Source organism: Lepisosteus platostomus, chromosome 2 (assembly GCF_059453375.1).
Source record: "Lepisosteus platostomus isolate fLepPlt1 chromosome 2, fLepPlt1.hap1, whole genome shotgun sequence".
Classification (NCBI taxonomy): Eukaryota; Metazoa; Chordata; class Actinopteri; order Semionotiformes; family Lepisosteidae; genus Lepisosteus; species Lepisosteus platostomus.
Window position 1 is genome coordinate 45,887,306 of NC_142612.1, and position 72,089 is coordinate 45,959,394.

The following is a 72,089-nucleotide window of genomic DNA, read 5'->3' on the forward strand; positions in this document are numbered from 1 at the left end:
AAACACAAGCTGTCTTTCTGTATGAACCTCTAAGCTGGTTCATACAGAAAATGTAGAAATGCATTAGCCTGATCATGATTAAAAAACACATAATTAAACACGCGTTTGCGATTTAAATCAGAACACGATTTAAATCAATATAAATGTTTATATTGTAACGCATACTGTCCAGCCTCCATTTCTCTATAAAAATTTACTGTTGCACACACACACACAATAGAAGCAGTGACCGCTGTCAGAAGGGAAGATATATTCAAAATATCGCAAATATCGATCATGTTGCGATATTTTGAAATATAAAAGTCAATTGATTGTCCATAATATCGCTATTCTATTTTTTCGAAGAAATGTTTGTTAAAAGGAAAGTCCAGCACCAGCTGGGTTCGAACACACAACCTGTGCGTTGTTAGTCATGCACCTAGACCAGTAGGCTACAAGACAACTCGCATGAACAGGGAGGCGAAACAGCCCTACACAGCCCTGTCGCAGTACACGAATATAATCATACCGTTATTAAATTCTTTAGATACGCGATTCCATATTATATTGGCAGAAAAGCTTAAAACTACCACTTTTTCACACGCTATTTCACATGCTAGTTAAATACTTCAATGCTTAAAATCGTTAGGGAGAAATGCACTGGCTGACACCCTTCTGAAGTGGTTCCATAAAATCTGGTATACGGAAAAGAAAGCGTTGATAAATACAAGTGTCTTTTAATACACTCTTTGCTGTGCTCTTGAGGATCCTTGTGATATTTTGAGCTCTAGTTGAATGATAAGTGTCGCATTTTAAATCATTTTCGTAGTTAGAAATTATGAAACGCCCTGTTAAAAGCAAGGACGCTTTTATTCTCGTTGAAGTAAAACAAAATGCCTGACAAAGTATGGCTTGGACAGATTGTACAAATGTGCTAAAGAAATTATACTTTGAGTATACAGCTTGTCCAAAGCCATCCATTATTAATACTATTAGTAATATCTTCAGTAAAGGCTTTGATGCATAAATATTTCTGATAAAGGTAGGTTGTGTACTTTTGTCCAACTGAGCAATCTTGCTTTCATAAAATATACCAACATTTTAATGACTGATGATTAACATGCTGTAATACACAGTTCAAAATTAAAGGCTCAAATGCTGTACATGAGAGGTTAAGCTCCCCCTGGCAGTTTTACAAGGTGACGCCGGATAGTTTCCGGCAGAGCGTCAAATGACGCGCGATTAACCGCGTGATACCGCGACACTCCCACCGGGGTATGCCGCGAAATACTTCACCCATTTTGAATGGCTGCATCTGTAAATATAGAAATACCTACATTACAAACTATTAGCATTTCATTTTGGCTATTGGTACTATATCGACAGCAATGTAGTTAAAAGGAACATGTCAAAATGGTTGATCGAGTTAACAGTCTGGGTGTGGTGAGTTTCGACTATTTCCTGCCAGTCTTGGGTGAAAGGAACCTGTCTTTCATTGAAAAAGACATATTCTACTCATACATGAGAATATACTGTGGGGGGAAGTATTTTACACAGTATTTTTTTCACTGGCAGACGAAGTTGTATTGTCAGTATGCTTAAAAGCCAATTGTATCACGGCTGTCGGAAAGGACAAACTGTGGAGAGGCAGGAGAGCGGAAAAAGACCCATATGCGTAGGGGTTTAGCCCGGGCTCAGCAGTTCAGGAGTCAAATAGAAACCAATGCCCTCAGGCAGCGGACGTGGGGCAACCTGGATGCTAGGCGGGATTCAGGACATTCGAACGTCTATGCTAAGCGAAGCAGAATAAGTGACACAGAAATATATAGCCTTAGGGAGAGAGAGACACCAGAAGGAGAGAAAAGCACAGGAAACTAGGGACAGGACAGAGTTGGAGTGCCCTCTGGCTGCAGGGGGCGTGACAGATTGTAAGAGCAAGGTGACTTTCTGCTATCTAAACTATTTGTTGCAGCTTTTAAAGTCATGCAATGTTCGAGTGAGGCAGGAACGTAATTGTATCTTATTTTTTATTTCATTTTTTAAAATAAATATAAGGTAAACAACATCAAATGTCCTGTTTTTTCTTAACACTAATTTTTCCATACTGTAAATTGAGTCTTTGTGTAAGCTGTAAATTCTTTTTACTTCTTAATTAAACATTTGAAACACTTTAATTTTATAAACGCAACACACATTCTGTACAGAAATAAAATAATGTTTTCTAAAGGTGTTAAGCAGATTAGCAGGTATAACTTTACAACCTGTATAACTTTAAACGAACAGGAAAAACGCTTCTTCCTTCTTTGTTTAACTTAAAGAATTTCACGAAGAAAGTTTGTAATGTATGAATGAGTCAAGATCACGGTTTCAAAATAAAAAATCATCAAACAATAGAGTGGATGAGAACATCATGATTGTTTTACAAGGATGTGAACTTTGACCGTTTTGTGATATTTAGAAATACCAACAAATTCAATATAGTGTCAATAATATTTATGATCATTAATAATGACAGTAGTGGCAGTTTGAAATTATTCATTGTTATTAATAAGTCACTTAGCTTCGAACATGTTGTAATATTTAGGAATATAAAAATGTCAATATAGTGTCCATATTGGAAATGTTTATTTGTTAAAAGAAAACTCATGGTGACAGCTGGGTTCAAACCCCAGTCTTGTGGCATGCAAGGCACACGCTTAAGACATTACGCCACACACATAATCACATGGGAATGAGTTAAACTGATCCAGACATTTCTCAAGAAAGTGTACTACTGTGATAATTTGAGCTACAGTATATGCATATAATTATGTCATTATTAATTTCTTTAGATACGCAATTCCATATTATATTCCCTATTAATCAAATTCTAAAAAGTATGCATTTTATTACTGTGATAACGAACATTAGTATTCACAGAAATAGTTAAAACATTATAACGTTTTACGAAGTATATAAACTTAATATAGTCAGAAGGACTAAACTTCTAAACTGATGCAGACGGTTACAAAGAAAGTGGACCATGGTAATACTTTGAGCTTACAGCCTGTCCAAGGTCATTCATTTTTAATACTATTAGTAATATCTTCCATAAAGACTTTGATGCATAAAATATATCTGCATTATTAAAATATTTATAAGTAATAATTTGGAAGGTTGTGTACTTTTGTCCAACTGAGCAATCTTGCTTTTATAAAATATACCGACTTTTTAATGTTTAATGATAAACATGCTTTAAAAAAAACTGTTAAAAATTATTAACAGTCTAAAGAATATACAACTCAAATTCTTAATTGGAAAAAGAGTGTCCCTCAGCAGTGAGCGAGATTCGAAACCAAAGGTTTTCTGGAGACACCTCAAATGCTGTATATGAGACGTTAAGCTTTATTAGCTCCACCTGGCGGATTTACAAGTTGACTCCGGATACTGTTATCATAACTGTGGTATGATGAGATATGATCGTTATGACGCGTTGTGACGCACCACACCTGCTGCGTTTTAACACAGCATACTCTGTCCATTTTGAAAACTACTTTTTTTTTCCAATAACAGCAAGTGGTGTTCTTACTACTGTACACATTCTTAGAAAAGGATAAAACAATATACAGTAACTTTTTATGAAGTACAGTATATAAACTTTAAAATGTCAGATTAAGGACGTTAAAACCATAACCCATTGTAAGTCACCATGTTAAAGACTTTGATGCATATAATATTTATAAAGAAGGTAGAATACTGTTGTGTATGTTTTCTTATTTAGCTATCACTACCATCTACTGTAAGTACATTCGATTACTGTATATATTTACTGTATGTTTTCGTTGTCTGCTACCAAACAGTACCTTTGGATTTTGATTATGTGAATGTTAACCTGTAAAGGGCACATCATGTTCACAAGCTACAGTATAACAACAGTTTAAAATTCACAAAAGTCTAAAGAGTGTAGACCTTAAATTCTATAATTAGAAAATGATTGTCCGTCAGCATTCAATGGGATTCGGAACTGCACTTTTTCTTGTGACAGCCCAAAAGCACCATACGCCCCTTAAGCTTTTATAGCTCCACATGGTGATTTTACACAGAACTGTAGTCATATTACTGAAAATGTCTAAAATGCTGCGGAATCGGGCAGTCTACCACAATCTCTCAAAGCCGCTCAACCACAAAATTCTGCAGTATCCCTTGCACATTCTAAATGGCTGGATCTGTATATTGTTTGAAACTTTAGTTACTAAACATTCCCTCATTGACTCTTGAATTATTTCCAAGGACTGCATCTTCGTCAAATAGACATGATTCAGGATGACATAGCCGCTAGCAGGAGCTCCTTGTCAAAAATGGCCAAGAAGGTACGGGGTATCTGTGTAAAAGCTATCTGGAGGTACCGCGGAGACACATGACAACTCCTGGGAGGCAGAAGGGAGTTTGTAGTAATTAATGAGAGCAATTTTAGACACAAAAGAAAGTTACATTCTGTATGTGATATTTATGGCATTCCATAATTGTTTCATTTTCTTTTAGCTTTTTCTTTGTATTCTGATGATAGGAAAATATACAGTATATGCAGACAATTGGAACACTATTAAGACAAAAATATAAACAGTTCTTAAATGTCTAACAATAATACAACATATTTCTTGAGAGCAGATTTTGCAATAATACAAAAACACACCTTACAGATTGAACCATTTCACACAAAAGAATCACTAGAATGATTCTTTAACAAAATGAAGGTTGAAATGTAGAGCAAATCTCTACTTTTGTTATGTGTTCTTGTTATATCATAGGTACTATATTTGATAATGTTTAAAGTAACCAGTTTCCTTTTTCCCTTTTTTGTCAGTATGTAAGGAGGAGGTTTTCTCCAACATGGCAAATGAAAAATTAGGTTTTGGAATGCTGGGGGTGAAGACTGAAAAAAAGAAGCCAGTCCTGAGTCTAGTGGAGAAAAGGTCACGAAGACATTGTAATGGCAATGCTTATTAATAAGTCAGAATTAAGTGTTGCTGTGCTTTCCAAAATGAGGCCCCATCTGTCTTTCTCTGTGCAGCCACAGAGTAGCTATTTATGCAGTTCTGATTTAAGGTGTTTTCTCTCAGATAAGAAGAAGCTCCCAAATGGGGATGCGCCCAGCCATGCTTGGCTATCATTATCAATGGCCATTCCTGGCGCCTATCTGTCTTTGAGATTCTTGGGAACATCTGGATTGTGGTCCTACATATCAAAGGTCATTGTTTCTCATCTTTCACCTTGACCAACCAATCAGGAACCTGTAGGACATGGTAAACCCACGTGGGTCTGAAATGCCCTCTAAACTTTCGACCAATCATGACCTGTCTTGGTTCTGGTTTATAAGACATTACACAGCTCAGAAACTTTGCTTCTCCAGCCATTTTCTCACCCTTACACAATCAAGAGACAGTCTGCAGACAGTGTTGTCTGTATAGGGACTGGAACCTTGTTACAGCAAAGCATTGGCCTGGGGAATGCCCATGCGTAAATCGCTAACCAACACCAACATGGACGCTTCACTTGGTCACCGGAGTATACTTTTGGACTCTTGTCGACAACCTGAATAAGTTTTTATTCAGCAGCAGCATTACACCGAAAGCAAACCAAGTTTCTTCCCACTAAAGAGTGACTTGCTTGGACCTGCGGTCAACCTCTATGCATAGAGTCTTTCTACTAGTCAGCCAGACTACAAGTAGGTCCCTGAGAGAGACACTGTCGGGCACGTCAGCACAGCAGAAATCTCTCCTCCTAATTCGTCTGACTCAGAGCTGCACCCTGACTGGTTGGCCAGAAGCCAGAGGATGCTGGGACGATGCCTATTGAACAGTGCAGCAACTGGACGCAGCCACTGGGTGGTCTTTAGTGTCAATGCCGGGAAATACGAATCCATATCTGGATAAGTAAACCCAATGTTCTACATTGCATCTCGAGAATTACCTCAATACAAGTTGATATTAATTCAGTTCATATGAGTAATGTATTTACTTTTGAGTAGCTAATTTAGACTTATTAACAATAGTATAACCGAACGGTATACTGAAGCATTTCTTTGTTTGTATGTCTTTGTGTTTTGCATCTCTTCACAATTATATACCTTGCACTTTGATAACCCTCATAGTAAGATCAGCCATCTGTATCCAGGCAGACTGTTTTATGTTTTATATGCACAATTTATGTATTAATAAATGTATCTTGTGTATTGAATCTGTGTGTGTGTGCGTTGCTGATCGATTAATTTTCTAATAGTGATAATTAATCACCTCTTGATGACTTCTACAATTAATTTATTGTCGCAGTAAATTTTTAAAAAAACCTACAACATATGATACCCCTCATTGTTCATTACGTTCGACCACAAACTAGCATAATCACAGATGACTGGCAAACATACAGGGGAGTACTAGACAATCTTGGTTACAACCATTCTACTGTCAATCACAGAAAAACCTTTGTGAATCCTTGCACAGGTGCTCAAACACAACATATTGAGAAAGTATGGCATACATACATGTATGTGCATACATATATATAATACAGTGGTTACAATTATTGTCATTAAAATAGTCTTGTTTTCAATATGTGGTCTGTATTATTGGCACATCTAATATGTGGTTTACAAAGGCTTTATTAATGTCTCTTAATGGTTGACTGCAACATTATTTTGCATTAATAAGCATGAATAGGTTCATATTTTACATGCGGTGCTGCAAAGAATGTATAAAAAACGTATAAAACCTTTACAAATGCCTGTCAATAATATATATCAACCCAATGTGGGGTTAGTAAATAGGAAGGTTGTTATAAGGCTTAGTCTGCATGTGGTTGATGGTTATAAGTGGCAGAATACTCTAATTGTAACGAACAGGTCTTTCCAGACACTATGCGGACGACACAATCCTGGATGGAGTGAGGAAACACTAGGAAAAAGTCACGCAGGAATACGGGGATGAAAACAGGAGGGTGTGTCCAAATCAACTATGAATCCTTGTTAGTTCATTATTATTATTATCTGAACTACAAAAGTCTAAATAAATGGTGAGATAGAAATTAATTTATATTAAATCTAATTCAATTAATAAAAGTTGATACCTAACACCAAGACATACTATATAGAGACACTGGCAAGCATGACTAAAAAAGCAAAATGCCTTTGGTTTCATGATTGCAAAAGACAAGATCCACTACATCACATCCTTCCTCTTACAATGATCCATATGTTGTTAACCTTCGGTTTACAGCATACTACATCAGAAGCACTCACTGGTGAAAATGCTGCCTACAAAAATACCTGCTAATTAAAATAGCAGGATTAAACAAAGAAGTTCTGAGTTAAAAAATGTATAAGTGTATGATTCCTAATCTGATTCCGATTCAAATATTTTCTTGCCAGCTTTGAGTTAATCAAGAGATATTTACCTTATCAATATATATAAACATGTCAAGCATTAGTATAAATACTAAAAAAATATTGAATGTTGTAGAGTTGCAGCTTTCTGTATTGTTTCTTACTTAGTTATTAAATCTAAAAGCTTAACTGCAGTCTTTTTGGGCTTAAAACCTAATGAGCCAAATCATTGTAATTAACCTATTAATTTTAACTGAGGGAAAGGTCATGCAAATAACAGACTATTATTGAAATGTCCTTAGCAGCATTTCAGCTACTTATTAATTCAAATAGTAAACATGATTGTAACTTATATACCAACAGACCTGAAAAATTCCAATTCTTCTGTTTTTTTCACATCACCCACAATATCACTTCACCATCCTGTAAATACAGTATACCTATACTGTATAGACTTCCAATAATAAAAGAAAAGCATATTTAGTGCTGGTTAGGAAACTGTTACATTTAAATTATTTAAATCAAGTAAAGAATTGTGTTTTTTATATTCTATTTCAATTGTTCATACAGTATATCATTTGTATTCCTGTCAATTGTTAACAGCCCACAGGCACCCTGTTATTCTCTGCTCTGTGGAATTCATCCCTATACCTCATATGTGTACAGAAATACATTCAAAAGTTTCCACTGGATCTGACAATTTATAAATAAGCACTGATATTATGGTATGTATATCTCTTCTCCTTTAATGCACATTTATGTTGCATTGCATTACACACATTCCACTTGTTTGTATTTTGATAGTTTATGATAAAAATGCAAACTGCTTCTGTCATGTTTTTTCCCCTCTTCTTTAGACATTGATCATTTAGTATAGCAATTTTAGCACTGTACCCAGTTGCTATGGGAACTATTTTTTAAATTTGTATCACTTTCTTGAACTCAGCTGTATTTTCTTACACAGTAGACAATTTGATTTTATTTCTTTTGCTTTGAGATAAAAATAATATCAGTAATTTCAAGGTTGCCTTTTGAGGTTTCTGTTAAAATGGATGATGTGAATTTAATTAATTTCATGTTATGAAAGCCATGTGTATTATAAATATTGATAATGCATACAAATGTACATAGTCTAATTCCTTTAGATTTGTAAAGGTTTTCCTTAATGCAAGGAATGCATATGGAATATTAGTTTTAAGATTATTTATAGTTATAAATTACATAACTTATTTTAAAAGTGAAAAAATTGCCAAACAATGATGGAATGTCTTAAGACCATAGCACAACTTAAATATTTCATTGCATAATCTTATGGTAAGGATGAGGACAAGTAAACCAAATTTCAGAAATCTAATATAATCTAAAATCTGTAAATGCACCCTTTAGTCATTTACTCTAATGCACTTTTATCATTCCTACAGATGCAGCCATTTAAAATTGCCCAAGAAAAACTCGTGTCCACACTAGCTGGCTGTGTCATACTATGTTATTATTCAGTGTGCCGAATTTAACTTTTCAGCTAAATTTAAGGGCTTAGATGGCTTCTGTGAGCCTACTTGTTAATGTGCATTATAGATGTCTGATTTCACTATAGCAACATAAATGTGCTTTTACTTAAATAATCTTTAACCAAGATTGTTACCTCTGTATGAGAGCATACTGGTGCCACAGGGTAAATAAAAGAAAACTCATACTTTGGACTTTTTTCTGCCAGCTAGGACTTTTTAGTTCCTAATTAGGAACTTCATAAACTCCTACAGTATGTAGGACTTTTTTCTCCTTGTAGGACTTTTAATATTTAACATAAAAATATTTATTATTTAACATACTATATTGTGTGGGAATGAACATGTTAAAAAAGTCAACAGAATGTCCTAATCTGTGGTACAGCACACATGCACTCTTACCGAGGAATTTGTTTTATTGAAAATTAATTTCATTTTTGCTTTATACCTCAAAGAGGCATTGAAAAGACAATAAACAATACAGATTCAAGTAATGTTAGTAATATTATGAAATCTTCTGAGAGCAAGATGGCTGACACCCTCTGCTGTTTGAAAAATGATCAAGAGTTAGTTGCACGGGTGGAGGTGCGATAGGTGAGGGGTGTACATGTCTTAATACTTCCAGGAACAATTACATTCACAGAATTGTTTATATACTGTATTTTTTTTTAGCTTAACCTATGCTTAATTAAAAGTATTTGAGACAGAGTGAGCCAGAGAGTGAGAGAGAGGGAGAGAATGCAAGAGAGGACTTTCTTTTTGCATTTGAGTTTTGCATTTGGTTGAGTCCAAAGAAGCCAAGATATTGTCCCTTTATGTGTAAATAAAATTCCAGTAATGTATAAATTATTTCACAACCAGAAAGAGCAAACTATCTTTTTATATTTATTTTGGTTTCTTTCTATCATTTTAATTGTATAATTAGCATTAAGAAAGAATTACATTATTTGAATGTGTAATATTTAAACCTGAAAAAACACATTGTGTTCAAAACAGACTGTACAATACACAATACACAATTTTGTATATATCTGGTTGAGCAGTCTTGTTTTGTGATACAGCCCCAGGGTGCCATGTTTCCTGCAGTTATTCTATTATGCTCTACATGCTATTGCTACTTTTCTGATTAGTATCAATTAAATTGATATTTATATATAGATACAAACAACCCCGATAATAAGCTGTATTTTATGCAAAACTACAACAGCCTTTGGCGTTTGAGAACTACAGACTTTAATTATAATACAATTATTTTTAAAAAATGTTAATTTTATAACAAAATAATAAACATTTAATTTTTATTATTAATATAAGATTTGTCAGACAACAAAACAGTAGGCCACTGCAGTATTTTATGAATTCATTACTCCTCGTGGTAGTTTTAAAGAGCAGTATAGTTCTGTATGAGATTGTTAATAAACTTTTCTTTCTTCTTTCTGTGGGATGTAAATAATCATTCGGGAGTTGACTGCTGTAACAATGAAGCTCTTTAATTTTACGTGCATAGGAGCTACAGTTTACTCCAAAAGAGCACACCCTGCAACTCAACTTTTTCTTTCCCTGGTCTAATTTTATTCTCTTGACATCATAATGACATGAAGAAGGATGTTCATAACTTCACTAATTGCGGTGTTTGCATAGGAGAAAACATTGATGTCCGTCTCTCCTCCCACATTAGAAATCCTTACACAACTAATGCTGGTGATATGACTCTAGTCCTTTTAAGTGTATCCCATATATTTCAGGCCGTATGTTCAGCCCCAAACATTAAAGTAAAGATGAAGCCATTTGAAATGCGGAAGGTCGCATGTTGTCTCATGTTGTGGCATGATGAACAGTACCGCACATTGCCATTTTTTGTTTTTTCAACTAATCTTGTTGGGGTGAAAAATTTTGAAGACTTATGTTGTACATATTTGTTGTGAGCCATGAACTTGTACTTATTATCTGTAGGTTATTAAAAGCCCTATAACCTACAGATAATAAGCCCTAACCCTAACCCTAACTTTTGTAAAAGCAAGCTTAGGTAGTAAGCGGTCACCATGGCAACTGGTAACCACAAGCAAGTTAAGAGGAAGTCAGCTAATATTTGTTAGAAGATGAAATTGCATAAACGGAATGAAACTAAATGATTAGAAACAAGGTGCATAGAGTTACTTGAAAGCAAAATGTTAACTACTAATATGCATTCATACAGATGCAGCCATTCAAAATGGGTGAGGTATTTCGCAGCATACCCCGGTGGGCATGTCACAGTATCACGCAGTATCACGCGGTATCACGTGTGTCACGTGACTAACTATCCGGCGTCGCCTTGTAAAACCGCCAGGGGGAGCTTAACCTCTCATGTACAGCATTTGAGCCTTTAATTTTGAACTGTGTATTACAGCATGTTAATCATCAGTCATTAAAATGTTGGTATATATTATGAAAGCAAGATTGCTCAGTTGGACAGAAGTACACAACCTACCTTTATCAGAAATATTTATGCATCAAAGCCTTTACTGAAGATATTACTAATAGTATTAATAATGGATGACTTTGGACAAGCTGTATACTCAAAGTATAATTTCTTTAGCACATTTGTACAAGCACTTGGAATCTGTCCAAGCCATACTTTGTCAGGCATTTTGTTTTACTTCAACGGGGCATAAAAACTTCCTTGCTTTTAACAGGGCGTTTCATAATTTCTAGCTACGAAAATGATTTAAAATGCGACACCTATCATTCAACTAGAGCTTAAAATATCACAAGGAAAAATACACACCGGTATTCCATTTCTCCCTAAACATTGTAAGCTTCGAAGTCTTTAACTAATGTGATACCGGAGTCAACAAGCATACTTTTAGAATTTGATTAAAAGGGAATATAATATGGAATCGCGTATCTAAAGAATTTAATAAAGGTATGATTATATCCGTGTACTGCGGAAGGACTGTGTAAGGCTGTTTCGCCTACCTGATCATGCGAGCTGTCTTGTAGCCTACTGGTCTAGGTGCGTGCCTACCAACTGGCAGGTTGTGTGTTCAAATCCAGCTGGTGCTGGACTTTTATTTTAACAAACATTTCTTCGAAAAAATAGGTAAGCGATATTATGGACAATCAATTGACTTTTATATTTCAAAATATCGCAACATGATCGATATTTGCGATATTTTGAATATATCTTCCCTTCTGACAGCGGTCACTGCTTCTATTGTGTGTGTGTGTGCAACAGTAAATTTTTATAGAGAAATGGAGGCTGGACAGTATGCGTTACAATATAAACATTTATATTGATTTAAATCGTGTTCTGATTTAAATCGCAAACGCGTGTTTAATTATGTGTTTTTTAATCATGATCAGGCTAATGCATTTCTACATTTTCTGTATGAACCAGCTTAGAGGTTCATACAGAAAGACAGCTTGTGTTTAAATTGAGTGTAAGGTAATTTATGCTTCTAAAGTCATGGTCAGTATTGTTGTACTGTGCTGTACTGTGTCACATTATTTTATAGCGTTTTTATTGCGTTATTAAATCCGGTGGCGCTGTGTTAGTTTCCTGACTCACATTATTTAAACTGCGACACTGATCATTCATCTCTAAATAAACTTTATTTTATATAGCGTTTTAAGCGAATAGGTAATTAGATTGATCATAAACCTAATCACTTTTTCTACATAAACACAGCGTGATTGCTCTCTGAAAATGCTTTTCCTTTATTTTTAAAGTAGGCTCAGATTTCAACTATAGATCGTATTATTATAAACTTTCTTGGAAAAATGTATTTTATGTAAACCATGTTTGCTATTAATTCATTTAGGGCTAAAATACGTTCATTGTCTTCTAATCGAGTCAAGTTGACATTGGAAGCCTGCCACACCCGGACCGTTAAACCAACGCATTAGCACGTCAAAGCCCATTGAGCCAGTATTGGCTTTAGTATCCCCCCCTTCTCCCCTCAATTCAAGGTGTTTTATTTGCATGACAGATGGGTACAAGCAGTGTTGGGTACTGTATGTATATTGTAACGCTTACGGCAGACAGGCACTGTGTAGGAGCCGACGCACCAGAGCAGCGCCTGCAATTTTTATATTTATAACTTAGTTTTTAAAATTAGTCAAGCAATACGAAGCATCTCCTTTTACTTAGTGCCTGAGCATACTGCAACGCGTGTGAAGCCCATAAACGATATTAATTTTGGAACTTAAACATACAGTATATGGCTGGTCTCGGTACTTTAAAGAAAACATACACACCAGTATTCCATTTCTCCCTAAACATTTTAAGCATCGAAGTCTTTAACTAACGCGATACCGGAGTCAACAAGCATACTTTTAGAATTTGATTAAAAGGGAATATAATATGGAATCGCGTATCTCCAGAATTTAAAGACCAGACAATCGCAAACTCGTTTTCAATAAAAGTATTTTATTCATTCAGCAGTTTGTGAGAGGGACATCCAGCAGGGAGAGACACACACACCGGTTTTCATTGACAACATTGTTTTTTTTTCAATTCCTCTTGTCTAACAGGAATGTTTTGTTTGTGGACAGACTGTTAGACAAGAGGAAAAGACCGCCTCCTCCTACGAAGCATTTCGTTGATCCGATCACAAATTCTTTTCCAGTCGTACGCAGCAAGGGTTGAGAATCTCCGATTCACCATCGTACTAATGGTTTCCCGGAGATTGGGTTAAAAAAAAAAAAAACATACTAACAACTGTGCCATCCTACTCCTTAGTTAATACATTTTATTATTCATAAACAGTTAACATTGTTAGCAAAATATTTTGAATTATATTTAACCCTATTTTTTCTTTAGTTTTGTATTTAACTTTTTATATGATAGTCAGACTTAATGTATATTTGAACAATGAAAATATATTTTTACAAGATTTTACATTAAGCACTTAAAATTAATATGGTTAATATAAGTAAACTGTAACATGCTGTAACAAGATCGGTTAAACTGCGGAGAAAATGCTTTCAGAGAAAATGTTTCAACCAAACCCGTTCCCACACACCCCGCCCCCACTACCATTAGAATATACACAAACATTTTAGCGTTTCATTCTGAGCAGAAGACCCTCACACCTGAAGAGTGCTGGCTGTGACGAGTTAAACCGGTTTTACAGGTTTCAATCACAGACCATGTGACATGGGACTCAGTAAACTACAGTAACACCGTATTTGATAACGCTTTAAAAACGCTATAAAATAATGTGACTTGGCACAGAACACGTTAACAGCACAGTACAAAGATAAATGCTGACCATGACTTTATAAGCATAAATTGCCTTAGACTCAATTTAAACACAAGCTGTCTTTAGCCCTCTAAGCTGGTTCATACAGAAATGTAGAGATCTAGGCTCAGAACACACAGCTTCATTAGCGAATACATATGCAGGACAACTAGAGAAGACGTTTTACAGAGGATGGATTTTTAGAAACATCCCATCAGACATCCCATCATATTCACAACGTGAAATCTAGAAAATAATATCACGTAACCAAAATCCGCAATATGGAAACAGAACCTGTGTAATTGTTGATAGATGATGTACTCGTAACATTTTTTCAAGACGAACTACAACATTTAAAAAATGACTTGTATGTACTTGATATCTCTAATCAATCCACGGGTCCCAGCACAAAACGAAAGTAAAACGCATACCGTTTCGCGCTTCTTATTGCTCAAAAGTAATTTGACCGTATGAAATGCATAATATAAACCTAGAAACATATACGTAAGCAGTACTTAAGCACTGTAGTATCGGTGTTAAGACATACCTCTCAAATACTGTAAATCAAGTTAAAAATATCTCAAGACCGATTCTGGTCGTAATGAAACCATGCAAGGGAGTTTTTATGTCCGTTGCAGTTCTTTTGCAACATGAATATAATTATATCGTTATTAATTTCTTGAGATACGCGATTCCATATTATATTCCCTTTTAATCAAATTCTAAAAGTATGCTTGTTGACTCCGGTATCACGTTAGTTAAAGACTTCGAAGCTTACAATGTTTAGGGAGAAATGGAATACCGGTGTGTATGTTTTCTTTAAAGTACCGAGACCAGCCATATACTGTATGTTTATGTTAAGATTTCCCTTCAGTGGTAAAATTAGATATGAATATTCAATACTTAAACGGGCACAGTTAAGACATTAAATATACATATACATATTGTATACAGTACAGTTTGCATACGGTAATATGTTTATGTTACGCGATTAAAAAATAAATAAATAAAACTGGAAGGTCCAGCACCACCATTATGTTTATATGGTTGTTTTTGTTGGTTGGTTGTTATTATGGTTATTAATAATACGATCTATAGTTGAAATCTGAGCCTAAATAAAAAGAAAAAGCAAGTGATTAGGTTTATGAGCAATCTAATTACTTAATCGTTTAAAACGCTATATAAAATAAAGTTTATTATTAATTTGCTGGACAGAGCGGTGAACATTATTATGCATAAGACAAAGATAACCATCCTGATCAGTTTAGAAATCTGTGTACGCTGTAAGGTTTTTAATTCTTAAACTTTTAAAATACACGTTTTGAATAGAAAGAAATCCTCTTCCTGGTAGTGTGTATAGCACGCCAGCACGTCTTTTTTCTCCAATCAGAGGGGTGTCAGATGGTGTCAGCCAATCACCATTCTGCGTTGGGTAGCAACGGGTGACTGTTCTCAGGCGGAAGATGTAAACAGCTTAATGTTCGTGTTAAATAATTTTTTTTTAATTCAATTAAACGGGCACAGTTAAGACATCAAATATACATATACATACTGTATACAGTACAGTTTGCATACGGTAATATGTTTATGTTACGCGATTAAAAAATAAATAAATAAAAATGAAAAGTCCAACACCAGCTGGATTCGAACACACAACCAGCCAGTTGGTAGTCACGCACCTAGACCAGTAGGCTACAAGAGAGCTCGCATGATCAGGTAGGCGAAACAGCCTTACACAGTCCTACCGCAGTACACGGATATAATCATACCGTTATTAAATTCTTTAGATACGCGATTCCATATTATATTCCCTTTTAATCAAATTCTAAAAGTATGCTTGTTGACTCCGGTATCACGTTAGTTAAAGACTTCGAAGCTTACAATGTTTAGGGAGAAATGGAATACTGGTGTGTATTTTTTTCTGTAAAGTACCAAGACCAGCTATATACTGTATGTTTACGTTCTAAAATTAATATCGTTTATGGCCTTCACACGCGTTACAGTATGCTCCTATTCTTTTTATGCTCAGCTACTAAGATTTCCCTTCAGTGGTAAAATTCAATATCTACAACGGGCACAGTAAAGACGTTTACAGTAAGTCTTTCTACGACAGACCAACGGACCACGAGTGCCCCTGTCGGTCAACCAATCACGCACTGCGGTATCACGTGTCATCTTACCTGCGGTATCTGTACTGCGGTGTCTGTACCGCGCACTTTGAATGGCTGCATCTGTATATACATCTGTATGCATGAGAAATGTATCATGATCTTTTTCACTGTTTAATGAATGTAATCATGAGATTGACAATACTAGATAAGGGTGAGGGTCAATGGGGTCATAAGACAACAGGAGGAATTAATAGCTTTGAGTAGATGTAGAACAACTACTTTTTTGGAGGATGCTAGCCATCGCAAAACTAACCTTAACTGGTTTTGAAGTAATAAAATGGATGAATTGAAGACAAAGTAATATTCTGGTCCACACCTACAGATGCAGCCATTCAAAGTGCGCTGTACAAACAAGTACTGTGGGCATTTCCCTACATCATAACGTGTCATAACGCATCATAATACATCATACCGCGGTTCGTGATTGGCTGGCCAAAATTACCGACAGAGGCACTCATGGTGCGTTGGTCGGTCGTGGAAAGATTTAATCATTTAATGTCTTTACTGTGCACGTTTTAATCCGCTTAGTATTGAAGATTTAAATGGAATTTTAGTAACTGAGTATAAAAAGAATAGGAGCATAACACATCTGAAGGTTATAAACGATATGAATTTAGGAACATAAACATATTATGAAGACAGTGTAGTGGTGAGGCTTATTAAGAAGGCAGAATTAAGTATTGCGATGCTTTCCCAAATGAGGCCTCATCTCTCCCTTCATCTCTGTGGTGCAGCCACAGAGAAACTATTCATGCAGGCTGATTTAAAGATGTTTTCTTTTGATAAGGGACAGCTCCCAAATGGGGATGCACTTAGCTAAGCCTGGCTATCATGATCAATGGTCATCCATTGGCGCCTATCTGTCTAGGGAGTGCCAGATGGACATCTGGACTGCATTCCTAAGTGTCAGGAGTAAGTGACTCATATCTCACCTTGATCAACCAATCAGTGACTGGTAGGGCCGAGTAACCCACGTGGGACTCTGATGCCCATGGAACGTTCAGCCAATCAACGAGCTGAAGTTCCTCCAGGTAAAAAGAGGCAACACAGAGAATTGTGGAGAATTCTGTGGACTTTTCTAAAGGGAATTCAAAGGAGAATTCCAGGGCAGGACAGCCCAGGAGCAGAATGCTCCCAAGGGCAGGACATTCTCGCAGCGCGCCTCCTGACCATGCTGAGACTCAGCCCGGACAACCACGGAACGGCCAGTGTGTCCGAGTGCCAGAACTTTCCTTTGTTCTAAGAGTCTAGAGCGGAGGTTGCCAGAGAGTAACCAGAGGATCCACCCGAGGTTAGCACCAGCAGCAAGCCTCGTGAACAGGTCAGAACTGTGGACAGCTGAATCACTATTCAGAACTAGTGCTTCATCAGGAATGAACCGGTCCTCTTCCTGACCTGCTGGGACCCACAGTCATCTTTTCTCCTGTGCATAAACTGTGCTAGTTAAAGCCATCACTAACTAGCCGGTCAGTGAGCGTCAGCAGCGCACCGTCGCAAGCCGCACAGCACAGCCTGGCACGGAGCCAGAGAGCCCGCAGGAGGTCTGAATCCCCAGAGATTGGATGAGTATTCAACTTCAATGCATTACAGCTCGAGAATTCAATTGTTATCCCAACCAGTTGATATCAATTTAATTCCTAAGAGTTATGTACTTGTTTTGAGTATCTAATGTAGAAGTTGTAACCAAGTTCAATTACGAAACGGTCTAAATGAATGATATACTGAACGTATTTCCTCTTGATATATGTAACTCTTTGAAACTGATTGAATATATATCTTTTGTATTCTGATAACCCTCTCGATAAGATCTGTTAGGTTTATATGCATATTCTATGTATTAATAAATGTATCCTCGTGTATTAGTACCTGTGTGTGTGCCTTGTTTGGGTTATGTCGCATGGTTGGATTCTAAGGCCATCAAAAGAATCAATTTTGTGATTTACTGCTACAATTAATAATTGTCCCAGTAAATGCCCAAACCCTACAGAACTGGTGCCTTCAGAGAGCACACTACATTTTTATTGGTGTCCCTGGGTGGGCATGGTAAGACTGAAATGAATCAACCAAGCGGAATAATTCAATATAAAACGCAACGCGCGGGTTTCATACACGACAATACAGTGTGCTGAAAGCTGAAAGGAAAAAAGTTCCCCTTGCTCTTTAAGCAGTGCTTGATTGTTTTGTGATCTTTTGCGATCTACCGGGTTGATTGCATATTTGATCTTGTGGTTTTCTGTGGTAAAACTGTGATTTCGTACTTAAAAGTAATACTCTTTAAGTTTAACGATGGTTGCTAAAAGGTCTGAATTCGAGTCGCAGGTCTGACCATGATCTCCGCCATATCTCCGTCAGCGGAGAAGCTAGAATAAACCTCCATTCTCTGAGAGAGCTAGCGAAGGACATAGAGAGATTTGACCCCGCAGTGTCAGAGAATAATATCGAGAGGTATATTCAAGACCTCAGGTATACCCTGCAGTACCTGCCAAATGCCACAGAACAGGAGAAAGTGTTTCTGGTCAGCAAAACTACCAGCAGAGCTGTACATGAGTGGATGGCTAGGCAGATGAAGAAAGTCTGTAATGACTTTGAAGAGCTGTGTCAAGCACTTATCGAGGAATTAGTGCGTTTGTTGACCCGACTGCCGCGATAGCCGCCGCCCTTAACATTAAGCACGAGACAGCAGAGTCCCCTCGCGAATATTACGAGAGACTTAGACGAACTTATTTTGCAGGGCGAAATGATGAGGGTTGCAAAGAGATCATACATTTCAAGGGTTTATTCATTGCGAATCTCCACCCGTCAGTCAGAAAGATGATCTTAATGCATACAGATGCACAGAGCATGAAAATGACTGATATTAAGAGATTCGTGCAGAAAGCCTGGGAGTATGATGTCCAAAGTCGCTCTGAGCAAAAAGCTGTTAAAGCAACTGTGTTCGCCGTCAGAGCCAGCAGGGTTAACTCCCTCCTGCTCGAAGGAGCACAGGCTCCTGAGCTGGCTAAGACGCTTTCCAAAGCACGCACACAGAACCGCACCCAGTGTCCTAAGTGCCATGAGAACACCGGGGGAGGGAAAGGGCTAGATAAAGCTGAACAAAAGGATTCAGTAGCCGCCCGCCTGGCCAGGCTTGAACAAGCTTTATTAGGACAGGGACAACTGCTCCCCAAGGCTGCCGGAAGCGTGAATGAGCTGATACTCTCCACTGGAGGAGGCAGAGACCCGCCCCCTCTCTCTCCCTCAGTCTATCTGATTGAGCGGAAGGGTTCCTGCCTGGATGAGGTCAGTCACTCCCAAGCGAGTGCTGACTCCACCCCTGAAGTCACAGAGCAGGCAGTAAAACACAGAGGAAAAGCAGGAAGCTTTTACCTCGAAGCTGTCACTGGAGATGTCTTACCCAGTGAGACACTGATTGACACTGAGGTTGAAAGGTGTTTGATGTCACACGGCAAGCTCAAACGGGTAGAAAAAGAAAAGGGCATGCCACTCAGAGTGGAACCTTTGGTGGATCACCAGAAAGGCAAAGTGTGGAAACAGGTCAAGGCTCCTTATCCTTCTGTACAGAAGGAAAGGGGGGTCAAGAGGTAGACTGTGCTTACCCAGTACCCACCGAACACAGAAGCCCATGCAGAGATTCCTTCTGTTCCCTCTGGACAAGAAATAAAAATATTTTCTTGTTCCCCGAATATACAGGGAAGTCGTGTCCCGGCCGAGGTCTCAACAGCCTCCCTGCCACAGGAGCGGTGCTCCAAGCAGCTGCCTGATCCATCAGTTAAAGCACACCCCTTTTACATCCCTAAAGAGGATCAGATCTCCCCACCTGGTGATGAAAAGGAGCTTTCCCTGTGCACCCTGGCACCAAAGAGGGGTCGGGAACACCACCCTGCAGTGGTGGAAGAGATCCAGATGGCAGGAGAGCAGGTTGGTGATGTAGCCCTCACCCTTAGCCCTGAGAGGTCCTCTATTAGTGAGGATCTGCTTGAGCAGCTGTCACGGGGCCACCGCCAGGTGCCCCTGGTGCAACATTCACAGGTTAGACAGGAGGTCCAGCTGGACGCTGAGACTACTGCGCTGTGGACACACCTGATCCCAGATGCCGATTCCCTCTGCTGTGACTCAGGGAACCTGCAGTCAGGTAACATTATTTCTCACAACTACCAGGTAGTGAGTGAGACTGACCTGATTGTTCCTGCCTCAACGGCAGGGTTGTCAACACACCCAGTCCCCCAGAAGGGACAGGGAATGAAAGCCGAGCCGGTTTTCTTACAGCCACCAGCTCAGTCTGTCAGTCTGAGTCTAAACAACAGTGGTTCAGCCAGACTGGAGCTGGATGGTCAAGTCACCCGCCTGCCAGTGCAGGACATTGCAAAGAGGGGTGTCAGAATCCCCGCCTGCACTGACATGGGCCTGGTGGGTGATAGTAAGTTCAAAGACAGTGAACTAGCTATCCCACTGCTGGGGCAGCTCCCTGAACCCCTAGCGAGGGAAGGGGGGAGCGAGCAGGTGTCCTACACCCACGCCCAGCGAACGATTGTAAACATGCCGATAGAGGGATTCCTCAATCAGGAAGTGTGCAGGGTGGACCGGAACAGTGAGAATGGGGTTACAATCCCAGATCACTCAGGTGCTCCAGATGACCACTCAGCCGAGGGTCAGGCATGCTCCACCGCTGCACTGCCCCCTGCAGGGTTCCTAGAGCACAGGCATGAACAAATTGAAAAAGCAGATGCCCTGGAAAAGGAGGAACAGCATCAGCAGCTGCGTCAGATCTCCCCAGATTTCCAGGATGTTGGTACCCAAGATGCCACAGGGCATACTGAGAAAGACACCGTGTACACGCTGCGCCAGCTTAGAAAGGCAACAGTCACTCAGAAGGAGATGACTGGGATCAGCCACCCGAAAAGACTTTTGGGAGGACTGATTGCTGCCGCCACTGTTGCACGTTTGCTTTTTCTGGTAGGTTGGTGTGCTATTGGCACTCTCACCCTGACTGCCCCAAGAAGGCAGGTGTCAGAGATGCCAGAGGGTAGTGACAGACTGTATCAACAGCAGCAAAGGCTGGAAAGCTTAGGGAAAACCCTACAGGCAACTTTCTATGCAACAGGGTTAAACCTTATCCCCCAACCAGTGGACATGATTGCCAGTGTTATACAGTGGGTTTATGCTTGTGTGCAACAGGCCAGAATGTTGACACAAGACCTGTTAAGGGAGCTTAGTGCCACTGTAGCCAGTCTAACCATGGCACAAATCCCAACCCACTTGATTCCACCCTTCTCAGTAGAGGAGTATGTGACATTAACCCCATCGCTCATAGCTCACCCAGAAGGCAATCCAAGATTGAATTTGGTTCCAAATCTTGAGATGGGTATGGCTACCAAAGCTATCCATTGGCTGTGTCTAAACGATTCACCAATGAAGGGTGTAAAGCTACTAATGAGCAGAGGGAGGTTAATGAACCCCATGAAGAGCAGGTGGGACGTAAATGGCTGGTCAGCACACCACATTTAACTGACACTATGACTTGTGACAGGCATGATACAGCTACCACAATGCAGCTACCTAACCAAATAGTTTTCCTGCAAGTTCCCGAGGAGGCCATAGTACAGCATGGTAACTTAACACTGTACGGTCTGGAACCAGACGATATAAGACCAAACTTGAGGTCTTGGATGCCTTCAGGGGCCACACTATTGAATTGGATGGGAATCCAAGAAACAGTAAGCCCTGACGGGGAACAGGTAGTTAGTTTGCTTTAATGGAACAAATCTCCAAACCACCCTAGCAGGTGCCCAAAACAGGTGTTGTGGTTTATCAGGGGGCTGGGAACAGGAACTGTTGTTATTGTAACACTACTGCCGGGTACAAGACTGGATGTACTCTGAATGCTGTACTCTCACATCAAGATGTACTCTGGGTAGCATGAATGAGTCAAAGGTAGCATGTCAAAAGAAAGGAAGTTATTTCTCCCCCAATATCTGCCTACAGAGGTATCAGATACTGACAGTGAACTTCCTGATGTGTAATTCCTAGACTGAGATGATGTCTCCTACCGTGTTTATACATACTCCAGATGTTATTCATCATCTTTGTTCCCAATGCTGGTTCCGGTATGAATTCTCGAGGAGTAATGTGGACATTTAAGATTAATGTTCTAATAGCAAGGGACATCACTTAACTCTGTTTTGTTTTGAAGGCAACAACGCGACCACCAGACTTAAAAAATAAGTAGCTGAAGATGGTCCTTTATACAGATGCAGCCATTCAAAGTGCGCGGTACAGACACGTAACGGAGGTAATTGGCAGGCGGCATCGCGCATTGTGAATCATGATGACGCGCGGTACGTGATTGGTTGACCGACAGGGGCACTCGTGGTCCGTTGGTCTGTCGTATAAAGATTTACAGTAAACGTCTTTACTGTGCCCGTTGTAGCATTGAATATTTATATGGAATTTTACCACTGAAGGAAAATCTTAGTAGCTGACCATAAAAAGAATAGGAGCATACTGTAACGCATGTGAAGGCCATAAACGATATTAATTTTGGAACATAAACATACAGTATATGGCTGGTCTTGGTACTTTAAAGAAAAAATACACACCAGTATTCCATTTCTCCCTAAACATTTTAAGCATCGAAGTCTTTGACTAATGAGATACCGGAGTCAACAAGCATACTTTTCGAATTTGATTAAAAGGGAATATAATATGGAATCGTGTTTGTAAAGAAATTAATAACGATATAATTATATTCATGTACCGCAACACAAGAATAGTACACGCTGTACATTGTCTGTTGATAATGTTTCTGTAGTGCTTTTTCAGTACTTTGCATGTGACCTTGCCGGTGGTGCTGTGGGTTAGGTTCCTGACTCCCACGTCACACGGTCTGTGATCGAATCCCACTGGGACCATGACTTCTTCTTTAACAAACATTTCTTTGAAAAAATGAAACGTTTCTCTTGGTCAGAGATTAAATAAAACCTCACTCGCACCAAACAAATTGATATTACTAAATATCACAACATGATCGAATTTAAGTCAATTTAATAACAATGAATAGTCACCTATGCGTTACAAAATAAACATTTATATTGATTTGAATCGCGTTTTGATTTAAATCGTAAACGCGTTTAAATATATGTGTTTTTTTTTATTCACAATCAGACAAATGCAACATAAATTGATATCTTTGTCTTCTAAGTTTCTTAATAAACTTTCAGCATAGCTTTCTCCCCGTTTAGATTTATTTTTCTTGGGATCTTGGGATCAAACACGGAAAGATTAGATTGTAATCGTTTTTATTTTTTAAATACATTTTATAAAAGTGTAATCTATGCTAAAAAGTTGTACACCACCTGCTGTAAAGATACATATTGTAATACTTTCGGGTTCGGATAGGACAGACATGAGAACTCAGACTTGCGTAGTTAAGGCAAGGTAAAGCCTTGATTTTATATATTACCTTTAAAAGTGGAATCTCAAAGCAAAGTAAATACCCAACACTGATTGTATCCATCTGTCATGCTAATAAACCACCTTGAAATGAATTGAATTGAGGGAGAGAGGGGGAGGGCGAGCGAGAGAGCCAGGACAGACAGGTAAATAAGATACACTCCACAGACATTCACAACAGCGACAAATCATAAAACGTTTGCACATATAGTTAAGTTATTACTTGGTTTTCAAAGTGCAATGAAATACAATATTGTTGTTGTTGCTTTTATTGTTGTTTTTATCCTGTAAAGCGTTTTGAGAAGCCACCTTTAAAGGCGATATATAAAAGCGCTGATTCTTATGGAATGTGTTCAACCGGGGATTAAAAATTTTTTTTTTTTAAATCGCGTATCTAAGGAAATAGCAGTATAACTTTGTTCATGCACAAACAGTGGCATGTTACATTATTAATTTGGGTGTCTCCTCTTGCCAGAAAGCTCTAAATTGCATTTTGAGTGTGGTTTTTGACATTTTCTAAATTGCAACCCATAAATAAAGCTGATACAGTTTTGACTTATTTTAAACTGTATTACAGCAGCACAATGGACAATGCAATGTAAATTGCAAAAATGCACTTGGAATCTGTCCAAGCCCTACTTTGTCAGGCATTTTCTTTTACTGGAACGGACATAAAAACTCCTTTGCTTTTAACAGAGCGTTTCATAATTTCTAACTACGAAAATGATTTAAACTGCGACACTTATCATTCATTCCATTCCATTCCATTATCAGTCTTCCATTTCTCCCTAAACATTTTAAGCATGAAAGTTTTATGAAACGGTACCCAATAATGCGATTGCTGTATAGAATGAATTTTAATTTTAAAAAATTATTTAACACGAAAATTAAGCTGGAAAACTTGCCCCCTTCTACTTTGAAAAAACCTGTGAAACCGGTTTAATTTGTCACAGCCAGCACTCCCGCAGAGAGGGGGGTTGTACTCGTTAATGTCTTAGCCGGAACACATCATTATATCTCATTTTGTATTTCTATAAAAAAATCATTTGCCCAGCCACTATTGTTGTTATTGTTTTTATCCTGTAAAGCGCTTTGAGGAGCACAGCTTTCTCACCACTTAGATTACTTTTTGATACCATCCTTACACAAAGCAGAAACTTCTTGTATTTTCCGATGACATACAAGTGGAAAGATTACAGATTTTAATCGTCTTTTTTCTGAACCAGGGAAAATCTGATCCTGTTTCTCTATAACAATAACAAAAAACTTTATTTTACAATACACCTTTAAAAGTGGCATCTCAAAGCAATACGGTAGATGTAAACCACAGATTACAAAATAAATACCCAGACAAACGCAAACACGTTTTTAATAAAATGCTTTTATTCATTCAGCAGAGAGAGAGCGTAAAACCTGGGCGTAACAGCTGTTCCTTTTTCTGATCACTTGCTCTCTGGATAAACGTCTCACCTGTCCTGTTCTTTGTTTTCCTAATTTGCTGATTATGCCTTCTGCGATCCAATCCTGCCCTCACACCTAAAGAGGACTATTTTACATTTCTTTGCGCGGTCCATTGTGCAATTAACCCTTGTATGTGCTGTCCTTAAGGTGATATCACATAAAGGTGATATGTAAAATAATGTTTTTTTATTATTGTTATAGAGAAACATGATCAGATTTTCCCCGGTTCAGAAAAAAAGATCTAAAGTATACTAGTTAACAAAAATAAATCTAAACGGGGAGAAAGCTATGCTGAAAGTTTATTAAGATACTTAGAAGACAAAGATATCAATTTATGTTGCATTTGTCTGATTGTGATTTAAAAAACACATATATTTAAACCCGCGTTTGCGATTTAAATCAAAACGCGATTCAAATCAATATCAATGTTTATATTGTAACGCCTAGGTGACTATTCATTGTTATTAAAATGACTTAAATTCGATCATGTTGTGATATTTAGAAATATACATTTGTTTGGTGCGAGTGAAGTTTTATTTGATCTCTGAGCCATACTGATTCTTATGGAAGCCAGTTTCCGCCAGGGAGTAAAAAAAAAACACTATGGTATTCTCGCCGATGTAGTGCAGTCAAAAACATATCTCTGATGCTGTTCCTAAATGAATATCGTTTATGACCATCAGACGCTTTATGCTCCTTTTCTTTTTTCCAGTGGATTGAACAGGGAGACGCATTTCATGATGTACTTTTCACTGATGAAACAACAGTGGCTCTGGAACAATTTTCAACCATGTCGTTTTATAAAAAGGGGAGATATGTACGCGTTACTGAAGCTAAAAGTTTAGCCTTTGTCACTAATGTAACCACTAAATACAGACATATAGAAATCCCTACGTTACAGACTGTATATGGCTGGTATTGGTAGTTCAAAGAAAAAAAACACACCAGTATTCCACTTTCTCCCTAAACATTTTAAGCATCAGAGTCTTACATGTGGTTATTTCGGAAACGTTTGTACGTGCTCCTTCTGACCATGTTACTGTTTACCGTTACTGACCATATTAAGTTTAAGTGCCTGTGGGCACTTTCCTGTCCGTGAGGGGTGGACCGTCTTTCATTAGAAGGTTAGTCTGTTCTACTCTGAGAATGTAGAGGGGGTGGAAAGTAATTCCGTGTCGCATTAACCAACCTCTTCAGTTTATTCCGCCAGACAGTACTGGGTTTAAATATATGTGTTTTTTGATTCACAATCAGACAAATGCAACGTATTATTAGTTTTTAATAAAATGCTTTTATTCATTCAGCAGAGAGTGAGAGGGACATCCAGCAGAGAGAGACACACATACCGGTTTTCATTGACAAAAAGTAATTGTTTTTTAAATTCCTCTTGTCTAACAGGAATGTTTTGTTTGTGGACAGACTGTTAGACTAGAGGAAAAGAGCACCTCCTTCTACGAAGCATTTGGTTGATCCGATTACAAATCCTTTTCCAGTCGCACAAAGTAAGGGTTGAGAATCTCCGATTCACCATGCTACTAATGGTTTCCTGGAGATTGCAAGGCAAGGCACTTTTGCCTCTGGACCCATCGAAACATAAATTGATATCTTTGTCTTCTAAGTATCTTAATAAACTTTCAGCATAGCTTTCTCCCCGTTTAGATTTATTTTTCTTGGGACCTTGGGATCAAAAGATTAGATTGTAATCGTTTGTATTTTTTAAATACATTTTAGAAAAGTGTAATCTATGCTAAAAAGCTGTACACCACCTGCTATAAAGATACATATTGTGATACTTTCGGGTTCGGATAGGACAGACACAAGAACTCAGACTTGCGGAGTTAAAGCAAGTTAAAGCCTTGATTTTATATATCACCTTTAAAAGTGGCATCTCAGAGCAATGTAAATACCCAACACTGATTTTACCCATCTGTCATGCCAATAAAGCACCTTGAATGGAATTGAGAGAGAGAGATTTAAACTGCGACACTTATCATTCAACCAGAGCTCGAAATATCACAAGGATCTTAAGAGCACAGCAAGACTGTATTAAAAGTATACTACTGACAAACTAGTAGTTTGAAAATTATGACCCTTGACCACAGCAGATGAACGAAGAATATCTTGGAAAATAAATCTAAATGGCGAGAAAGCTATGCTAAAGTTAATTAAGGGACTTAGAAGACAAAGATAATAATTTACGTTGCATTGTCAGATTGTGAATCAATAAAGGGATTTAATTAAACAGGACTTTGCAATTTAAATCAAAATGGGGGTAATGGGGACTCTCTATTATTTCTCTATTATTAGCAAAACTCTTTCAGTTGTGTTTTTTTGGAAACATTTTGATATGTTTCTTTTAACTACACTGCTGTCAATATTGTAGCAGTAGACAAAATGAAACGCTTGGAGTTTGTAATGGAGGGATTTCTATATTTATGTCTGTATCTAGTGGTTTCACTAGTGACAAAGACTAAACTTTCAGCTTCAGTAACGCGTACGCTGTACGGCCAACATTACAGGTATGACGCGATATGATGCGTTATGACATGTTTTGATGTGTTTTGATGCGACACCCACAGCATTTTACCGCAACGTAACTTGCTTGTTTTAAATGGCTGCATCTGTACTAATTTGGGAATACACATATATTATACATAAAGTATATGACTAGAAGTGGTACCCAACAGTATACACAACAGTATTCCACCTAATTCATAAACACTTTCCCCATCAAACTCTTTAACTTGGGCTCTTATTTGGTTATTTTTAAAAGATTTTGATGTGCTTATTCCAACTATGTTAAGTTTATATACTTCATAAAAAAATTTTAGGTTTTATGTTTCAACCTTTTCTATGAATACTTACAGTCATTTTTTGCCAATTGTTTTTGAATTACCGCTTCTGCTCATTTCTTTACCATTCGATGTTCAGTGGAGAAAAAAAATCAATACACAGTGACTGAAAATAGAAATTATTTGGCATTTTCAAGCAAAACCTGAATTCATTTTGATATAATTATTTAGTTGGTAGTAATATGTAACTTTGTTTTCATATTAAAACATTCATTTTATTTTTCTTTTTACATGTTTTTGGTTCCTATGCACATTTTTTCATTATTCAGTTTTTGTTTTCTTTCATATATACAGATCCAGCCATCCAGAATGTGCGGGGGATAATGGAGTACTTTGCGGTTCAGGCGCTGTTGTACTGCACTACTTTGTAAAACCACCAGTTAGAGCAGTGAAAGCTTCCTGTGCAGCTTAGTGTGCAGAAGCATTTGGGCTTTCACCAGAAAACGCTTATCTTCGAATACCAATCTAAGTTAGGCAGATTTCTTATTTTTGATTAAAAAAAAGAATCATCAATCGTGCACAGTATTTTTCACATTTTTTTACGTTTTCAAGAGACTTCAGAACACTTCGACTGATGCAACATAATGCGTGCTATCATGAAAAAGTGATTATTCTGCTTTTTATGATCAGGTATATTTTTTAATTTTACGTACCACTACCAGCCATATTTAGTATGAATAATATATTTATATTCCTAAATTGAAATTGCTTATGACGTTCAGAGACATAATGCTCCTGTTATTTTTAAGTTCAGCTACCAAAAGTTGCATTTAGTTGTAAAGGTTTTAAAATTTGCATAGTAGAGAGATTAAATGAACCAATCGTTTCACTAACAACTAATACACCACAAGTGCCACCTGTCAATTATCTTTGGCGAGCAAATCACAAGCTGTGGGCACAGGCCATAACAAAAAACTTAGTATTCTACTTATTAAGGTGACTTAATGTTTCATTATACTGTTTGTGCAACAAATGTTAATTAGATCATGTTGGTGAAATGTGAATTGATTTGAACCTACTTGGTGTATCTTTCCTTTTTTAGCTGCCATTTTCAATATTCCTGGCACAACGAGAAAATCATGGATGGCATAACACTGTTACTAGGATCGCTTCAAGTCTCACCAATCACATACTGTATGTGACGCAATTAAAAAGCACACTATTGTTAATATTTAGCCTTCTGTGGTCTGTATTGCTTGAGATTGGTTTAGTATTTCATTCATATACAAATATGTTAATAAACCACTTGGGTGGCATGTTCTCTTCAAAACAAGTTTCACAATATACTGTAAATTGTGTTTGTAGTGCTTTACATTTTACACTGTAGTCTAGATATGTACTGTATCACCAACTCATGATCAAACAAATCTTCACTATAATTAGTACTTAGCCAAACTGTCAGTCAAACAATATATTTATATGATGAAAACACTAAAACAAAGACACCATGCATCACTGTTAGATCTCCCACAGCACTGTGTCTCCTTGCCAGCACACTGTGAGAAATTTTCTTGAACACAATCAAAGTTTAAATCTTCTGTTTTAGTAAGAATTAATGCTTATCTACTACAACTTTCTAGATTCAAGAAAATATGACTGTATATCAAGAATTGTATTGCATATTTAAACAATTTAATGTCATTTCAAAAGAAAAAAATCAGCTGTATAATATTATTTTAGTTTTCCCAAATATCCCAATATATAAGATATCCCAAATATACACTATTTAGAAACAAATGCTGCAAACACAGCCACAGATTACAATATACACATAACAAGTTCACACTGACTGCAAAGGTCTTTTAGAACTGAACATTCTGAATCTTGAACAGATAGGACTATAAGACCTGATACAAGTATTAAAAGTCCTTAAAGTCATTGACAAAATTCTTCAGAATGAACAGTGAAAAACAAACCAGATCGCCAGCACAGAAACTACAGTATGTGAAAGTGCATTTAAAATCAAAAACAGGAGGCAGTAGGAAACAAGCTACCCAGCCATGTTGTTGAAGTCGATAGCCTAACTTTTTTCAAGAAACATCTAAGTAAAATCCTTGGCTTAATTAACTAGTATGTACTAAATGTGCTAGATAGGTAGAATGGGATTATTATATTTGTAACAGTTCTTATGTTCTAGTTTAATTAATCTTGGGTTTGGGTTAAAAAATCTTTTAATCCTTTCAAATACTTTGTATTGCACAGACTGATGGCAATTCTATATTTTAAATTTATATTTATGCTTTTAAAACACTTTTATACTTTTATATCCCTTAAAGCACTACCATATTTAGTATACTGTATATGTATTAAAATATATAATGTGGTAAACTTTTTTTTTACTTTGGCTATTAGGAATCAATCTAGAGAACAACAAGGAGTCACCCCAAGGATTTACAACACATGGAATACATTTTTGACACATAGAAACAATGTGTGCATTAAATATTCCAAATATTAGGCTAATACTGAAAATATACATAAAAACAGGGATATGATGTTAGTATACCACCTTTACTTAACTTCCTCATCAGTCTCATTAAAATAATCAACATTCAAGCACTCTTCAGTAACTGTGGGTACTGAAATTAATTAAATTGATATCAATGTATTAATATAACAATTATATTCTTGAGAGTGTTAAAATCAAGTTATACTCATCCACGACCGTGGATTCGTAACTCCCACACAGAAGGATTGGGAACAGCTGACTAGGTCCACTGCAACACTGTCCAATCCATGCTCTGCTTGTTTGGTGCCACTCCGGTCCTCAGGCAGCTTGAGGTATGATGGAGAAAGAGAGAAGAATCCTGTTTGGATTATCTGGGTTAGCATTGAGCTGAACTGGGACAAAAGTCTCGGGGAGAATCAAACAAAAAGGAGAGAGACTCTGTTTGCTCCCAACATAGTGGCTACTGCTGCATAATACTTTATTCAGGTGTGTCAACATATTTCTCCAGTGATCAAGTGGATGCACGTGGTAGCTAGCTGGTCTCAGGTCCTGCTGCAGACTAGACCTCAGGAAGAATTCTGTCTTTATGTACAGACTCACCATCTAACTTGGTGCTTCAGGAAAAAGTTTAAGTCCCAGACAATAAGTGTGACAGGCACGTGGTTCTGTTGTCAACCAAGTTGGTTCAGTGGAGAGTGGCCGAGTTAGAGGTGATCCACTGCATTTTAATTGGGGAAAATACAGTTGGTGACTGGTCAAGAAACTACCAGGTGAAGGGGTTAACCACACCCTGCAAGTCTGTGATTGATTGTTCATCTTGTTGAATGATTGACCGTGCCCTAAAACTTTTAGGATTACTATATCCAGATGTGCCTATGTCCCTCATCCAGACATGCAGCAGTGGACATTCATCTTTAAGGAGTACTGATACTGGGTCTGGACTGTCCTGAGAAAGAACCTGCACAAAAAAACATCTCAATCATTTGTTTAAATGCATGGTCCATTAGTTAATCCTGTGGCCAGAAGAGATGTACAAAGATCATTAGAAACTTTTAATGACTAATAATTATAAGTGTAAATAAGGGGTTTTATCTCTGTCTGCAAGTGAGAATATTGAAAAATAATGCCTAGGTGAATTTCAGTCTACTTTACAGTATCAGAAATGCACAAATCTGAAAGCTAAATTCAGTCACTATAATAATCTGATATATATATAAACACACTACAAGTAAAACCTCTACTCATCAAAATGAACCTACATAATCATTGTTCTGTTTTATTTCAATACTGAAATGATCAAAAACCATTAGTGCCATGTACTTTATCAACCAACAGATATCTAAATGCAAGAATAAATGATAAATAATATATTTTGTTTCTGAACTAACATCATAAGCAAAGAAAAGGCCAAGCTTCTGTAGTGGCAATGCTTGTTAATAAGACAGAATTAAGTGTTGCTGTGCTTTCCCAAATGAGGCCCCATCTCTCTCTTCATCTCTGTGGTGCAGCCACAGAGAAACTATTCATGCAGGCTGATTTAAAGATGTTTTCTTTTGATAAGGGACAGCTTCCAAATGGGGATACACTTAGCTAAGCCTGGCTATCATGATCAATGGTCATCCATTGGTGCCTATCTCTCTAGGGAGTGCTAAATGGACATCTGGCCTGCATTGCTAAGTGTCAGGAGTAAGTGACTCATATCTCACCTTGATCAACCAATCAGTGACTGGTAGGGCTGAATAACCCACGTGGGTCTCTGATGCCCATTAATCTTTCAGCCAATGAACGAGCTGAAGTTCCTCCACGTAAAAACAGGCAACACAGAGAGCCTGTGGGACTATTCGAAGGAGAATCTCAAAGGAGAATTCCAGGGGTGCGAGACTATTCTAAAGAATTCCAGGGCAGGACAGCCCAGGAGCAGAAAGGCTCCCAAGGGCAGGACATTCTCGCAGCGTGCCTCCTTACCATCATGAGACTCAGCCCAGACAGCCACAGAATGGCCAGTGTGTCCAAATGCCAGAACTTTCCTGTGTTCTAAGAGTCTAGAGTGGAGGTTGCCACGATTAACCAGAGGATCCACCCAAGGTTAGCATCAGCAGCAAGCCTCGTGAACAGGTCGGAACGGTGACAGCTGGATCACTATTCAGAACTAGCGCTTCATCAGGAACGAACCGGTCCTCTTCCTGACCTGCTGGGACCCACAGTCATTTTTTCTCCTGTGCACAAACTCTTGCTAGTTTCAGCCAAAACTAACTAGCCGGTCTTCAGAGAGCATCAGCAGCGCACCGTCACAAGCCGCACAGCACAGCCTGGCACGGAGCCAGGGAGCGCGGATTGGACAGCAACAAGCCTGCAACTGTTTCTTTGTGCCCACAGGAGATCTGAATCCCCAGAGATTGGATGAGTATTGAACTTCACTGCATTACAGCTCGAGAATTCAATTGTTATCCCAACCAGTTGATATCAATTTAATCCCTAAGACTTATGTACTTGTTTTGAGTATCTAATGTAGTTATATAATGTAGTTATAACCAAGTTCATTTACGAAACGGTCTAAATGAATGATATACCGAACGTATGTCCTCTTGATATGTGTAACTCTTCGTAACTGACTGAATACATACCTCTTGTATTCTGATAACCCTCACGATAAGATCTATTAGGTTAACATGCATATTCTATGTATTAATAAATGTATCCTTGTGTATTAGTACCTGTGTGTGTGCGTTGTTTGAGTTATATTGCAAGGTTGGATTCTAAAGCCATTAAAAGAATCGTTTTGTGATTTACTGCTACAATTAATAATTGTCCCAGTAAATGCCCAAACCCTACAGAACTGGTGCCTCTTGAGAGCACACTACACTTCTTTGAATTCTTTTCCAAGTGCACTCCATTCTGCTAGTGCATAGCAACAATATGATATGAGCTGCTGGACTTTAACGAAGGGAAAGACCTTTGAGCAGCACATGTGTCTTGACTGCCTTTACCAACAGCAATGGCTTTGATGAAAGAGACAAAAAGTTCAAGAGTGAAATCTGGTAATTAGCTGTAGCACTAGCTGTAGCAGTAGAGTGTAACTCGCCAGAAGATGAAGTGTGTTTGAAAACTGGTAGCCCAGTGCACGATGCATTGCAGTCTCAAACAGTTTTTTGGGAAGAATAACTGTCATGTCAGGGAATTAGACTGTCCTGGGTTTGGATTTTTGCTGAGCCAGAAACCAACATTGTAAGATTTTGTAAGTGAAAAGAACATTAATCAGTGACTGGGCATATCTAAGGCACAAGACTCAGTTTAAAATCAATTTCAACACCTTGACACCTAGCAGTGGGATTTATTGGAGGCTAGAAGCTAGGGAGGCATGCTGGAATCATTCTAGTTGGTAATGAGGTGAGAGCCTGTTTATATGCCCTCACCACTTATTCATTTACATTTTTACAAGAGATCAAGAGGTCTCAGTGTTTCTGTGCTCAATAACAAATTATATGCACATGGGTGCATTTAAGTGTAAATGTAGTATGGAGTATTTTTAGGCAAACCTTTGGAAAACAGTTATGATTTAGTGAGAAGGTTAAAATACTTGTAAATATTAAGCCCACATTACAACTTGGGGTGACTGAAAAAAACAAAACAAAAAAGAGCATGAAGCACTATAATTATCAAAACCATCAGAATTTCAGTTTAGTATCCCCTAATGACATGTTCTTTATCTACTTAAACACTATAAAATGTACCTCATATCCTAGAGGAATTCATGTGACTCCAGTTTTTGTCATGCAACAATATCCTTTTGTAACGGGACAAAAGATTAAGGCAATATTTGAAAGAGATTAGATCAAAGCAATATATATTTTTATGTTGATTTACAATAATATCCTTCTATGCTATTTATAACATCATGCCGCTCCATATTTCAGGGAGCACTTTGGATCAAGGCACCATTTCTTTCAGGACAACTATCCGAAACACACAGCAGCAAAGGATAGAATATCCTCCCCTCCAAAATTCATTTTTTTTGTTTTGCTTACAGTGAGGTCAATCTAAACATCACACCTCTGTAATAAAAAGTTCTATACAAATGCAGAGAATCATCATTACATACTGTATCACTCTATATGTGTTTGTTATCTTAGTTTGTAATACAAAGTTGATAAGTTCTCAAATGACTGATCTTGTATTATCTGATCAGTAATTATTATTGTATTGATTTCTATATTGTTTTTTATTCATTGAGTATGTTAATTATGTTGTTCACTTGCATTTTATAGAATACAATTGTGAATAAGCAAAATAATATTTGAGTGGTAGAACTGTCAGTGTGCATTGGGTGCAAAGAAACTAGGAAAGGTTAATTGCACTATGAACTGCATAAAGAAATGTAAAATAGTGTTCTTTAGGTGTGAGGGTAGGAGTGGATGGTAGCAGGAATAAACAGCAAATCACAGGAGAACAAAGGGCAGGGCAGGCGAGAAATAGTATCCGAACAGTGGGAGATCAGTGGGAAAAGGTGTGAAGATGAAATCGGTAAACGAACGCAGTGATTTAAAAAATAGATCAGTCTGTTATTGAGAGCAGGGGGAAAGTGTACTCTGCCTGATACAACTATTAAGAATAGTCTAAGAATTTAATCTTAAAGAAGAAGTCTAAAGAGCACTGGACACCAGATTGTTGCAAACTTCCAACAAGACAGACCGTAGCTTTTCCACTTTTTTGTTTCCCTTTAGTTTCCCTGCACTACACCGACCATAGTGTTGAGACAAAGACCTTTTATGGGAAGAGACGTTGTGAGACGCAAAGAGCGAAGGGTAAGCAAATACAGCAGGCTTCATCTGAAATATGTGATTATAGTGCATATTATAAGGTATTATTGCTGTATTGAATTACACATTCTATTATAATTATTTCTTCGTAGCCTGTTCTTCAGGAAAACACACGAAATGATCTTCGAAGACTACCAGGACAGTAAAAAAGAAAGCAGTAAGACGGATGAAAAGAAAAGTTTATTTTGACGTCTGTTCCTCAACTGATGAATACTACTGTGTGACTTTATTTCTTACATAGATTCTGTTATTTTCCTACAGGCTGTGGGTCTCTGCTCACGGCCACTGGCCAGGGTGCCAACCTGTAGAAGCAGCACTTGTGTGGAGACTTTTCGGCAGCAGCAGGACCATTATTGGGGAGGATTAGGAGGTTAGAGACACTCCTGAAGATGCAGAAGCCGGAGACAGTATGTTCCGGTAGTCAAACGCTAGGGCATCTGTCTCCAAACAGACCTTCATCTCCTGATAAGTGCCTCCCCCCGCTGCGCAGGTTGCAGTGCCTGGCAGAAGGTGTATCTCCACACAGCTCTCTGCCCCCCCCAGGAAATTCCATCCCGGCCTCTATGCTCACCACCGCTCAGGACTTGGCTGATGCTGTCCCCGCTGTCTATCTCCCCTTAGGAAGCACCATTTACACAGCGGAATTCACAGATGCCAGTGCAACGAACAGTTCTCCCAGATATCCAACTGTTGCCCATCAGTCAAGAGAAGGAGGGGGGGGTGTACTTGCTGTGCATTGGCATAGATGGGAGAGCCAGAGCCGACCACCCTCATGTTTAGAAATCTTGTGACTTTTGAAATTTACTGGGGGTGGACCACATAAGTAAATGTTGATGAGTCCAGAGGCAAAATTGGCTTGCCTTGCAATCTCGGGGAAACCATTAGAAGCATGGTGAATCAAAGATTCTCAACACTTGCTTTGTGCGATTGGAAAAGAGTACGTGATCGGATCAACGAAATGCTTCGAAGAAGGAGGCGCTCTTTTCCTCTAGTTTAACAGTCTGTCCAGAAACAAAACATTCCTGTTAAAAAAGAGTGTGGCGTTACTTTTTGTCAATGAAAAAGTGTGTGTGTGTGTCTCTCTCTCTTTGCTGGCGCGGGGGGGTGCTGTAAAAGCTGTACAGAAAAATAAAGTGCCCTTTTTCATTCAACGAGTGTCTGAATCACTGATCCGTCCTATATAATAATGCCACAATATTATAAACGCCCCTTTGGCTGGACAATCAAATTTTTTAATTAAAAAAAATGAGATGTAATGATTTGTTCCTGCTTAACATAGAAATTGCACAACTTTAAAAGCGATCAAAACAGGTTTCGATAGTTAATAACCACTTTTTGTGTACAAAAAACAATTCAGGCACAGAAGGGTTAAAAAGAAAGTCAGACAGGCAGTGGGGAGGGTGAGCTGTGAAACTGTTACCTCTTCTGGATGAAGCGATTAGAAAATAGGTGGATTTACACCTCTGAAAAGGGTTCCAATTTTAATGCAATGCGGGAGACATTATTCATAAAAAATGATATTGTACGGTCTGAAAAACGGAAAATGTATGAAGGAAACACGTTGCGTATTGCTTCTTTTTACACTTGGAAGAACATTCCAATGTTAATGCGACACTGAAGATATTATTAATAACCTTTTAATCTGAAGGGAGATCTAAAGGGATCCACAAGGTACAGGTTCCTGCTAGATATTAGCGCAGGTGAGCAGGCACACCCTCTAATGCCAGGTGTATGCGTTAAATATATTTAGATCTTTGAATTAATATCGTTATTGATTTCTTTAGCCTCACAGCATTGTCCAATAATACTCTTCTTGTGTCTAATTTTAAGTTAAGCAGGATTTGAGCTACAGACCATAAAAAAAACAGTATTCACTTTTTTCACATATTGATGATAATGATATCCAGTAGCAGTTTGAAACTATTTGTTGTTATTAATAAATGACTTAGATTTGAACATGTTGTGATATTTAGAAATATAAAAAAAGTCAATAGAGTGTCCATAATATTGCTATTTTAGTTTTTCAAAGAAATGTTTGTAAAAGAAAACTCATGGCTAAAGCTGGAACTGCCAACCTTTCACTTACAAGTCAGTCACTTAAGCCATCATGCCACAGACACAGTAACATGTTGAGCACTGAAACAGCCATACACATATCAATAGAAAGTCTCATACTACTGTTTGTGCTACAATACATTAATAAAATTATATCGTTATTAATTGCTTTAGATACGCAATTCCAAATTAATTCCCTATTAATCAAATTCTAAAAGTATGCTTTTGTTTACTCCGGTATCGAGCGTATTCGCAGAAAAGATTAAAACTATCACCTTTCTCACAAAATACTGTACAGTATATAAACATACAGTAACATGGTCAGAAGCAGCACGTAAAAATGTTTCAGTAATAACCACATGTGAGACTTTGATGCTTAAAATGTTTAGGGAGAAATGGAAGACTGGTGTGTATTTTTTCTTTAAACTACCAAGACCAGCCATATACAGTACAGTTTACATACAGTAATATGTTTATGTTCCTAATTAATATCTTTTATGAGCATGTGAAAGGCATGGTGAATCAGAGATTCTCAAGAATTACTTTCTATTGTAACACTACAGGGTTCAGGTGGGCACCTCTTGCTACTGCCACATCAGGTCAGCCCCCAACCATCAGGGACTCAAACCCAGGCCTCCAGGGTCACTCAACAGGGACCCAGCCTGTTAAGCCAAAGAGAGATCTCCCATCAGCCCAGTGGCTGTAGCCCCTGCTATCACAGGGAAGGGCAGTGACATCATCGCTCTGGTAAGCAGTCTCTTACACACTCACTGGTGGTCGTTTGCGATACAGTATGATTGGAAACAAATGTGTGATCGGATCAACGAAATGCTGTGGTGTTACTTTTTGTCAATGAAAAAATAAAGTCTTTTCGTTTACAAAGACGGTTACAAAGAATGTGGACCAGGGTAATACTTTGAGTTTACAGCTTTTCCAAGGTCATTAATTATTAATACTATTAGTAATATCTTTGTTAAAGACTTTGATGCATAAGATATTTCTGCATAATTAAAATATTTATGATAAAGGTGGTAGGTTGTGTACTTTTGTCCAACTGAGCAATCTTGCTTTCAGAAAATATACCAAGTTTTTAATGTATAATGATTAACATGCTGTAATACACAGTTTAAATTTAAAAGTCTAAAGAGTATACAGTATAAACTTAAATTCTTAATTAAATAAAGATTGTCCCTCAGCAGTGATCGGGATTCAAAACCAGGTGTTTTCTGGCGACAGCTCAAATGCTGTACAGGAGAGGTTAAGCTTTATTAGCTCCACCTGGCGGTAATTCCGGATAATATTATCTTACTGCGGTACTATACGGTAAACCGTGATATGATGTAATATGACGTGTTATGGTGCGACACGCCCACCGCGTTTTTCCACGGCATACCCCGCTCATTTTGAATGGCTGCACCTGTAGGTTAATTGGCTCCTGGGAAAACTGACACTGACGTGTGTGTATGCCCTGCGATAGACTGGCACCCCATTCAGGATGTATCCCACCTTGTGGCTCTTTCTTACCAGGATAAGTTCTGACTACACCATGACCCCTTGTATTATATAAAGTAATTAAAAAATTGATATATGATTATCAAAAGACTTGTAACCTCATTTTGTTGCATTATAAGCTTTGACCTCGATGAGAAACGTTCATATGCAACAGAGAACATTCACATTTGCACTACAATTATATTTTAATTATTTCCTGTATCATCACAATGAAATGAATAAAAAGGACTTGTTAATATTTAACAAACAAAGACATCCAAAGATAAGATTTTTAAAGTAGGTCAGGTGGGTAGCTGTGTCAGCATGCGTAGTCTGCAAAGGAACAAGTAATAGGTTTATTCCATGCTGAAAAGAGAAGAGAGAAAACACAACATTTCGGCGATGAAGCCTTCTTCAGGTGTAAGCTCACTCTCAAGAATAACATTACTTGAACAATCAGAAGATCAGACAAGACAAGATCAGCTCATAATCAATTGCGCTACTGAGCTATTCGTGTCTAAATTGCAATGTTGTATTTTTGTTGTACATTATATTGTTGTATACAATATATTGTTGCCAATTATAGATGTGAAAAAACAGATTTTATTTAACCACAAAAAATCAGGTTCTGACATCAGCTATGCAAGCAAATAATAAAGATTAAAGTCAGGTGTTACAACCCCAAGTGTCTAGGGGTAAAGGGATGTAATTTAGGTTAATTTTTGGATGCAGGTGGGTTCTGGTGAGGGACTAGGAAACGTGACAACAAGTGTTGGAGCAAAAGTGAATATTTTATGGTGAATAAGTGACTGGTACATTATAGGACACAATAACACGCAGTGAAAAGGAACTGGAGCGGTGCCAAAGAAAAGTAAACAAACAAAATGGAGCTGGCTAAGAAAGTGAGGGAAAGCTGACCTAACTACAGAAGAAAACTCAGTCTTGGGCAAGGTAATGGCTAAATAAAGAATAACACAAACAAACAAAAGTATGAGGAGACAAACATAAACCAACAAAGCAACAAAGCTGAAGCTATACAAAAACACACACACACGAAGCAAAACTAAGCAGAAGCAAAACCAAAAGTGAAATGAAACCGAAGCTGAGCCGAACGGGACAGAAGTCAAACGAAAGGCCTCTTCATTCTGATAATAATAATAAGAAGAAATAAATAATACAATATAAATGAACAACACTTCACAACATACACCATCTACATTATACACAGATATTTACAATTCAGTGAGCTTCAGAGACCTACAGTACTTTCTGTTGACACAGAAGGTCTAGTATTTTATACTTATATATTAAATATATAAAACACCACAACAGACCACAAAAAGAGATGCTTGCAAATTAATGTAAATTTAATTCATTATTCTACACAAAGGCATCACTAAAATAGAATATAGCAACAGTGATTCACTTGTTAGCATTGCTACAACACTGGGACTTGCATTCGATTTCTGTGGTATTATTTACATGGGGTTTGCATGTTCTCCCTGTGTTTTTCTTTGTGTTTTCTTTCTTCTAAAGTGCTCTGTTGTGTGTGGACAGCATTTGTGTCTGCATGTGCCTTGCAATGGATGGGTGTCCCATCCAAAGTATATCCTCTCAATGGATATACATAACTCTCAATGCTTCCAGAATAGGCTATGAGCCACTGTGACCCTGAATTTGATAAGCGGTTACTGAAAGGGATATGATTATGATCATTTTTAACCTCTGTATTCCAGAATAATGAAATCAGAACTTCTAAAGAAGTAAGGTAGCAGGTTCTCTTTTATAATATAAATATAATGTAAAATAATTATAATATAAAGGTTCTGATTACCTGCACAAAATCTGTTTTCAAATCAAAATTCAAGGAAGCACCCTTTCATGGCACAATATTTGGAGGAAGAGGACAATGACAACAGGACTATGGCCATTTTTTGTTTTTAAAGAGACAGCAGCAGACATAAATCCAGGTAAAAAACACATACACTTCCTTACTAATAAATATAATACCATCTAATATTGAACGCTAATTGCTACAGATCCATCCATTCAGAATGCTTGAAGCATAATGCCCCATACTGAAAAGCACATTTATACTGCGATAGTAACGCATTATTTTGTTTTTCCAGTAGTCTGTTGCAGTACTGTGCTACTTTGTAAAACCACCAGTCATGTGGAAGAATTCTGAACAGTTCTGAGAAATGCCTTGAATCTAATCAGGATTGACATCCTGGCTATTACCCAGCTCAGGGAATATAATCTTTGTCCCAAAGTGAAATTTAATTACACACCATGTGGACATTTAAATTAATTGTACATATTACAGTATATTAAATATTAAATTAATATTAAAAATAAAGTAGGGTTGTTTCACAAAGTAAAATCACTCAGCCAGATATATAAAAAGTTTACATTGTTTTTCCAGTTTTACCTCCACAAGTAAGAAATAATTTAAGTAAACTAAGTAAAACGTAATTAGGAAACAGATAGCTTGAGTTTAAAATCTGATTAAAAATATTTTATAAATTCTGTACTGTAGTGGCTTTAAAACCATACACACCATTGTACCATACTGTATTTACTATACCGATTAAATCATACTGCAGTTGATTACTGCACAGTATGATATATTGCACAGACCAAAGACATACTGGAAGGTTAAGTATTTCTGGGAAATTGGCCCCAGTGTGAGTGTGTGTATCTGGATAAGTTATTATATGTTATTTTGGGGGATTTTGTGGTTATGCGTTGATTAATCTGTCCCTGAAGCATAGTGTCAAAGGTTTCAAAGTTATAAAAAATTCTGTAAATCAAAACATTTTTTGCTTTTGCAAAAGAGAGGAGTTAGTTTTTGAGAAATTGTGTACTGCTTGCAAAGCAGCTGATTTTGACAAACGTAAACAATTAATTTTGTTTGAAGAATTTGAAAACTGACTGACTTTGTTTGTACTTATTTAAATAAGCAGAAAGTTACCTTGTTCTTACAAGTTATTATGTCAGCAGATGAGTTAGTGTTAAGACATAAGAATGTGTTTACTACTTGGGTTTGACATTCCTCTCAGGGACAGGGAAAATCAGCACTTCCGGCATCTATTGTGACATTCAAATTAACCTCAAAGTCTGTGTCTTTGCGAACAAAGGGAAAACAAGTCTTTTTACTGCTATAAAATAGGCCATTTGATTACCGATTGCCTTATGTTAGAGTGTAAATAACAAAGTTCCAAAAGTGTAGCTTTGATTCAGACATCCCCTCATGTGTCTGAATGTAATGTAGAACAGGACATCAATCAGGGGTATGATCCATTTATTTTAGAGGTACAGATGCAGCCATTCAAAGTACGCGGCACAGACACGTACCGCGGGTAATTGGCTACGGCCTTGCGCATCGTGCCGCAAAATACTGCGGTACGTGATTGATTGACCGACAGGGGCACTCGTGTTGCGTTGGTCGGTTGTAGAAAGATTTAAATGTCTTTACTGTGCCTGTTTTAGTATTGAATATTTATATGGAATTTTACCACTGAAGGGAAATCTTAGTAGCTGAGCATAAAAAGAATAGGAGCATATTGAAACGTGTGTGAAGGCCATAAACGATATTAATTTTGGAACAAAAACATACAGTATATGGCTGGTCTCGGTACTTAAAATAAAAAAATACACATATTACAATATAATATGGAATCGCGTATCTAAAGAAATTAATAACAATATAATTATATTCATGTACTGCAACACAAGAATAGTACATGCTGTACAATGTCTGTTGATACTGTTTCTGTAGGGCTTTTTCAACAGTCATCCCACGACCTTGCCAGTGGTGCTGTGGGTTAGGTTCCTGACTTATACATAACATGTTGGGTGTTCAAATGCAGCCAGAGCCGTGACTTTTTTTTAACAAACATTTCTTTGAAAAAATAAAACTTTTCCCTGGCTCAGAGATTAAATAAAACTTCACTCGCACCAAACAAATTATGACACAGTGAACACTGAACATGGTAACCCAAATATATCTCACAATACATTTATGGTACATTACTTTGCTAAAATTTATTTAAAAATAAAAACGATTACAAACTCCAGCAGAGAGAGAGACACACACACAGATCTTCATTGTCAAAAAGTAATTGTTTTTTACTTTTACACAAATGCGTTATTAATGAAATGCTTTTATTCATTCTTAAACTAACTCACAAGTTGTCATCTGTTGTTGAAGCTCTGTGAGACTAGACTAACACATGGCTAGACTTGACTATTTAACCATGAGATTATGTTTATGTTTATTAATCTTCCTTGTTATGCACTGAGAATGATAAGCACCCCAAACATGAGGGCGGCGTAGCGGTCGGCTCTGGCTTTCCCATCTATACCGATGCACTGCAAGTACAACCCCCCCTCTTTCTCTTGAGTGATGGGTAACAGTTTGATATCTGGGAGAATTGTTCGTCCCACTGGCCTCTGTGAGTTCCATTCTGTAAACGGTGCTTCCTGAGGGGAGATAGACGGCGGGGACAGCATCAACCAATTCCTGCACGGTGGTGAGCGGAGAGGCTGGGATGGAGTGTCCTGAGGCGGTGTGTGCTCTGCGGGGGGCAGAGCTTCCGCCGGGCATTGCAACCTGCGCGTCAGGGAGAGGCACTTATCTGGAGACAGCTGCTCTACCATTTGACAGCCAGAACATACTGTCTCCTTCTTCTGCATCTTCAGGAGTGTCTCTAGCCTCCCAATCCTCCCCATTAATGCGTCGTACTTCTCCCGCTGCTGTCAAAAAGTCTCCATACAGGTTCTGCTTCTACAGGTTGGCACCCTGGCCAGTGGCCAAAAGCAGAGACCCACAGTCTGTGGCAAAATAACATAATTCATGTAAAAAATAAAGTCACACAGTCGTATTCATCAGTTGTGGAACAGACGTCAAAATAAACTTTTCTTTTTATCCGTCTTACCGCTTTCTTTTTTACTGTTCTAGTGGTAGATTTTGTAGATCGTTTTGCCCGTGCGGTGTTTTCTTGAAGAACAGGCTACAAAGAAATATTTATAATTGAATGTAGACTTCAAAACGCCAATAATACCTTGTAATATGGGCCATAACCGTGTATTTCAGATGGAGCTTGCTGTATTTGCTTACCCTTCGCTCTTTGGAAGCTGGGGCGGCAGAAGCACCCCGTCTCTTCCCCGTAAAAGGTCTTGGTCTCCATACTGTACTGTGGTCGCTGTAGTGCAGGCTTGCAGGTTTTTTTTGTGATGGGAGCTCACCCTATTCCCTTGGTGTATTTATGCTATATTCACATGTATGGCTAGAATGTGTTCATTGTCTTCCAATGAAAGGCAGGTTCCTTTTGCCGAAGTCGGGAGACATTAGAGGCTTGCCACACCCGGACTGTTAAACCAACGCATTAGCACGTCACAGCCCATTGAGGAGCCGGGCACAATAATTGTTTTGTTCCTTGATTTTCTGATCTGCATTAATTACAGAAATCAAGTTCCTGCTCTATGCAGACGACCTGGTCCTGCTGTCGCCCACAGAACAGAGGCTGCAGCAGAACCTGGCACTGCTGAAGCAGCACTGTCAGACCTGGGCACTGATAGTCAATCTGGACAAGACCAGAGTTATGGTTTTCCAGAAAAAAAGCCAGACCTCAGGGAAACAGGTACAAATTCAACTTAAGAAGAACACATTAACACCTAACAACGGGTGCAGTGCCGAATTAGGCAAGTACCCACTATTGTTAAACATACAGAAAAGAATATTTAAGTATTGACTTTAATATTAGCCGTACAGAACATTTAAGTACCCCTTTCCATTCAGCGGGTGTCTGAGCCGCTGTGTCCTATCTTCTGACAGTCACTGTTGTGAATGTCTGTAGAGTGTATCTTATTTTTAGTACTACATTTTTATATTATATTCACTATTAATCAAACTCTAAGAGTATGTATCAGCTTGTCCCCCCCCTCCTGCCCTTCTCTGTGTACAGTAGAGCCTCCTGTCCTGGATGGTGGAGCCCATACAGCTGTGTCTAGAGAGAATCCAGGGTATCAGCTTCAACCACATGGCTGTGCAGCTTGTTCCCCCTTCCCGCCCCTCTCTGTGTACAGTAGAGCTTCCTGTCCAGCCAGTACAGGAGGCTCTACTGTACACAGAGAGGGGCTTGAGGGGGGAACAAGCTGTCCAGTCATGTGGAATGCTACAGAACCCTAAAAAGACAATACACACTAGCCGAATATTTGACGGAGATATCCAGACACAGCTGGATGAGCTTCACCTGCCAGGACTTTCACAACAGCGACATATCATAAACCTTTTGCACATATTGTTAAATTATTACTTGTTTTTCAGGAAGTTAAGAAACACTTGAATTACTTATCCAGTCTCTCGAAATAAAATTATTTTTCAAGCAATGCAACTAACATTGGGCAATGTGTTTTTTTTAATTCAACTTTGACAGCCACATCTTAATTCTTGTCAGTCAGCTCTTTTTTCTCTATTTGAATTGTGGCGATTCAAACAACTTGGGATAACAAGTGGTCTCAAAGTCATGGAGCTCACAGAGCTTCAACAACAGATGACAACTTCCTTAGTTCTTCCTATTGTCAGATTATGAGTGAATAAAAGCATTTTATTAAAAACAAGTTTGCGTTTGTTTGGGAGCTATATTATGTATTTTGCATATGTAAGATATAATGATGTGTTCCTGCTTACTAATCGCACGACTTTAAAAGCTAGAAAAACAGGTTTTGATTCACATTATCTGGTGAGCCTTGTTTTGTCAAAGGACATTACATACTTTGAAAAGACCACAAATGTATTAGCAAGGGGTAATTGCACAAAGGACCGCACAAAGAAATTTAAAATAGTCTTCTCTATGTGTGAGGGCAGGAGTGGATCGCAGCAGGCATAATCATCAAATAACAAGAAACAAAGAACAGGGCAGGTGAGACGAGTATCCAGAGAGCAAGTGATCAGAAAAAGGAAACAATTGTTACGCCCAGGTTTTCGACGCAATTTATTTTTAACTTGGTAATGCATCAGACACATTTCTTGGCATATTGTGTTTTAAATAAAATAGGAGTGTCTTTCCCTGGTATTAGCTCATCGGTATGGTGTAAGTTTTATCTGTACCATACTATATACAGGTTCAGACTTCAAGCTGCACCACTGTATCGCTTTGGTAAGGAGACGGACATTGGCCAAAATCACGAAGACTCTCTCACACCAAATAATGAAGATGAAAAGAAACGGGAAGTCAACACGAGACATTGTACAGCATTTGGCTTCGATTGACATCTTTGTTTGTGAAAGCACAGTGAGATTACATTATAAAGGGGAGAGGAGGCAAAGAGAATCTAAACAGAGGACGATTCAAAGGTAAATAACTTTCTAAAAATACTTTTCTTGCATGTAAATACAACTGCGCACATTATTTTTAAAATTAACTGTTGATCTCTTTTTTTTCCAAGTCCTATTATGCGAGCTATCGACAGACTGACTGATGAAAATGAGCTACCAGCGATGCAAGTCCAAAGACGGCTATGGGCAGACCTCGGTGCGAGCGTTAGTCCGACATCATGCGCAGGAGGCTTGGATGGAGATACAGGAAAACCAAAACATGCCCCATGATAAGAGTAAAAAACAAAGAGGAAAGACTCAAACAAGCGCTCCAATGGATTGAACAGGGGGAGGCATTTCATGATGTACTTTTCACCGACAAAACAACAGTGGCTCTGGATCAGTTTTCAACAATGTCATTTTGTAAAAAGGGTAGATATGTGGACAAGCCAAAGCCCAAACATCCACTGAAGGTTCACGTCTAGAAGAGGCCCGGGACCACTTTTTATTTTCGAAGGAATTATGGATCGTGAATTCTTCGAGGAAATCGTGGTGAAACAGCATGCCGCCACATATATCAGGGAGCACTTTGGATCAAGGCACTGTCTCTTTCAAGACAACGATCAGAAACACACAGCAGCAAGGGCGAGGCTTGTAGCAGAAGGAGTGAACTGGGTGAAAACTCCAGCCGAATCCCTCGATCTAAATCCGATAGAGATGGTTTGGCATTCGCTGAAAGACTACAGTATGTTCGGAAAACTGCTAAGCCCGTCACAAAGCAGGAACTGATCGATGCGATCTATAAATTCTGGGAGGAAGAACTGACCGAACAAAATTGCAACAATTTTATTAACAGGCTGTTTCGTGTTCTTACTAGGATTGTTGACTGGGGCGGGGGACATTCGGGAATGTGAGTCTGATAAAGACAGTCTCACGTTTGTGGACAGTCTGTAAAAAAAAGCAATTACTTTTTGTCAATGAAAACCGGTGTGTGTGTCTCCCTCTCTCTCTCTGCTGAATGAATAAAAGCATTTTATTAAAAACGCGTTTGCATTTGTCTGGGTATTTACTTTGTAAGCTGTGGTCCTTTTAACTGTTTTTACATCTACTGTATTGCTTTGAGATGCCACTTTTACAGGTGATATGTAAAATAAAGTTTTTATTATTGTTATAGAGAAACATGATCAGATTTTTCCTGGTTCAGAAAAAAAGATATAAGTATACTAATTTGTCACTCTTCTCATTCCCTCTTTGCTAAATGGCTTTTCAAACTAATCTGATCAATCTAACTGCCTGTTTTCTGTGCTTTCTCTATCCTTTAAAATAAACTATAATTCCACAATGCAGGGTATTACATGGCCAGTATCACAGGCCAGTTCACAGGTTTGCATGCATAATTTAATTTTGAAAGCCACTGAGACATCAGGTACTACTGTTGTACTTATGAAAAAGAAACAAAACAAAAAGCATTCTAATAACTGTGCCATCCTACTCCTTAGTTAATACAATTGATTATTTATAAACAGTTAACATTGTTAGCAAAATATTTTGAATTATATTTTACCCTTTTTTTTCTTTGGTTTTGTGCAACAGTGCAACAACTTATTGCAGTGCTAAATTCAATATTATTGATTACTAATAGTTTATGCTAACACCTATCTTTCTTAATTAGATGTATTTTAAACAGTGAACTTCTGTAAGTGTAACATAACATTCAGAAATACAATCGAGAATAGTTTTGTGGTGTTTGCATAGATGAAACTTTCCTACAACGTATAACGTAACAAAATTAAAGACGATTAAAATCTGTAATCTTTCCACTTGTATGTCATCGGAAAATACAAGAAGTTTCTGCTTTGTCTAAGGATGGTATCAAAAAGTAATCTAAGTGGTGAGAAAGCTGTGCTTAATGATAATTAAGGGACTTAAAAGTAAAAAGAGATGCTTCATATTGCTTGACTAATTTTAAAAACTAAGTTATAAATGCAGATGCTCTCTAGGTGCCGCGCCAGGTTTAAATATCTAAATATCTAAACATAGTGCAGCGCATTCTCCCCGGGCAGAGGCCGAAGAGCGCCCCGGCAGGGGTGCGCAGGGAGGGGCAGGACAGGAGTGAAAGTTTTCAGGGCGGGGTTTAGGATGGCTGCTGACCAGTGCAGCTGGCCCACAGTGAAGCGGGCGTACAGTCTGGGGAGGTATCCATTTTCCTTGTAGATAGTTCCCTGCTTTTGCACCCCTGGGTCTTAATCTCTCTCTCTCTCTCTCTCTCTCTCTGGCACGTGGGCGGTGTGTTGGCTTGCACTGTTGGCGGGCGGGGGCTCGGGAGAGCCGGGCTGGCAGGTGGTGACGGAGAAGAAAAATAAAGATTTTAAGTCTGAGTTCTTGTGTCTGTCCTATCCGAACCCGAAAGTATTACAATATGTATCTATATAGCAGGTAGTGTACAGCTTTAAAGTATAGATTACACTGATTATGATTCAAAAAACACATATAATTAAACATGCGTTTGCGATTTAAATCAAAACGCGATTTAAATCAATATAAATGTTTATATTGTAACGCATACTGTAATGCCTCCATTTCTCTATAAAAATTTAAAAGATCATAAGTGCAGCCTAAGAGGGGGGTCTACTGTCAGTGACAGCTGACAATCCTCTATACACCCATGCGAAAAATTAATAATGCCAATGTAAACGTCGTATTTACAATTTGTTGATAATAGAAATTTTAAGTTCTCTAAAGCTTTGTGATAGTTTACCCAGGCAGCAAAAGATCGGCTGCACTGGTAAGATGCGACACTGAAGATATGATTAATAACCTTTTAAATCTGAAGGGAGATCTAAAGGGATCCCCCCCACGATAGAAGCAGGAAGCAGAAGCAGGGACCGTTGTCAGAAGGTAAGAAGGTGACTATTCATTGTTATTAAAAATGACTTTAATTAGAACGTTGTGATATTTAGAAATATAAAAAGTCAATTAATTGTCCATAATATTGCTATTTTATATTTTTAAAGAAATGTTTGTTAAAAGAAAACTCGCGGACTGGATTTGAATACCCAACCTGTGGTTCAGAAGTTGGGCATCGAGACCACAGTACCACCCACAAGATCACATGAGGTGTGGTGAAACAGCCCTACACATACAGTATCAACAGACATTGTACAGCGTGTACTATTGTGTTGCAGTATATGAATATAATTATATTGTTATTAATTTCTTTAGATACGTGATTCCATATTATATTAGCAGAAAAGCTTAAAACTACCACTTTTTATACACATTATTTCACGTTAGTTAAAGACTTTGATGCTTAAAATGTTTAGGGGGAAATGGAATACTGGTGTGTATTTTTTCTTTAAAGTACCGAGACCAGCCATATACTATAATACCGTATGTTTATGTTCCAAAATTAATATCATTTATGGGCTTCACACGCATTATGCTCCTATTCTGTTTATGCTCACCTACTAAGATTTCCCTTCAGTGGTAAAATTCTATATAAATATTCAATACTAAAACAGGCACAGTAAAAACATTTAAATCTTTCTACGACCAACCAACGCACCACGAGTGCCCGTCAGTCAACCAATCACGTACTGCGGTATGACGCGTTATGATGCATTAAAACGCTCAACGACGCGCAATGACGCGAGATGACGTAGCCAAATGCGCGCGGTAGGTGTTTGTGCCGCGCACTTTGAATGGCTGCATCTGTATATAGCTGGAAGCATTACTTTATTTCACTTTCTTTGTAAACACGTTTTGTTAACACCTGAACCGCAGGTGGATTCCATTTTTTGTTATGGTCTGTAGCTCAAATCCTGCTTAACTAAAAATTAGATACAAGAAGAGTATTATTGAACAATGTTGTGAGACTCTGGCAGAATTTCTTTGTAAACAGAGAGTTATAGAGGAGACAGGTTGTGTATCGCAGGGACCGTTGTCAGAAGAGAAGAAGGTGACTATTCATTGTTATTAAAAATGACTTAAATTTAATCATGTTTTAATATTTAGAAATATAAAAGTCAATTAATTGTCCATAATATTGCTATTCTATTTTATCAAAGAAATGTTTGTTAAAAGAAAACCCAGAGCACCGGCTGGATTTGAACACACAACCTATGTGCTTCACTTTGTAGTCAGGCACTTAGACCAGTGGGCTACTGGGGAAGTCACATGAAGAGAGAGGTGAAACAGCCCTACACAGCCCTGTCGCAGTACACGAATATAATTATACCGTTATTAACTTCTTTAATACGAGATTCCATATTATATTAGCAGAAAAGCTTAAAACTACCACTTTTTTACACGCTATTTCACATGTTAGTTAAAGACTTCGATGCTTAAAATGTTTAGGGAGAAATGGAATACTGGTGTGTATTTTTTCTTTAAAGTACCGATTCCTGGAATCTGACACCCTTCTGAAGTGGTTCCATAATATCTGGTATACGGAAATGAAAGAGTAGATAAAAACGCTTGGATTCTCATGTATCTGATACAAGTATCTTTTAATACAGTCTTTGCTGTGCTCTTGAGGATCCTTGTGATATTTTGAGCTCTTGTTGAATGATAAGTGTTGCAGTTTAAATAATTTTCGTAGTTAGAAATTATGAAACGCTCTGTTAAAAGCAAGGGAGTTTTTATGTCCGTTGCAGTAAAAGAAAATGCCTGACAAAGTAGGGCTTGGACAGATTCCAAGTGCTTGTACAAATGTGCTAAAGAAATTAGCAAAAAAAGTCATTCCTTTATCGTATTGGCTAGCTAATGTCCTGTTCTCATTAGTTAGATCAACAAAATGCTGTGGTGTTTGTCAAAGAAAAAAATAAAAGTATTTTCGTTTAAAATGACGGTTAGAAAGAATGTGGACCAGCATAATACTTTGAGTTTACAGCTTGTCCAAAGTCATTCATTATTAATACTATTAGTAATATCTTCGGTAAAGGCTTTGATGCATAAAATATTTCTGCATAATTAAAATATTTATGATAAAGGTAGGTTGTGTACTTTTGCCCAACTGAGCAATCTTGCTTTCATAAAATATACCAACTTTTTAATGACTGATGATTAACATGCTGTAATACACAGTTTAAATTTAAAAGCTCAAATGCTGTACATGAGAGGTTAAGCTTTATTGGCTCCTCCTAGGGGTTTTACAAGGTGATTCCGGATACTTTCCGGCATGACGTCAAATGATGCGATACACCGCGTGATACCACGTTTTTATGCGACGCGCCCACCGCGGTATACTACGAAATACCCTACCCATTTTGAATGGCTGCATCTGTATTTGTGCCAATAGCTGGAAAGTGGAAAGACCAAAAAATTATAAAAAAATAGAGAGATACTGGTGCTGCTCAGTCTTTTATTTTGCAAATAATTTAGCTTTTTTGGACCAGATTACTTGTGACAGTGTGTTATTGCAAAGCATAGAGATGGAGTATATGAAAGTGCCACTACATACTACTGTGTATTTACAGTTTCATTTAATTACAGGCTTTGCTAAGATATGGGTGCGAACTAGCTTTCCTATTAAGGGGGCAATTTATATTCTGGGAAATGACTTGACTTGTTGGAGAGTGTTGCTTGTCTCTGAAGTTTTAGATAAACCAGAAATAATGAGTGATTCAGATGAACTAGCAAATATAATTCCTGAAGTATTTTCTGCTTGTGGTGTCATGCACTCACAGACTAGCACCCAGAACTTGCAGGATGTTGTCAAATAATCTGACACTTGTTTTAGACCAATGTACTCGTTTATCAAAGTCTTAGATCCTGACTGATTTTTCTTGCATTAGTCTCATGTAGCTAAAGTTGAAAAGAAGATAGTAGTTATACAGATGCAGACATTCAAAAGACATTACCCACAGTTTGCCGCGTTGTACCGCAGTACATGACTGGCTGGCCAAAATGACCAACAGGGGCACTTGTGGTGCATTGGTTGTTAGTGAAATGATTTAATCATTTAATCTCTTTACTCTGCATGTTTTAATCTGCTTAATATTGAATATTTATATGGAAATGTACTAAGAAAGGGAAATTTTAGTGGCTAAGCATAAAAAAAGTGGAGAATAATGCATCTGAAGGTCATAAACGATATTAATTTAGGAACATAAACATATTATGTAAACTGTATATTGCTGGTATTGGTAGTTTAAATAAAAAAAACAGTATTCAATTTTTTTCACAAACATTTTAAGCATTAAAGTCTTTCATTCGGATACACAGTGTGGTTATTTTGAAAACATTTTCCTCTTTCCTCTGAAGCTCCTTCTGACTATATTACAGATGCAGCCATTCAAAATGGGTGAGGTATTTCGCGGAATACCCCGGTGGGCGTGACTAACTATCCGGCGTCGCCTTGTAAAACCGCCAGGGGGAGCTTAACCTCTCATGTACAGCATTTGAGCCTTTAGTTTTGAACTGTGTATTACAGCATGTTAATCATCAGTCATTAAAATGTTGGTATATATTATGAAAGCAAGATCGCTCAGTTGGACAGAAGTACACAACCTACCTTTATCAGAAATATTTATGCATCAAAGCCTTTACTGAAGATATTACTAATAGTATTAATAATGGATGACTTTGGACAAGCTGTATACTCAAAGTATAATTTCTTTAGCACATTTGTACAAGCACTTGGAATCTGTCCAAGCCATACTTTGTCAGGCATTTTGTTTTACTTCAACGGGGCATAAAAACTTCCTTGCTTTTAACAGGGCGTTTCATAATTTCTAGCTACGAAAATGATTTAAAATGCGACACCTATCATTCAACTAGAGCTTAAAATATCACAAGGAAAAATACACACCGGTATTCCATTTCTCCCTAAACATTGTAAGCTTCGAAGTCTTTAACTAACGTGATACCGGAGTCAACAAGCATACTTTTAGAATTTGATTAAAAGGGAATATAATATGGAATCGCGTATCTAAAGAATTTAATAACGGTATGATTATATCCGTGTACTGCGGCAGGACTGTGTAAGGCTGTTTCGCCTACCTGATCATGCGAGCTGTCTTGTAGCCTACTGGTCTAGGTGCGTGCCTACCAACTGGCAGGTTGTGTGTTCAAATCCAGCTGGTGCTGGACTTTTATTTTAACAAACATTTCTTCGAAAAAATAGGTAAGCGATATTATGGACAATCAATTGACTTTTATATTTCAAAATATCGCAACATGATCGATATTTGCGATATTTTGAATATATCTTCCCTTCTGACAGCGGTTCCTGCTTCTATTGTGTGTGTGTGTGCAACAGTAAATTTTTATAGAGAAATGGAGGCTGGACAGTATGCGTTACAATATAAACATTTATATTGATTTAAATCGTGTTCTGATTTAAATCGCAAACGCGTGTTTAATTATGTGTTTTTTAATCATGATCAGGCTAATGCATTTCTACATTTTCTGTATGAACCAGCTTAGAGGTTCATACAGAAAGACAGCTTGTGTTTAAATTGAGTGTAAGGTAATTTATGCTTCTAAAGTCATGGTCAGTATTGTTGTACTGTGCTGTACTGTGTCACATTATTTTATAGCGTTTTTATTGCGTTATTAAATCCGGTGGCGCTGTGTTAGTTTCCTGACTCACATTATTTAAACTGCGACACTGATCATTCATCTCTAAATAAACTTTATTTTATATAGCGTTTTAAGCGAATAGGTAATTAGATTGCTCATAAACCTAATCACTTTTTCTACATAAACACAGCGTGATTGCTCTCTGAAAATGCTTTTCCTTTATTTTTAAAGTAGGCTCAGATTTCAACTATAGATCGTATTATTATAAACTTTCTTGGAAAAATGTATTTTATGTAAACCATGTTTGCTAAATACGTTCATTGTCTTCTAATCGAGTCGAGTTGACATTGGAAGCCTGCCACACCCGGACCGTTAAACCAACGCATTAGTACGTCAAAGCCCATTGAGCCAGTATTGGCTTTAGTATCCCCCCCTTCTCCCCTCAATTCAATTCAATTCAAGGTGTTTTATTTGCATGACAGATGGGTACAAGCAGTGTTGGGTACTGTATGTATATTGTAACGCTTACGGCAGACAGGCACTGTGTAGGAGCCGACGCACCAGAGCAGCGCCTGCAATTTTTATATTTATAACTTAGTTTTTAAAATTAGTCATCTCCTTTTACTTAGTGCCTGAACATACTGCAACGCGTGTGAAGCCCATAAATGATATTAATTTTGGAACTTAAACATACAGTATATGGCTGGTCTCGGTACTTTAAAGAAAACATACACACCAGTATTCCATTTCTCCCTAAACATTTTAAGCATCGAAGTCTTTAACTAACGCGATACCGGAGTCAACAAGCATGCTTTTAGAATTTGATTAAAAGGGAATATAATATGGAATCGCGTATCTCCAGAATTTAAAGACCAGACAATCGCAAACTCGTTTTCAATAAAATTATTTTATTCATTCAGCAGTTTGTGAGAGGGACATCCAGCAGGGAGAGACACACACACCGGTTTTCATTGACAACATTGTTTTTTTTTCAATTCCTCTTGTCTAACAGGAATGTTTTGTTTGTGGACAGACTGTTAGACAAGAGGAAAAGACCGCCTCCTCCTATGAAGCATTTCGTTGATCCGATCACGAATTCTTATCCAGTCGTACGCAGCAAGGGTTGAGAATCTCCGATTCACCATCGTACTAATGGTTTCCCGGAGATTGGGTTAAAAAAAAACAAAAAACATACTAACAACTGTGCCATCCTACTCCTTAGTTAATACATTTTATTATTCATAAACAGTTAACATTGTTAGCAAAATATTTTGAATTATATTTAACCCTATTTTTTCTTTAGTTTTGTATTTAACTTATTATATGATAGTCAGACTTAATGTATATTTGAACAATGAAAATATATTTTTACAAGATTTTACATTCAGCACTTAAAATTAATATGGTTAATAATAGTAAACTGTAACATGCTGTAACAAGATCGGTTACAAGAAGAAAATGCTTTCAGAGAAAATGTTTCAACCAAACCTGTTCCCACACACCCCGCCCCCACTACCATTAGAATATACACAAACATTTTAGCGTTTCATTCTGAGCAGAAGACCCTCACACCTGAAGAGTGCTGGCTGTGACGAATTAAACCGGTTTTACAGGTTTCAATCACAGACCATGTGACATGGGACTCAGTAAACTACAGTAACACCGTATTTGATAACGCTTTAAAAACGCTATAAAATAATGTGACTTGGCACAGAACAAGTTTACAACACAGTACAAAGATAAATGCTGACTGACCATGACTTTAGAAGCATAAATTGCCTTACACTCAATTTAAACACAAGCTGTCTTTAGCCCTCTAAGCTGGTTCATACAGAAATGTAGAGATCTAGGCTCAGAACACACAGCTTCATTAGCGAATACATATGCAGGACAACTAGAGAAGACGTTTTACAGAGGGTGGATTTTTAGAAACATCCCATCAGACATCCCATCATATTCACAACGTGAAATCTAGAAAATAATATTACGTAACCAAAATCCGCAATATGGAAACAGAACCTGTGTAATTGTTGATAGATGATGTACTCGTAACATTTTTTCAAGACGAACTACAACATTTAAAAAATGACTTGTATGTACTTGATATCTCTAATCAATCCACGGGTCCCAGCACAAAACGAAAGTAAAACGCATACCGTTTCTCGCTTCTTATTGCTCAAAAGTAATTTGACCATATGAAATGCATAATATAAACCTAGAAACATATACGTAAGCAGTACTTAAGCACTGTAGTATCGGTGTTAAGACATACCTCTCAAATACTGTAAATCAAGTTAAAAATATCTCAAGACCGATTCTGGTCGTAATGAAACCATGCAAGGGAGTTTTTATGTCCGTTGCAGTTCTTTTGCAACATGAATATAATGATATCGTTATTAATTTCTTGAGATACGCGATTCCATATTATATTCCCTTTTAATCAAATTCTAAAAGTATGCTTGTTGACTCCGGTATCACGTTAGTTAAAGACTTCGAAGCTTACAATGTTTAGGGAGAAATGGAATACCGGTGTGTATGTTTTCTTTAAAGTACCGAGACCAGCCATATACTGTATGTTTATGTTAAGATTTCCCTTCAGTGGTAAAATTAGATATGAATATTCAATACTTAAACGGGCACAGTTAAGACATTAAATATACATATACATGTTGTATACAGTACAGTTTGCATACGGTAATATGTTTATGTTACGCGATTAAAAAATAAATAAATAAAACTGGAAGGTCCAGCACCACCATTATGTTTATATGGTTGTTTTTGTTGGTTGGTTGTTATTATGGTTATTAATAATACGATCTATAGTTGAAATCTGAGCCTAAATAAAAAGAAAAAGCAAGTGATTAGGTTTATGAGCAATCTAATTACTTATTTGTTTAAAACGCTATATAAAATAAAGTTTATTATTAATTTGCTGGACAGAGCGGTGAACATTATTATGCATAAGACAAAGATAACGATCCTGATCAGTTTAGAAATCTGTGTATGCTGTAAGGTTTTTACTTCTTAAACTTTTAAAATACACGTTTTGAATAGAAAGAAATCCTCTTCCTGGTAGTGTGTATAGCACGCCAGCACGTCTTTTTTCTCCAATCAGAGGGGTGTCAGATAGTGTCAGCCAATCACCATTCTGCGTTGGGTAGCAACGGGTGACTGTTCTCAGGCGGAAGATGTAAACAGCTTAATGTTCGTGTTAAATAATTTTTTTTTAATTCAATTAAACGGGCACAGTTAAGACATCAAATATACACATACATACTGTATACAGTACAGTTTGCATACGGTAATATGTTTATGTTACGCGATTAAAAAATAAATAAATAAAAATGAAAAGTCCAACACCAGCTGGATTCGAACACACAACCAGCCAGTTGGTAGTCACGCACCTAGACCAGTAGGCTACAAGACAGCTCACATGATCAGGTTGGCGAAACAGCCTTACACAGTCCTGCCGCAGTACACGGATATAATCATACCGTTATTAAATTCTTTAGATACGCGATTCCATATTATATTCCCTTTTAATCAAATTCTAAAAGTATGCTTGTTGACTCCGGTATCACGTTAGTTAAAGACTTCGAACCTTACAATGTTTAGGGAGAAATGGAATACTGGTGTGTATTTTTTTCTTTAAAGTACCAAGACCAGCCATATACTGTATGTTTACGTTCCAAAATTAATATCGTTTATGGCCTTCACACGCGTTACAGTATGCTCCTATTCTTTTTATGCTCAGCTACTAAGATTTCCCTTCAGTGGTAAAATTCAATATCTACAACGGGCACAGTAAAGACGTTTACAGTAAGTCTTTCTACGACAGACCAACGGACCACGAGTGCCCCTGTCGGTCAACCAATCACGCACCGCGGTATCGCGTGTCATCTTACCTGCGGTATCTGTACTGCGGTGTCTGTACCGCGCACTTTGAATGGCTGCATCTGTAAGTTTATATACTTCATAAAAAGGCATAATGTTTTAACCTTTTCTATTAATATTTGCACTCATTATCGCAGTAAAAAACCGCTTCCTTTTATAATTTGATTAATTGCAAATATGATATGGAATCGCGTATCTAAATAAATTATTAACGATATTATTATATTCATATAGCTCAAATTATTACAGAAGTATACTTTCTTTGTAAACATCTGCATCAATTTGACTCATTCACCTGCGATTACTTGGAAACTTTTTGCCTGCCCTGTTCAGTTATAGCTTAAGTTGTCAAACGGCGTGTTGGTGTAATGACACTTTATTGAATTTGTTGGTAATTCTAAAAATCACAACACGTTCAAAGTTAAGTGATTTATTAATAACAGCTAATGATTTCAAACTGTTTGTATTTTAAAATTGTATTTTGTTTGGGGTGATTTTTCACTGTTTTCACAAACTTCAATTTACGAGATGTCTATTTTTGAGACAGGGTGTTCCAGACCAATGTTTAATTTCTGAAACCCCCTATGTATTCCACATTTTAACAATACTTGCACTCAATATTGCAGTAACTTAATAGGGAATATAATATGGAATCTCTTATCTAAAAAAATTAATAACGATATTAATTTAAGGATCAAAATATATGTATTTATATAGCTGGTAGTATTACTGTAATCCACTTTCCACCTTTGTAAACACGTTTAATTTTTAATTTGACTCATTCATGCACGATTACTTTTCAGCTGTTTCTGAGCAGCCCATTGGTACAGTGGGTTTGTTAATAAGGGTTCTCTCTAGCTGATCCAAGTTCATTACCCAGTTCAGGCACAAGTGTTTCTTCTAACAAAGACTTTTTAAAAAAGAAAATAGTAAATGTTATATACACTATATTAACTCAATTAATTTTTTTGTTTTTTATTATATATTATAACATATTTTATGTAAATGTTAAATTATTTTAATAATGAAATAAAAACGTGAAAGAGCCTGCAACCTACAAATTTAAAGATCATGTTTTGTGAAACATTTGACAGCTTTTATTTAAGCAATATGTAGTACCTGGGTGCATTTTTTGAAACCTTACTTTATGCATCAGTTGAAGCCTTTTGATTATTAAAAAACAGTGTCCATTGTTTTTTCTGTTTCTCCTACTCTCTCTCACCCGCTGTGATTCGGACACAGAATGGTTAAAAATGGGTCAGGTCAGGCAGACAGGGCTGGGGGAAGGGGAAGGGCTGAAACGTTTACCTGTCCTGGATAAAGTGGTTAGAAAATAGGAAGATTTACACTTGTAAAAAACATTACAATTTTAATGCGATATGGAAGATATTATTAATAATAAATTACCTTGGGTGGTCTGTAAACTGAAGATTTATAGAGGAGAAATGATGTGTCTTTTCTTTCCAACTTAAAATGAACATTTAGCTACTAGTATATTCCATTGCAGCTACTTTATGTAATGAAACACTGTACTTCTCACAGAGGCTAGGACTCTCAACACCCCGCTGTGTAATGTTCTGTAGAAAAGACAGTTCTGCGGGATGGGAAGGAATTTTCAGTAGCATGCACTGCTGTCATTGTTGCTGCGTAACATAAGGCAACCAGCAATAAAATGTCCTGTTTTTTTCAAAACACTCGTTTTTCCATATTGTAGTTTTAAAACTTGAACAAATAGTGCCACATTCAAACAACGCAATTTTGTATAGTTTTAAAGCCACTACAGTATAGCTTGTGGCGAAATACATTTATTTGTACAGCATCACAGCTTTACTCGTTCAGAGCACCCGACATTAAAAGCTCCGACTTAAAAGGAACATTTCAAAATATTTCCACAATAATGTGAACGAGTTGAGGCATTCCATAATAACAGAGAAATCATAACAATAACCCCGAGTTTTTCATTCTAATGCAATTCAACTGAAAGAAGGAGACTTAAGTCAACACAAATTACTTTATACAGATGCAGCCATTCAAAATGCATGGTACAAACCTGTACTGCGGGCAACTATGCACGAGCCACTGCACCGTACCGCTGTATGTGATTGGCTGGCCAAAATGACCGACAGGGGTACTCGTGGTGCATTGGTCAATAGTGAAAAGATTTAATCATTTAATCTCTTTACTGTGCACATTTTAATCCGCTAAGTATTGAATATTTATATGAAATTTTACCACTAAAGGGAACTTTTAGTAGCTGAGCATAAAAAGAAGAGGAGCATAACGCATCTGAAGGTCATAAATGATATTAATTTAGGAACATAAACATTTTACTGTATGTAAACTGTACTGTATATGGCTGGTCTTGGTAGTTTAATGAAAAAATACACACCAGTTTTTCATTTCTCCCTAAATGTTTTAAGCATGAAAGTTTTATGAAACGGTCCCCAAATATGCGATAGAATGAATTTAAATTTTTTAAAAAAATATTTAACACGAAAATTAAGCTGTTTACGTTCCTCCGCCTAAGAATATAGTCACTCGTTGCTACGCAATGCAGAAACACAGCCACTAACTAGCACAGAGAAGACATTAGCTAGCCAATATGATAAAGGAATAAATCATCAGGCATTTTCTTTTACGCTCCGGGCATGCTCCCTGTCTGGCGCTGGTCTGTGTCTTCTAGGATATAATGCCAGCTATTTGTTAAAATTGGGTTTCCAGTAATACCGCAGCAAACTCTTGGTTTTATGTGCACTATAATAGACAATCTCCCTTGCTTTTAACCGAGCGTTTCATAATTTCTTAAAATGAAAATGAATTAAACTATGCGACAGAATTCTGGGGTGTCCCTATACCAGAGATAATGGTACGGCTTCAGAATGGTGATTGCCTGACACCATCTGACACCCCTCTGATTGGGGAAAAAAGACCTGCTGATCTGTTCTACATACCAGGAAGACAACAGCATATGTTGTTTCTATTCGAAATGTGTATTTTAAAAGTTTAATTAAGAAGTAAAAACCTTACAGCGTACACAGATTTCTAACCTGATCAGGAGGAAGAAAAATCACCCATGTTTCATGAATAAAAAGTGGTTATTAACTATTGAAACCTGTTTTATTCATTTTATTTTTCTTTAGATTAAGAGTTCCCATCATCCCCATTTCCATTTAAATTGCAAACCCGTGTTTGATTTAATGTCTTTATTGATTCACAATCTGGCAATGCAACGTAAATCATTATCTTTGTCTTCTGCATAATAATGTTCACCTCTCTGTCGAGCAAATTAATAATAAACGTTATTTTATATAGCGCCTTTAAAGATGGCTTCTCAAAGCACTTTACAGGATAAACAACAATAACAACAATACTTTTAGGCTGGGCAAATGATTTTTTTCAAAAAAGAAATAAAAAATGAGATATAATGATGTGTTCACGCCCCCCCGGCGCAGCACCCCGTCCCTCCCACCCAAGTCAAGGCAACCACCCACCTGCTGCAACCAGTCCAGCCCCAGGATACAGTCATCTCAGACTGGGGCGAGGTAGAAAGTGTGTTTCACCCTCGCAGCCCCAAAGTGCACGGTGAGCGCCCTGGGGGTCCGCCTGCCTCGGTGCCCGGCAGGACACGAGGCTGCAGCAAGGTGATGGTCGAACTGATGTCGACGAGGGCCTGGCAGGGTCTGCCCTCGGTGAGGCAGGGAAGGAATAAGCCCTGGCTGTGGCCAACCTTTCCCACAGCAGGCGGGGTGAAGCACTCCTTCTGGCTTTCCGGAGCCGGGGTAGCGTCGCTTAAGGGCGGCCTTCCCCCCTTTAGTCTGCCCCGCTCCCATTTCCTGATGGCCTCCAGAGTCCCCGGGGCTGGGGACAATACACCTGACAAGCTGGACAGTATGCTTCTCAAAGCGCTTTACAGGATAACAACAACAATAACAACAACAACAACAATTTACAAGTTCTGGGAGGAAAAATATGATCAATATTAATAATGTTAATAATAAACTTTATTTTATATAGCGCCTTTAAAGGTGGCTTCTCAAAGCGCTTTACAGGATAACAACTGATGAAACAACAGTGCCTGGGGGTTGAAAATACCTGTGAAACTGGTTTGTTCACAAACAATGTACTGTAGACACAATCAGTAGCAATAACAATTAGCAATAGCAAAATAGCAATATTATGGACACACAATTGACAATTGAAAAACCTTTTTTTTCTCAGCTGGTTTTTGTTGACAGCTTGACACAAGTCTATCAGTGAAAAGGTCACGGGCATTCAGAGTAGAATAGAATTTATTATTAGCACAATTTATTACAGTGCTAAATTTAATATTATTGATTACTGATAGTTGATGCTAACACCTAGTTTTCTTAACGTGAGAAGTACTATCATAAGTAAGTACTGTACTTACTGTACTGTACTTAAGTACTACTGTAAGTAGTACTACTGTAAGCAAAAAAAAGGGGGTTTTGGAAGGGGAGGAGGTGTCTTTCGCTGGAAGACTCGCCCCCTTCTACTTTGAAAATACCTGTGAAAACGGTTTAATTAGTCACAGCCAGCACAACAGTGCTGCTCCAGGCGAATGCACATAATGTTGGGCTTTTGGGCTCTGGTGGATTTGCGCCCTACAGCTCAACCTGCGGTACCGCTGTGTACTGTACATACAGTACGAACAAGTGTTATTTTGAAATGTAAAAAATGTCAATATACTGTAGTGTCCATAATATTTGCTATTTTAGTTTTACAAAGAAGTGTTTTTGTTAAAAGAAAACTCATAGTGATTGCTGGATTTGAACACCCGACCTCAAGCTTATACTATAAATCAGTCGCTTAAGCCATGACGCCACCAAGGCAAATCATGTGATACACACTGAAACAGCAATACAGATATTGCAATAATATGGTCGGAAGGTCAACCACATGTAAGACTTTGGGGCTTAAAATGTGTTGGAGAAATGAAGTATTGGTGTGTATTTTTTCTTGAAAATACCAATAACAGCAACATACAGTTTACATAATATGTTTATGTTCCTAAATTAATATCGTTTATGACCTTTATGACCTTCGTTATGCTCCTCTGCGTTTTATGCTTAGCTACTTAAATTTTCCTTTAGTGGTAAAATTCCATATAAATATTCAATACTAAGCGGATTAAAATGTGCACAGTAAAGAGATTAAATGATTAAATCTTTTCACTAACGACCAATACACCACATTATCATCGCATTAACACATTAACATTGGAATGTTTTTTTACGTGTCAAAAGAAGCGATACACAACCTGTCTCCTCTATAACTCTCAGTTTACAAAGAAATGCTGCCAGAGTCTCACAACATTGTCCAATAATACTCTTCTTGTATCTAATTTTTAGTTAAGCAGGATTTGAGCTACAGACCATAACAAAAAATGGAATCCACCTGCGGTTCAGGTGTTAACAAAACGTGTTTACAAAGAAAGTGAAATAAAGTAATGCTTCCAGCTATATACAGATGCAGCCATTCAAAGTGCGCGGCACAAACACCTACCGCGCGCATTTGGCTACGTCATCTCGCGTCATTGCGCGTCGTTGAGCGTTTTAATGCATCATAACGCGTCATACCGCAGTACGTGATTGGTTGACTGACAGGGGCACTCGTGGTGCGTTGGTTGGTCGTAGAAAGATTTAAATGTTTTTACTGTGCCTGTTTTAGTATTGAATATTTATATAGAATTTTACCACTGAAGGGAAATCTTAGTAGGTGAGCATAAACAGAATAGGAGCATAATGCGTGTGAAGCCCATAAATGATATTAATTTTGGAACATAAACATACGGTATTATAGTATATGGCTGGTCTCGGTACTTTAAAGAAAAAATACACACCAGTATTCCATTTCCCCCTAAACATTTTAAGCATCAAAGTCTTTAACTAACGTGAAATAATGTGTATAAAAAGTGGTAGTTTTAAGCTTTTCTGCTAATATAATATGGAATCACGTATCTAAAGAAATTAATAACAATATAATTATATTCATATACTGCAACACAATAGTACACGCTGTACAATGTCTGTTGATACTGTATGTGTAGGGCTGTTTCACCACGCCTCACATGATCTTGTGGGTGGTACTGTGGTCTCGATGCCCAACTTCTGAACCACAGTTTGGGTATTCAAATCCAGTCCGCGAGTTTTTTTTTACAAACATTTCTTTAAAAAAATAAAATAGCAATATTATGGACAATTAATTGACTTTTTATATTTCTAAATATCACAACGTTCTACTTAAAGTCATTTTTAATAACAATGAATAGTCACCTTCTTACCTTCTGACAACGGTCCCTGCTTCTGCTTCCTGCTTCTATCGTGGGGGGGATCCCTTTAGATCTCCCTTCAGATTTAAAAGGTTATTAATCATATCTTTGGTGTCCGTCTTCCCAGTGTAGCGGATCTTTTGCTGCCTGGGTAAAGTACCATAAAGCTTTAGAGAACTTAACATTTCTATTATCAACAAATTGTTAATACGACGTTTACATTGGCATTATTAATTTTTCACTTGAGTGTATGGAGGATTGTCAGCTTTCACTGAGAGCAGACCCCCCCTCTTAGGCTGCGCAAACAATCTTTTTAATTTTTATAGTGTAGTGTGCTCTCTGAAGGCACCAGTTCTGTAGGGTTTGGGCATTTACTGGGACAATTATTAATTGTAGCAGTAAATCACAAAATGATTCTTTTGATGGCTTTAGAATCCAACCATGCAATATAACTCAAACAACGCACACACACAGGTACTATTACACAAGGATACATTTATTAATACATAGAATATGCATGTAAACCTAACAGATCTTATCGAGAGGGTTATCAAAATACAAAAGGTACATATTCAGTCAGTTACGATGATTTACATATATCAAGAGGACATACGTTCAGTATATCATTCATTTAGACCGTTTCGTAAATGAACTTGGTTATAACTTCTACATTAGATACTCAAAACAAGTACATAACTCTTAGGAATTAAATTGATATCAACTGGTTGGGATAACAATTGAATTCTCGAGCAGTAATGCATTGAAGTTGAATACTCATCCAATCTCTGGGGATTCAGATCTCCGGCTAGTTAGTGTTGGCTTTAACTAGCACAGTTTGTGCACAGGCGAAAAGATGACTGTGGGTCCAAGCAGGTCATGAAGAGGTCCAGTTCATTCCTGATGAAGCGCTAGTTCTGAATAGTGATTCAGCTGTCCACAGTTCCGACCTGTTCACGAGGCTTGCTGCTGATGCTAACTTCGGGGGGATCCTCTGGTTACTCTCTGGCAATCTCCGCTCTAGACTCTTAGAACAGAAGAAAGTTCTGGCACTCAGACACACTGGCCGTTCCGTGGTTCTCCGGGATGAGACTCAGGGAGGTCAGGTGGCGCGCTGCGCTAATGTCCTGCCCTTGGAAGTATTCTGCTCCTGGGCCGTCCTGCCCTGGAATTCTCCTTTGAATTCCCTTTAGAAAAGTCCACAAAAAGTCCCGCTACAGGCTCTCTGTGTTGCCTGTTTTTACCTGGAGGAACTTCAGCTCGTTCATTGACTGAAAGTTTCATGGGCATCAGAGACCCACGTGGGTTACTCGGCCCTACCAGTCCCTGATTGGTTGATCAAGGTGAGATATGATTCATTTTCTCCTGACACCTAGGAATGCAGTCCAGATGTCCATCTGGCACTCCCTAGACAGATAAGCGCCAATGGATGACCATTGATCATGATAGCCAGGCTTAGCTAAGTGCATCCCCCTTTGGGAGCTTTCCCTTATCAAAAGAAAACATCTTTAAATCAGCCTGCATGAATAGCTTCTCTGTGGCTGCACCACAGAGATGAAGGGAGAGATGAGGCTTCTTGGGAAAGCACAGCAACACTTAATTCTGTCTTATTAACAAGCATTGCCGCTACATATCCCCCCTTTTTGAAGGTCACGAGGTCCTGAGGCGTTGTTGCCTTCAAAACAAAACAGAGTTAAGTGATGTCCCTTGCCATTAGAACATTAACCTTAAATGTCCACATTACTCCTCGAGAATTCATACCGGAACCAGCATTGGGAACAAACAGAATGAATAACATCTGGAGTATGTATAAACACGGTAGGAGACTTTATCTCAGTCTAGGAATTACACATCAGGAAGTTCACTGTCAATATCTGATACTTCTGTAGGCAGATATTTGGTAAGAAGTAACTTCCTTTCTGTTGACATGCTACCTTTGACTCATTTGTGCTACCCGGAGTACATCTTGATGTAAGAGTACAGCATTCAGAGTACACTGTCAGTCATGATCCAGCTACCCAGCAGCAGTGTTACAATAACAACAGTTCCTGTTCCCAGCCCCCCGATAAACCACAACATCTGTATTGGGTATCTGCTAGGGTGCTTTGGAGGTTTGTTCCATTAAAGCAAACTAACTACCTGTACCTCTTCAGGGCTTACTGTTTCTTGAATTTCTGTCCAATTCAATAGTGTGGCACCTGAAGGCATCCATGACCTCAAGTTTTGTCTGGTTCCAGACCGTACAGTGTTAAGTCACCAAGCTGTACTATGGCCTCCTCGGGAACTTACAGGAAAACTGTTTGATTAGGTAGCTGCATTGCGGTAGCTGTATCATGCCTGTTACAAGTCATAGTGACAGTTAAATGTGGTGTGTTGACCAGCCATTTACGTCCCACCTGCTCTTCATGGGGTTCATTAACCTCCCACTGCTCGTTAGTAGCTTTACACCCTTCATTGGTGAATCGTTTAGGCACAGCCAATGGATAACTTTGGTAGCCATACCCATCTCAAGATTTGGAACTGAATTCAATCTTGGATTGCCTTCTGGGTGAGCTATGAGCGATGGGGTTAATGTCACTGTAGAGGTTTTGATGGGTTTACTGATACAATTATTAATTGTAGCATTAATCACGAGGTTGTTCGTTGGGGCTTTTAGAAAATCAATCGTCAGAACAACTAACAACGCACACACACAGGTTCAATACACGGGATACATTTATTAATATAACTGTGCACCAAACATATACTAGTCTGCCTGGATACGAGCGGCAGACCTTACGGTGAGGGTTATCAATATACAAGGTATATAATCTCGAAGAGATGCAAACACAAAGAGATACACAACGGAGAATATATGTCAATATATCGTTCGGTTACCAAATCGCTAATCAGTGTTATTACCCACTGTTACTTTAAACTCGGAAGTAAATACATTACTCATGAATTAAATTGATAACAACTTGTGTTGAGGTACAATTGAATTCTCGAGACACAATGTAGAACATGGGGTTTACTTATCCACTATGTTTGGATTTGGAGTTTCCCGGCACGAACACCAAACCAGCTGACAGGCTCTGTTGCAGCCTCTGTTGCAGCGGTTGTCCAATGGGCGTTGTGACGGCGTCCTCTGGCTACCGGCCAACCAGTCGAGGTGCAGCTCGGAGTAGGACGGGCGGAGGAATCTAACTGCGGCGCGCAGGGCAGTCGTTGCTCCGAGGGGATCTACCAGCAGTCCGGCTGGCTAGTAGAAAGTCTCTATGCACAGAGTGTGACCGCGAGTCCTCACAAGTCACTCTTTTGCCTGGGAAGAAACTGGTTCGTTCCCGGTCCAGCGCTGCTTCTGAATAAGCTATTCAGGTTGTCGACGAGGGTCCAACTGTAGGCTGCCGTTGATCAAGCGGAGCATTCACGTTGGTAGAATTCTGAGTACGTACGGGATCCTCGGCCTCGCGCTTTGAACAAAGTCCAAGTCCTTTTGCAGACAACAGCAGTTGTCACGTGATTGTCTCTGAGGATGCGCGAAAATGGCCAAGGAGAGCCCAGAACTGAGCTTGCGCTCCCTTTTTGATCAAGACCCAGATGTGTGCTGATTGGTTGAGAGTTTGGCGGGCATTGGAGACCCACGTGGTATTACCACGCCCTGCCAGTCCCTGATTGGTTGGTCAAGGTGAGATATAAGTCACTTACTCTTGACACTTAGGAATGCAGTCCAGATGTCCATTCGGCACTCCCTAGACTGATAGGCGCCAATAGATGACCATTGATCATGATAGCCAGGCTCAGCTAATTGCATCCCCGTCTGGGAGCTTGTTTCTTATCACAAGAAAACACTCTTAAATCAGCTTGCATGAATTCTTTCTCTGTGGCTGCACCACAGAGATGGAGGGTGAGAAGGGGCCTCTTTTAGGAGCATACCAACGCTTAATTCTGTCTTATTAACAAGCATTGCCGCTACATATCCCCCCTTTTTGAAGGTCACGAGGTCCTGAGGCGTTGTTGCCTTCAAAACAAAAACAGAGTTAAGTGATGTCTGTTGTACCCCGGTGGATTCTACCACCCAATATTCACATTACCTCTTGAGAATTTGTACAGGAAATAGTGTTGGAAAGAACATTGCGTATACCTGCTCTCAGTTATAAGGTACATAGAAATGAGGCATCGGGCGTCATCATTAGCCCTAGACCTTAAACTTCCGGCAGTTCACTATCAGTATCGGATAGTTCTGCAGCAGGCAGACGTTTGGGCGTGGTTACCTGATTTCGGTGATAAACCATTGCTCCCTTTGTCTCATTCAAACTACCCCGCAAGGCTTTGATACAAGAGAACAGCATCCAACACATTACCCCAGCCATGATCCAGCTACCCAGCAGCAGTGTCAAGATGACCACGTTTACTGTTCCTAGCGCCCCAGAGGATCCACAACGACTGTGCTTGGGACCTACCAGTGTAGTTTTTAAGTTTGTGTCGTTGAGAACAAATTCGACTACCTGTACACCCTCAAGACTTACTGTCTCTTGGATTCTCTCATCCAAGTCAACGCTGTGTCCTCTGAAAGCGTCCACAATCTCGAGTTCCGTTTCATACAGTTCTGACTCCAGGTGATACAGTGCTAAATCGTTGAGATGCACTATAGCTCCTTCAGGAACTTGTAGAAAAACTGTTTGGTTGGGTAGCTGCACTTCGGTAGCTGTATCACGTCTGTCATAGGTTATTGTAACCGTTAACTGTGGTGTGCTGACCAGCCATTTCTTTCCCACCTGCTCAACCTGGGGTTCGTTAACCTCACGTTTGCTCGTCACTGTGGCTTTACACTTTTCAGTGGCAGCCCCCTTTCTGATACCACACAACCTCTGAGTTGTGTCCCTAAGGAATGGCTTACTTGGGCATACCCAGTGGATATCCTTGGTTGATATACACAGTTCCAGGTTTGGAACAAGGTACAAATTCGGATCATCCTCCTGGTAAGCTACGAGCGGTGGGGTGGTCAACTTCACATGCATGTCCCCCCTCCAGAAGCCAACGTTCAATATAGACTTGAGTCTATAGATATCCTTGCTACTCACGATGGGAAGGTTCAACAGGAAACCTATTTCCTTGGCTTCGGGGTTGACATGTATGGGAATGGCACTGCCTAGACTGTATGCAAGATGTACTTGCAATGGCTGCACCATCTCGGAAGTGGTTGACTTCAGTACTTCTTCTACTAAGGACAGTGGAACCAAGTAGGTTGGAATCTGTCCCATGGCTAGGCTAGTTACTGTGGCACTAAGCTCCCTAAGCAGATCCTGCATCAGCATTCTGACCTGTTGCACATAAGCATAGTCCCACTGTAACACGTCGACAATCCTGCCCACAGTGTGGAGGGTGTTATTTAACAGTGCTGCATGAAGGTTTACTGCTAAAATTGTGCCCTGTAAGGTTTTCCCTAGGCTTTCCAGCCGCTGCTGCTGTTGATACAGCTTGTCATAAATTTCTGGCATTTCCTTACGTAACCCAGACACCTGCCTTCTCAGGGTGGTCAGGGTGACAGTGTTAGCAGCAAACAGACCCGCTGAAAATAGCGAACCCACGGCGGAGGCCGCAGCAATCAGACCCCCCAAGAACCTTTTGGGGCGGCTGAGGCCCGTTATCTCCTCCTGGGTGACTGTTGCCTTCCTCAGCTGGCGGAGCATGTGTATAGTGTCTAGCTGGGCATGCCATACAGTATCCCCAGCCCACTGCCTACCATGATAGGACACCCTACTGTTCATGTTGATGTGCTTCCGAAACACATCATGTGGGTCCAGCCGTACATACACTCGCTGAGTATATGTTCTGCAATTTGTTAACAACAATCCGGGAGCGTCCTGCAGGACTATGCCGGTAGGAGGACCGGGTTCCACAACTTCAAGGGGCTGTGTCGAGGCGATCCACAGTACTGTCAGGACCAGCAGTGGCAGTTTTAGGATTCCCATTCTGGAACACAGATGAGGCACATGGTACAGTTCCACTATATTTCTGAATATATTTTCCTAGCAGGACCTACACTACCGTACCTAACTACCTGCAACTACAAAGGGGCACCCCCCTCTTTGATCGGGTTTAGACTTTTAACCCTATTCTGTGTCCTCCGGCGCCATTTGAGATGGGCGATACAACCGGAGGTGGTTGCGATGCACCCACTTGTAGACCAGAGATTGCCTTCCCTTTTCAATCCGAATTCGATAAGCTACCGGTGATACCTTATCGACAATCTCGTGGGGTCCTGTCCAACTGGGTAAGAACTTCCGGGCCACCCCTGTGGGTTTGGCAAATTGGAAGTACAGGACCTTGTCTCCTACTTGGAGTTCCTGGTTAACTGCCTTTCGGTCATAGTATGCTTTCCTACCCTCTGCACTCGTTCCCAGATTGTTCTGGGCAAAAGCAAAGGTTGCCTGCAGATGTGCTCGCAGGTCTGACACATACTGATGGGCCGTAGCAGCCCCCGTCGTGCTCAGGTCCTCCACCCCATAGAGACAGTGTAGGGGAAGAGTCATCTTCCGACCTGTCATCATCTCAAAAGGTGGGACCCCCGTAGAGCAATGGGGCGTGGCTCGGATGGCCATCAGAACCAGGGGCAGCTTAATGTCCCAGTCCCTACTGTTGGTGGAGACAAACTTTTTGAGCATACTAACCACCGTTCGGTTTGCCCTTTCTGCCTGGCCCGAGGATTGAGGGTGGTAGGCCTTGACCCCAAGCATATTCCACAGGGTTGCCATTACTGTAGCTGTGAAATGGGTTCCCCGATCCGAGTCCACGGTCAGGGGGAGTCCCCATCGACTGAACACATGGTTCACCAACAGCACTGCAGTTGTCTCTGCCGTGTCGTTGGGTGCTGGGAGGCACTCAATCCATTTTGTGAATGCACATGTAACAGTGAGGAAATATTTGTTCCCTCTGGATGACCTCACCAGCGGCCCCACCCAATCCATTTGTAGATTGGACCAGGGGAATGTCATGCCCTTTTTCTGGAGTGGTGCACGGTGCAAGGGCCGTGATGGTTGGAACTGGCTACACGTCAGACACCCTTTTACATACGCGGCGATGTCTTGGCCCATGTGAGGCCAGAATGCCACCTGCTGGATAGTGTCGTACGTGGCCTTGATTCCCCGGTGACCCCCACAGGGTTCGTCATGAGCGTGTTGGATCATGACCCCCCGATGACAGCGGGGAACTACCCACTTTGGGACACCTTGTGCAACTGGTACACAAACCAACAACCCCTTTATAATTTTTAGGTTGTCTTTCACCTCTGCCAGCTCCTTCAGCTCCGGAGACTGGCTCAGCACCTGCTCTGAAAGAGGTTGACGCACTGGGTCAGCGATATGCTGATACATTTGCCCAATTGCTGGGTCCTGTTTCTGCATTTCCGCAAGATCAGTGTTAAAACCCTGTGACCCAAGCACTACAGATTGAGGGTCAGCTCCGACATCCTGTCTAGCCCTGCTTCGGGTGACCGCCTTGACCTCAGCCACGGTTTCTGGGGGTAGCCATTCCTGCTGGAACTGCCAGGGATCACCCTCTAAGGCGCCAGATTTGGCCAGCCGGTCGGCCTCATCATTCCCGTCTTTGTCGGGTCCCTTCACCTGGGAGTGTCCCTTCACCTTCCTCCAGTAAACCATCATCCCAGCATCGGTCGTGAGCTTGTCACTGGCCAGGAACAACTCTTTGTTCTTTACTTCCTTGCCCCGGGCATTTTTCATGCCGTTACCCTTCCAATACGGAAGATGGGACACGAAGCTATGTCGGGCGTAGTTCGAGTCACTACAGATGACAAATTGTTTAAGGCCATTTGTCAGGGCCTGCTGGAGGGTGATCAGCACCCCAGCTACTTCCGCATACTGACTAGTCTTTGGTCCTAGCTTATAGCGGGTCGGCCCACAGGGAGTATTGTCTTGCCAGACTACACCTACCCCTGCTAGCACCTGCTGTTCGTGGCGAAAAGAGCAACCGTCAACATAGGCCATGGGTAAGCCCTGGCCCACGTTCTCATCGTAGTACCGATGATTGTTCGGTAGCTCAGCAGCGGGAATCATTTCTGGAGCTTCCATGTCAGTAGACCGTAGACAACAGGGCCTTCTCGCAGTCCAAGAACTTTTGCTCCACTGGGGTCAGGGCTCGACTGGCATACGCCACCACCCTTCGCTCTTGGTCATATTCCTGACTCAGAGCAGCCCCAAGGCAGTGCTCTGAGAACCCTGCTTCAAGGTAGAAGACCTTATTTTTGTCAGGGTA

General features: G+C 38.8%; 1 pseudogene; it reads left to right on the plus strand.

Moving 5' to 3' along the window:
• Positions 1-4,271: 4,271 nt before the first annotated feature.
• On the plus strand, positions 4,272-36,262 carry LOC148676386 (uncharacterized; annotated as a pseudogene).
• Positions 36,263-72,089: the final 35,827 nt, after the last annotated feature.